Source organism: Arachis hypogaea, chromosome 5 (genome assembly GCF_003086295.3).
Source record: "Arachis hypogaea cultivar Tifrunner chromosome 5, arahy.Tifrunner.gnm2.J5K5, whole genome shotgun sequence".
Taxonomy (NCBI): Eukaryota; Viridiplantae; Streptophyta; class Magnoliopsida; order Fabales; family Fabaceae; genus Arachis; species Arachis hypogaea.
In genome coordinates this window covers 3,483,533-3,553,315 of record NC_092040.1, presented here as the reverse complement: position 1 = coordinate 3,553,315, position 69,783 = coordinate 3,483,533, and the positions used below count along the sequence as shown (strand labels likewise).

The 69,783-nt window shown below is 32.2% G+C and overlaps 9 protein-coding genes across 21 annotated transcripts in view; 3 read left to right on the top strand and 6 right to left on the bottom strand.

Annotated features, from left to right (window-relative positions):
• The window catches only part of LOC112800247 (uncharacterized), a 4,137-nt gene extending 404 nt beyond the window's left edge, over positions 1–3,733 (bottom strand). Inside the window, exons 1-4 of the mRNA XM_025842423.3 lie at positions 2,901–3,733; positions 852–1,637; positions 221–268; positions 1–147 (exon numbers count right to left, since the gene is read on the bottom strand). The exon at positions 1–147 is cut by the window's left edge and continues 404 nt beyond it. Coding sequence (XP_025698208.1) covers positions 1–147; positions 221–268; positions 852–1,637; positions 2,901–3,083 — 1,164 coding nt within the window. The 5' untranslated portion in view covers positions 3,084–3,733. The remainder of the gene's footprint in view (positions 148–220; positions 269–851; positions 1,638–2,900) is intronic.
• A 1,432-nt stretch (positions 3,734–5,165) lies between these two features.
• Positions 5,166–7,306, bottom strand: LOC112800248 (amino acid transporter AVT3C-like). Its single transcript, XM_025842424.3, has one exon. The coding sequence runs from the start codon at positions 6,723–6,725 to the stop codon at positions 5,448–5,450; it is 1,278 nt and encodes a 425-aa protein (XP_025698209.1). The 5' UTR covers positions 6,726–7,306; the 3' UTR covers positions 5,166–5,447.
• A 5,831-nt stretch (positions 7,307–13,137) lies between these two features.
• Positions 13,138–17,468, bottom strand: LOC112800245 (pentatricopeptide repeat-containing protein At2g17525, mitochondrial-like). The gene is made up of 2 exons (XM_025842422.3): positions 17,323–17,468; positions 13,138–15,569 (listed from the first exon to the last, which is right to left on the bottom strand). Exon 2 carries the CDS (start codon positions 15,344–15,346, stop codon positions 13,454–13,456), a length of 1,893 nt encoding a protein of 630 aa, XP_025698207.1. The 5' UTR covers positions 15,347–15,569; positions 17,323–17,468; the 3' UTR covers positions 13,138–13,453.
• On the top strand, positions 17,179–21,299 carry LOC112800249 (probable protein phosphatase 2C 47). Of its 4 annotated transcripts, XM_072236619.1 has the most exons (5): positions 17,309–17,448; positions 18,976–19,186; positions 19,460–19,654; positions 20,013–20,218; positions 20,498–21,299. In XM_072236619.1, the coding sequence occupies exons 2-5, from the start codon at positions 18,977–18,979 to the stop codon at positions 21,051–21,053; spliced, it is 1,167 nt and encodes a 388-aa protein (XP_072092720.1). In that variant the 5' UTR covers positions 17,309–17,448; position 18,976; the 3' UTR covers positions 21,054–21,299. The 4 variants fall into 4 exon arrangements, with proteins under 4 accessions (XP_025698213.1, XP_072092720.1, XP_025698214.1 ...); XM_025842428.3 differs by lacking the exon at positions 18,976–19,186 and having other exon boundaries at positions 17,179–17,448; XM_025842429.3 differs by lacking the exon at positions 17,309–17,448 and having other exon boundaries at positions 18,802–19,186; positions 19,467–19,654.
• An 8,708-nt stretch (positions 21,300–30,007) lies between these two features.
• LOC112800244 (glutamate receptor 3.6-like) lies at positions 30,008–34,853 on the top strand. 5 transcript variants are annotated; one of them, XM_025842419.3, is made up of 7 exons: positions 30,008–30,589; positions 31,042–31,324; positions 31,430–32,784; positions 32,870–33,147; positions 33,251–33,282; positions 33,380–33,786; positions 33,885–34,853. In XM_025842419.3, the coding sequence occupies exons 2-7, from the start codon at positions 31,057–31,059 to the stop codon at positions 34,401–34,403; spliced, it is 2,859 nt and encodes a 952-aa protein (XP_025698204.1). In that variant the 5' UTR covers positions 30,008–30,589; positions 31,042–31,056; the 3' UTR covers positions 34,404–34,853. The 5 variants fall into 5 exon arrangements, with proteins under 5 accessions (XP_025698204.1, XP_025698203.1, XP_025698205.1 ...); XM_025842418.3 differs by having other exon boundaries at positions 30,036–30,180; XM_025842420.3 differs by having other exon boundaries at positions 30,126–30,489.
• Positions 34,854–35,435: 582 nt separating this feature from the next.
• LOC112800243 (glutamate receptor 3.6-like) lies at positions 35,436–40,550 on the top strand. 3 transcript variants are annotated; one of them, XM_025842413.3, is made up of 7 exons: positions 35,436–36,162; positions 36,600–36,882; positions 36,999–38,350; positions 38,436–38,713; positions 38,863–38,894; positions 39,000–39,406; positions 39,755–40,550. In XM_025842413.3, the coding sequence occupies exons 2-7, from the start codon at positions 36,615–36,617 to the stop codon at positions 40,244–40,246; spliced, it is 2,829 nt and encodes a 942-aa protein (XP_025698198.1). In that variant the 5' UTR covers positions 35,436–36,162; positions 36,600–36,614; the 3' UTR covers positions 40,247–40,550. The 3 variants fall into 3 exon arrangements, with proteins under 3 accessions (XP_025698198.1, XP_025698200.1, XP_025698199.1); XM_025842415.3 differs by having other exon boundaries at positions 35,482–36,162; positions 39,000–39,354; XM_025842414.3 differs by having other exon boundaries at positions 35,482–36,162; positions 39,000–39,410.
• An 880-nt stretch (positions 40,551–41,430) lies between these two features.
• On the bottom strand, positions 41,431–45,730 carry LOC112800242 (serine/threonine-protein kinase/endoribonuclease IRE1a-like). 3 transcript variants are annotated; one of them, XM_025842410.3, is made up of 7 exons: positions 45,299–45,730; positions 43,722–45,175; positions 42,873–43,045; positions 42,337–42,583; positions 41,849–42,152; positions 41,631–41,752; positions 41,431–41,559 (listed from the first exon to the last, which is right to left on the bottom strand). In XM_025842410.3, exons 1-7 carry the CDS (start codon positions 45,620–45,622, stop codon positions 41,520–41,522), a joined length of 2,664 nt encoding a protein of 887 aa, XP_025698195.1. In that variant the 5' UTR covers positions 45,623–45,730; the 3' UTR covers positions 41,431–41,519. The 3 variants fall into 3 exon arrangements, with proteins under 3 accessions (XP_025698195.1, XP_025698196.1, XP_029154024.1); XM_025842411.2 differs by having other exon boundaries at positions 43,722–45,201; positions 45,299–45,694; XM_029298191.2 differs by having other exon boundaries at positions 41,431–41,752.
• A 1,823-nt stretch (positions 45,731–47,553) lies between these two features.
• Positions 47,554–54,398, bottom strand: LOC112800241 (protein PIN-LIKES 7-like). Of its 2 annotated transcripts, none has more exons than XM_025842408.3 (11): positions 54,033–54,398; positions 50,563–50,757; positions 50,406–50,485; positions 50,185–50,309; positions 49,878–49,999; positions 49,499–49,720; positions 49,248–49,361; positions 48,877–48,977; positions 48,732–48,784; positions 48,454–48,639; positions 47,554–48,013 (listed from the first exon to the last, which is right to left on the bottom strand). In XM_025842408.3, the coding sequence occupies exons 2-11, from the start codon at positions 50,698–50,700 to the stop codon at positions 47,889–47,891; spliced, it is 1,266 nt and encodes a 421-aa protein (XP_025698193.1). In that variant the 5' UTR covers positions 50,701–50,757; positions 54,033–54,398; the 3' UTR covers positions 47,554–47,888. The 2 variants fall into 2 exon arrangements, with proteins under 2 accessions (XP_025698193.1, XP_025698194.1); XM_025842409.3 differs by lacking the exon at positions 54,033–54,398 and adding an exon at positions 50,840–51,326.
• Positions 54,399–59,079: 4,681 nt separating this feature from the next.
• LOC112800239 (uncharacterized) lies at positions 59,080–62,474 on the bottom strand. Its single transcript, XM_025842407.3, has 5 exons — positions 62,173–62,474; positions 61,376–61,493; positions 60,702–60,801; positions 60,008–60,094; positions 59,080–59,378 (listed from the first exon to the last, which is right to left on the bottom strand). Exons 1-5 carry the CDS (start codon positions 62,231–62,233, stop codon positions 59,238–59,240), a joined length of 507 nt encoding a protein of 168 aa, XP_025698192.1. The 5' UTR covers positions 62,234–62,474; the 3' UTR covers positions 59,080–59,237.
• Positions 62,475–69,783: the final 7,309 nt, after the last annotated feature.

Here is a 69,783-nt window from a genome sequence, read left to right as displayed (position 1 = left end):
TTCGGTAAACTCGCGTGCGTCAGTCTCTGGAAACTTATATCTATCAATCAGCAATTTGTCAAGTGCCAAAAATTTTAGCCTCCGGATCCTTTTCAGATCACCGTGCCTGTCAAAGAATTCCTTGGATTGTGCTCCAGAAATCGCAATCTGCAAGCCACAAGTGTTGGATAAGCCACAGTAGCTATTCAAGAAACATGTTGGGCAGTGGGAGAGTACTTACCTTCCGGGGCATCTTTCCGAGGAGCTCCATCATCAAGGCGAGATGATCCTGAAACCAATATGAAGCAAAGTGTTAGGAAATCACTGCTGATGTATATCTATCACTCCAGCATGAAACTTCGAATTTCATGCTGCAATTGAAACAAATGTGTTCTGTTATTTGTCCTCACTTTTTCCTCATAAACCAAACCAACGCACACCTTTCCACTATTGGATGAGGATTGAGAGTCCAACATTCCATCTAATGGTGGAGAGGTGTACATTGGCTCGGTATAGAATGATTACACAATAAAAAAAGTAGCCATGGCATTCAAGCTCTTGTGTAATAATGATGTCAGTTAAAATGATTCAACTATAAAAACAAGTAGTCTTATAACGCTTGTAAGTTCATTTAGAAATTTCTAACTTAAGTCATAAGCCATAAGATTCTTCCAAGTTTGCAGGCTACATATAACTTACTCATCAAATTATCTTTTGTTAAACAACTTGTTAATCAAGTTATTATGTTAACTAGTATATACTTGGTTTGGACGTAAGAAAGAATTCATGATCAAACATTTACAATAAATTGTATATGCATAATATACAAAATTTTAATTTAACCACAATAGTTTACTAGCTGATCATCATACCTCATCTTCACTAAAACCTTGACCACCCTTGGGCGTAAACAACATATCACCAGTGGCAAGCTCGAAAGCAATGCAAGCAAAAGACCACATGTCGACAGAGAAGGAATAGCCGGACTGCAGTATAACTTCAGGAGCTCTGTATTGCCTTGTCTGTATTTCTTCAGCAAACTGCTTGTCAGCCCAACATGCATTTCCAAAATCTACAATCTTGCATCTCATATCAATCCCATCAATGTTTCTAGTAGACTTTTGCTCTTCTCCAGCTACACCCATTGAGGATCTTTTTTCGGATATCTTAGCAACAGCCCTCTTAGCTCTCCTTCTCAATCTTTTCTCAATAAGACTTGTGACTCCACCGTTGATGCCTCCCTCAGGCCTCTCCAGAATTGGAGATTGTCCAGATTTAAAAGGGTCTTTGGCAGCATCAATGGTTGAAAGTAGAAGAATATTTTCAGGTTTGAGGTCAGTGTGGATTAGACCAAGTTCTCTGTGCAAGTAATCCAAACCAATCAAAATGTATTTGCACATTTCCCTAACTTTATTCAATGGAAGGCATTTGTATCGGTTATATTTGATCAGACGTAGCAAGCTATCACCAAGAAACTCGAGGACCATGCAAAGGTGCTGCCCATTCGGGCCAGTGTGTTTAAAGTGGTCAATTAATTGAACAACAAACTTCGAATTTGAAGGGTCACCCTTAGCAATGTATGAAAGAACATCAATCTCATGAAGTGCTGCCTGAACAAACTGGGCTGCACTTTTTTGGATCTTGAGAGCAACATATGACTGCCAAAAAAATTAAAACAGAAGCAAAACACTAACTTAGAGATGATCTAAAAATGAAAATACCGGTTCACTAAAATAATAAAAAGTGACATAATTAAAAATGAAGACGCATAGCCGTAAATGTTTAACCTTTAAAGAAGATTTATGAATCAAACATGAATATTGAATAAAGGTCAAAGGATAAAACTTAGACATAGTTATATCTTCTCATTTTCTTCTTTCTTTTGGCGTTTTTCATTTGATTTTAATTTTTCTAAATTTAAGCATTTACCAAGGTCCCATAAGAAATAATCCTACTTACAATTATAATCTATAAATACAAAAGGCTCCTATAACAGTCACCTCTGGTACTTCAGCATTGAAGTTCAGAGCATAGTTATTTCCAATTTCCATATACATCCCACACTATCTACCTTCCAACAAAGTTAAATATAATGAATGCATTATAAACAAGCAAAAGAAAACCAGAATCAGTTTTCATTTTCTCATGAAATCCCATGTGTTTAATGTTACAACAAAGGAGCATGGGATATACACCAAATCAGCATAAGAACCTATTCAATTTCAAACATGTAGCAGAATGAAAGTGACACATTTATTGTTCATCTGCATAAAGACAAATCCTGAAATCCAAATTTCTAACAAAGGTGGTCACACATTCTGTGAGGACCATTCACCATATCCCAAGATAACATCATCCAATGATTCATAGGTATTCGCGACACACACACACACACATTGAGAATTTATTCCATTTTAAGTTTTTTAGCAATAAGATATAACTATAACAGTGAAGGAAACAAAAAAAGGCAGAGAAAACCAACACCAATAACCCAAAATATCTAAATTTGATCTATTCAATGAAACCAATACACACTCCTCCCCAGATAGCGAAAAAAGACAAAACAGAAACACACATGAAATGAAAAGATGTATACAAAAGGTGCCAGTGGAAGCAAAGAACAGAATATCTTAGAAATTAGGAGCTCCACATCATTTTAAATCACAGAAATCTGAACTAAGAATTCACCATTTTTTAAAATTAAAAAAAATGGCTCTCAAGTAAACTGCACCATTAGTTTCAGAACCGATTGCATTAAAAAGGTTAGTAAAAAGAAAAAAAATAAAAATCAGAACTTTACATCTAGAACACAAATCACAGCAAAATAACAACATTTTGAAGAAAATCAAGGATCATAAAAGGAACAAATACAAACAAGGGTTCAAAAGAGGAACAAATCAAATCAAAGTTGAATAACGTACGGAATTGGTGGTGTCGTAAGCAAGCCAAACGGTGGAGAATTGGCCCCAACCGAGCTTCCTCTGAGCTATGTACCTTCCACCGGCGAACTGATCGCCGATTCTGACGGCATGGTACCCTCCTTTCCGGTACGAATCGAAACCCTCATCGTCCTCCTCCGACCCCGACGACGATGAGCACGACATCACCACCACTCTTTCTCTCTTCTGATCGATCTAATTCCTTCAGATTCAATCCCTAAACGAAGAAAATGAAATCAAAATCACTTTTTTCCCTTCTTCTCCAATAAAAGCTGGAATTTTTTTTCTTATTTCCCCCCTTTTCTTTTACTGTGAGAGAAAATGCTTGGACGTGATGATCACGGAAAGTGAATCCAAATTTGAAGACTTTATTTGAACCCAAAGTGAACCATGTAATTTGTGTGGTTTTGTGTTTGTGGCTTTTGTAAAATCACTCTCTTCAATTCCTCCACTTTTTTCTCTCTTGTGAGATTTTCTTTCTTCTTTCCTTCTTTTCCTTTCCTTCCCCTTTCTCTTCAATGTGAGTCTTCCAATTTTTGTTAATTTTTGTTTTCCCTTTTTGTTCAATTAGGTATATCTGTTTTATTTTTTTCCCCCTCGAATGCCAAATTTTTTCTTGATTTTACTTTTATGCCCTTGGTCCTTCAATGTTGGCTACTTGGAGACCTTGACCATTTTGGGAAATTTGGGTGTTTATGGAATGTGAATTGTATTTTTTGTGAGGTGAGGTGGAGTAATCATATATTTAATTTTTAAAATCAAAATTTTCAGAATAGGGGTTGTGGAGTTGCTGCTCTTTCCTACATCACCCACCTGCCTCTTATTATCTAATCTAATTATCTTTATTTATTTGTACTACTTTTCTTTATGCTTTGCCTTTTTTATTTTTACTTCTTTGTTGGTTTTGGTCCTGTAATTTCATTTTCAATTATTATATTATTTTGGGCTTAGTTAGTTTACCCTTTTCTAAAGCCTTGTTTTGGTGTTTAAACTTGAAGTTTTGGATACTTATGATGCCAAAATTAAGAACTTATGATGAGTAAGCACTCTGATTAATGACAAATTGACAATAGGCTAAGTGTCAATTCCTCCAAAATTGCTATGTCAATATCAAATCCTTAAAAATCTATCATTGCAAGAGCCTTTGCTTTGTGTGTGGCAATTATTACCTCCAGCTCACAGCACACTATTAAGTGTGGTAAAAGAGTACAATTTCTTGGAGATTACATGAATTATAAAATTATTATTGATTGAAGTAATTGCTTTCTTTTAATTATTTAATTTATTTATTCATTTTACTTATTAATTTAAGAGTATGACTAAAAAGGTAAAATTAATATAATATTAGTTTAGTAATTGGGTAGTTATTTGTAGAAGAATAAAGTTCAAAATTAGACATTTACTTGAGAATGAGTAAAGTATTATTGTGAAAATTTAAAATTAATAATGAAAAATAAAAGTAAAACTAATGGAATAGTAATTTCCAAAGGTAAAGAATCTGTCTCATGGTACCATGAAGAGTAATTTTGATGTAACTTCAATGAAGTTAAGACACTTGCTTATTTTCATTAGCAATTAATTGACTGCTGCTGCAGCTTTCTTTTAAATTGCCATGTGATTCAACTTGTATGATTGATTCGGTGTTTGGTAAAATGTGGGTTGAAAGCATAGGAATGGTTTAACAATTTGAAAGGATCTGCTTCTTTATTTCAGGCATTGAATGGCCTACTTTATCAAAAGGTAATATGAAGATTGAAGAGCATTAACATGGGAATAACCCCTTTTTTTATTTATTTTCTTTATATTGTGGAAGAAGAATAATAACTTTGTTATTTTCCACTTCCCCAGAGCATCACATGTGTCGTTATTAAGTCATTTTCATTTTAGATAAATGCAGATATTGATTATCTCAAACATTTATAGAGAAAAGGAGAGATCTACAATATTTATTTTTTATTTAAATCAAACATTTATACATTTAAAGTTTAATTCATTGAATTGTTGATGAAGCCATGAACTGGCATACATGTTGGCCAGACTCAATCTCAGTCCTATTTGACTTCCACAGACCATAATCAAAAGTATATCAAATGCACATACAGTGTAGAGTGGGAAAAAAATCCATTTGTTTTTTTTAAGAAAAAAAAGAAAAGAAAAGGTTTCACTATGCCAACTAAATATAGCTGCAATTTTTACCCCCAATAAATAATAAATAAATAATAACAGCCTGCAACAAGCTAACAAGTATTTCAGCATTCAGCAACTTTATTACAAACTTTCTTCAAAGGTATTGAGAACCAAATAAAAAGAATTCTCTCAGTCATTGAAGACAAGAGTCTACTATGAGAGAAAAATACTTGCATGATCTTAGATAACATTAGATTTAGCTCATTGCAAATCTTATGCATTTTAACAAATAAATCAACCCAATCATGGTTGGCACACTAAAGACCTTACAACATTACATTATATTACATTACTCCACATAAGGGATTTTTCACTTTTTTTTTTTTTTTTTTTTTTGCCTAATTAGGCCTTAGGAGCAAGAATCTCAGATAGTGAAGACCAAGTTCCAGAAACAGCAACAACAAATCCAAAAACCACAATTGCCCCATCAGAAACTAAACACTTCCAACCCAACTCATCCTTAAACACAAGACAATGGAACATTGCAGGCAACACAAAACTAAGCACAACACATATGCTGCTCCCAACAAGTGATAAGAAATCGGCAAAATTAGGCACCAAAAGTGCCACAAGACTCACCACCAACACCAAAACCCACCTCAGCCATAAGCAGTACCTATATCCACAGAACCTTCTCTCAAAAACCTCATAAACAGGGTTCATCATCAAAGGAAAAGTGAAGAACAGGTTAATGCTTAGTCCTAATTGCACCAAAACACTAATCAAACCAGGTCCTAAATTAGTAGTAATTATATCCTTGGTGTTCTCACCAAAAGCAAAGTAACCAAGAACACCAAAAGCACCAAATAAAACAGCAATGAAACTCATCCCAAATCCCAAAACCCTACCAAACTTGTCCTTATCCTTAGTCTCAGATTCCAAGGGCAAAACCATTCCAATCCCTTCAAATGCATACACAGCAACACCAATACCATAGAAGAACACAGAAATCCCACCAAAAGCCTCCAAATTTGGCCTGTTCTTGAGGAAAACAAAAACTTCCTCAACCATCACAGCACCCTTAGCAGAAAGATCAACAGCATCAGCAAATATACTCAGAGGAGCCAAGTGAGTCAAGGTCTTAATCGAATTCAGCCCTAATTGAAACGGAAAACAACCCCACAAGAACAAAACTTTAGCACTAAACCCTAGAAAAACCGGTTTTGTTGCATCAATTCCATTGTTCACAAGAAAAGCCAAAGTGGTGGAAATGAAGATTAGGTAGCTGACGCAGAAACCGGCTTGGGAAAGCACGATCATGGCGTCAACGGTGAATCTTCCAATTGGGCCGCAGATGGTGAATCCCAAATCGCCAAAAGATTGGATCTTTGAGAACCCTAATATGGAATCGAGCTTGCGGCGAGTTTTGACGAGAAGCATCATGCAGTGGTAGGTGAGGAATGCGACGGAGAGAAGCATAAGGAGGCCGGTGACATAGCCGGTGCGCTTGAAGCTGTAAGGGAGACCGAGGACACCGGCGCCGACGATGGAGATGAAGACGTTGGCGAAGGTCTTGAAGTTGGAGGATAGCGGCGGCGACTTTGTAAGAAGTGGTGTATCCTCACGTGGGTATGGTGGAAGCGAGTAGGTTGAAGAGCTTGCTTCTTTCTCGAACCCCATTTCAATCAAGTTTTCAGCTTTGCCGGAAAGTTTTGAATTTTTGCAACGATGAGTTTTGGGTGCTGGTGCTTATGGTGTATGTTTGCTGTTGTTGTTGTTGATTTGTTGGTTCAATTGAATTGGAATTAACTAACGATTGGTTGAATTGAATTGGAATTAACTAACCGATTGCAGAAAGAAGTTGAGAATTGAAAAAGTAAAGAAGGATTCGATCGGAAGGAGGAAGAACAGAGCTGGAAGAACACGTCTCTCTCTCTGTGTGATTCTAGCTATGGTTATGGGCTTATGGGTATTGTTATGGAGATTCATCCTTAAGAATGTGGAGGGTAAATTTGTAAATTCCATATTCATGTGGGGATTATTTTTAGAATTTGTAGGGAAACTTGTAGATAATATAATATTTTATATTAAAGTTTTAGTATATAGAGAATCTAGGATTTATAATTATTAAATTAGATTTATGTGTTTATAAATAATGAATTTATTTATATCAGAATATAGGTCTAGATATTTGAGTAAAATTTTTTAATAATGTCATGAAAATTAAATTATATATATATAATAATAATATCCACTCCTCTTCAGTTTGTTGACTTTGTTCATAATTCAAAGATCTTATTACCTTTGTAAACAAAAAACAATATTTCTTTTTATGATTTTAGAAGAAAGGAAAATATATTACTTCCGAGAATAAGTGAGAGTAATAAAATAAATCGTTTTCCCATGAAAGTTGTACAAGTTGTAAAAACGATGTTGATGATTGATGATGGATGTGCTAGCATCAGCCACCCCTTATGTCATTATCTCTGCACAACTTGCATCAATTTAAGATGGCATGTTAATTTGGACTCGTGTTTAATTGACCAGTTTTCATTTGGAATTTGGGTGTTGAATGATTAAAAATTAGGATCTATGAATCTAATAAAACAAAACCAAAATGTATTTTTTACACCGAAAATTTTAAAATTATTCTAATGTTTAACTTAATTTAGTTTTACTTCCAATATTTTAAAATAAATTTTAGAATAAAATATATTTTTATTTTTAATATTTTTTAAAAATATTTTTAATGTTTAATTTTATTCATTTTTTTATAATATTTTTAATTTAAAATAAAATATGAAATTAAACTAAATGGAAGATGAAAGTACACTATTTTACCAAAATTAAAAACGTTACTTGAATCACTCAAAAGCACAAAATCAAGAGTAATTTGAATTAGACCAATTCGAATTAATAGAGAAGTGTAATTCGAATTTGATCGATTCGAATTATGCATGCATGTAGTCTTAGGATAGTTCAAATTAGTTCGATTCGAATTAGTTCGATTCAAATTATGCATGCATGTTGTATTAGGGTAGTTAAAATCAGACTAATTCAAATTATATATGGAAAAAATGATATAGACATAATAGTAATTCGAATAAGACTATTTCGAATAAAACATACTTTTAAAAAAAAGCTAAACACTCTTCCCTTTTTTTACGGTCGTCTCTTAAGCATTTTAAATTGGAGCAATATCTTCCTAAAATATACTCATATTTATTAAATTTTAATAACATGTAAAAATTTAACAACTTTTTAAATACTATTTTTTATAATAAGAGTACATTTTTATAGACTTTAAATACTTTATAAAAAGACTATTTAATAAATATGTTATTAAAAGAGTATTTAAAAAGTTGTTAAATATTTCAGTTTTTTTTTAAATAGTAGGTTATATTTATTAATTATTAAAAAATAAAATACAAAAATGTCCAAAAGCAAGACAGCATAATAAAAGGTGGAGATTTTTCAAAAACACTACACTGAAGGTATTCATCCAACGGTGCATGGTCGAAAAACGAAGAAAAATCTTAAAGAAGAAAGAATGATAAATCAAATTGAATGTAACTAAGAGCTTGCCTCATGGAAATGACGACCTAAATTGGGAGTTCTTTGGATTTCACGGAGCAACTTGACAGAACTTACTAGAATGGTAGACGGCATAGAAGTAGAACCTTCAAAAATCAACTGGTTGCGAGCTTTCCAGCAGTTCCAGCAAATGATGGCAAGCAATTGAGGATTACGATCAACATTTTTCAACGGGTTAAGTATCTCTGTTGATGCAGTCCACCATGTCCAAAAGTCGTTAGAACTCTGAGGGGGAAGACAGTCACGAAGATAACTCTGAGACCATACGTCTTTAATTCTAGAGCAATCGATCAAACAATGAATGACTGTTTCCGTTGCTTCATGACAGCAGTGGCATATTGGTGATATAGATGGGATGCGGTGATGAATCTGAGCAAGCACCAGAAGTTAGCCATGGAGAGCTTTCCAGATAAATAGCTTAATTTTGTAAGGCAAGTTCAACTTCCATAGATCAATCCACGACTTTTTCTGCTGCATATAATTAGGGCAAAGCTCGAGAGGCAGATGGTAAAATAAATAGCCAATTCTGTAACCTGAAGCTGTATCATATTGCTTGGATTTGTTCAAATCCCATTGCAATTTGTCCCTACTCTGCTGAATTTTAACTGACAAAATCCTGTTTGCAACGTCTTGGAAAAATAATTCTTGAACGAGATTCTAATTCCAATTCCTATCTTTAATAATTAGATCTTTAACTCTTGGAACCAACTCAGAAATAGCCTGTCTATTTGGCATGTCAGAAATCATTAAAGGATACGGAGGAGGCAGCCAAGGATCCTCAAAGGTTCGGATATTCTCACCAGTACCCACAGCCTAATTAAGACCTTTTTCAACAATCTTTCGGCCTTCCAGTATGCTCCTCCATCCCCAAGAAGGTAAGACTCCAATTTCTGCCGTTATAGTATTACCATTGCTAAAGTATTTACCTCTTAGAAATTTGGATAATAAGGAAGTAGGCCGTGTTACAAGTTGCCAAAATTGTTTGCCTAAAAGCGCCAGATTTTAGATTCTGAGATCTTTAAATCCAAGGCTTTCTTCTTTTCGTGGGCGAGTCATAGTGTCCCAGGCTCCCAGCTAATCCAAGCCATCCGCCTTTCAGAATCTTTTTGTCCTTACCAGAACTGAGAAAGTAGAGAGTGAATTTCCGAAATTAAACCATCAGGCAACTTGAAGCAAGACAATGTATAAATAGGAATAGCTTCTCCCACTGCCTTAAGCAATATGTGTCTACCACCCGACGAAAGAAGATTGTGCTTCTACCCTTGGATTCTTTTCCGAACATTTTCTTTGATCATGCTAAAAGAAGCCTTTTTCGATTTAGAGACTGTAGAAGGCAAACCAAAGTATTTATCCTGCGCCTCAATATGATTATATTCATAGAGTTAGCCAGTAGTGTACGAGTAGTGGAGGGAGTGTTGTGGCTAAAGAATACAGCAGATTTATTAAGATTTACCCTCTAGCCACTTATGCTTTCGTAAGAATTCAATAAATGCAGGATATTTGAACATGCTTCAGGATTAGCCTTACAGAATAAGATGGAATCATCAGCAAACAGGAGGTGGTTGACCTTGGGACATCGCCTATATATCTGAAGACTCTGAATTAGTCTGTTTTGTTCTGCCTTGTGTAGCAAGAAGGAGAGACCTTCTGCACAGAAAAGAAAAAGATAGGGGGATATAGGATCTCATTGTCGAATACCTCTATTTGGTTTGAAGAAACCATAAGGTTGTCCTTCTACAATAACAGAATAAGAAACAATTGTCACTAATTCTCGAATCCACATGATTCACCGGGAGTCAAAACAATAAAAAGAGTATTTAAAAAGTTAAATATAGTTAAATATTTTAGTTAATAAATCTGTTTTCAAATATTTTATAAAATAAAAAAATATTTAAAAAGTTGTTAAATTTTTATATGTTATTAAAATTTAATAAATATGAATACATTTTTTATCTTGTTTTTAATTCAATTTATGAGCTGATGCGAACTATTTTAAGACTATATGTATGTATAATTTGAATTGGCCAAATTCAAATTACACTTTTTTACTAATTTGAATTCGTCTAATTCGAATTACTCTTAGTTTTTCTAATTTAAATAAAACTCGTTTAAATTACATAAAAATGTACTTTTTGATGATTCAAGTAACATTTTTTACTTTAGTAAAATTATGTAATTTCATCCTCCATTTAGTTTAATTTTGTATTTTACCCTTTAATTTATGACTCTAAACGATCTATTTAAATCCGAACGTGCATTATTTTAGCTAAATTTTAGTTAAGATAAATCGTTTTATGCTTCAACGATAATAGACTCTCCTTCAAAGTAAATTGCGGTGACTAAAAAAATTTTAAATCCTAAAATAGGATAAAAACATAATTACTTCTACTTATATGTATAATATTATTGTGAGTTTGATTTATTCATGTGATTTATTCCTAAAAATACATAAAATAAAATTAAATATTCTAACAACATAAAATATAAATTTAAAAACTATTAAATAATATTTGTCCTATCTTAGTTTTGTCAAAAATAAAGTTATAAATATTCTTATTATATCACCAAACCCAAACTTTTAAAAATGGTAAAAATTAATTATTTGTATTGTCTAGCAAACCGTAAGAATATATATTTTATCTTATAAAACATATATGAAAGAGATTAAAGTTGGTAATGGTAGAAGAGAGGGGCAAAAGGGATTCATAATGAGAAGAAGGGGAGGATGGAATTAGGATATTGGAATTAGGGTTAGAATTAAAAGTTTTGGAGTTGGACAAAAATTACAAAATAAAATTAAATTAAAAAAACATATATAGAAGTAAAATTTTACTAATTGTTGATTGTAAAAAGTTAATAATATTATTAAAACAAAAAAATTCTAAACGTTGAAAATAAAACTAAATAAAATTAAGTATTAACAATAATTTTAGAAACAAAAACATATACTTTTCCTAAAATAAAATAAATCTCCACGGTTCATGATTTGTGTAGTTGTATTGATGTGACTTTGATACAATCTGTTCCCTTTTTCTTTTGATAAAAAAGAGAATTTTTGTGGATGCTAAATATGCAATCAGCCAAGCCAACTTATGGCTGCTAAGGCATAAGGGTTATATTTTAAATTAAAGTAAGTAACATGTGATGTATCAATTATTTTTATTTGCTCTCGTATAAATTATTTGAGAGGGTTTTTAATTTTTATAGTTACAACACCTACTTGTTGGTACACCATATGAAGAAAAATAAAATAGTACCTACCAAAAAGTATATATATTTTGTGGTAATGCACTAGGCAATGCACTAATGCATATATAAAAAGAAAGGAAAGCTTATAACATTAATTATCAATTATTAATCCACAAATTGATGAGCCCTCTTCTTTTTCCTCTTTTTTTTTCTTTTCTTTTTTTTTTTTTTGCCGCGTGGATTACACAGTTTCATGAATTTGTTATAAAAATCCTCACGTTCCATATCACATCGATACCATATTGAACATACGCATTGACAATATATAGAAATTGAAAGTTGCTAGTAGTTGCAATACTTGCAATTCTCCATAAAAGAAAAGAAAAGAAAATAAAATACTAGTTATAATTCTTAATGATACATTTAAAGTGGTAGAATGAGATATAATTCTCATATTATAATGTATTCGTAGTAGACTAAGATATGATTGACAATTTTTTTTTTTTTTTTGGTGTCTATGATTCTATTAGGTTTTGTCCCCTAAAAGACCCCCTTTTAAAAAAAATTGTATTTTTTGTTGAAGCAACATTTGCCGACAATTTCATTCACAATTTAGACTTAATTCATACAAAATGCCAAGAGACAGTGGCTTTGTGGACACCCTTTCAAGAGTTGTACAATGATTTTTGTTCAGTGTGATTACGGATGAGAAATAAATTTTATAATTGGATGTTGTCATAAAGGTTGAATTGGAAGCAAAATAAAATTTTGAAAACAAAAGAAAATAAAATCTATTGTCTTGATCATGACAAGCCAACCACTTCACTTGTCTTCAAATTGATGCAAATGCTTCTGCCAGAACAAAAAAAACTTGCTTGTGAGTTGTGACCCCATCAATGGGTTTGACTTCTTCCTTCAAACTAAAGTTCATCAACCAACCACAAGAAAACGTGAAATATATGAGGCTTTTGCTTGCATGATGATAAATATTGAGCAAGTAATAATCTAAATTAGTACTAAAAAATTTTAGTTTCTAATAATGTTTTTTTTATTATTTTAGAAGATTTTTAGAATTATTTTTTAAAAGAAATTGATCTGTCTTGAAAACTTCTAAAGTAATAAAATTTGTTATGAATTAAAATGTCTGAATTAAAATTTTTTAGAGATCAATTTAAGTGTTTACTAATTGATAATGAGCTATAATCTTTGGTTGAATCAAAAGCAAGAAGACAGCACACATGTTATGGAACCCATACCCCTTGACATAATATCTGCAATAACTTGATGGAGAAATACTTGTGGGTCTGAGTTTGCATAAATATCTGTTGCTATGATTGGCTGAGTACACATTCTATTATTATTTATATAAATAGTTGTGGCCATGTGGGGATGAGAGTTCCCACAAAATATCCAATGCTATTGATATCTATCAACAGATATGGTGTTGTATGTATTCTAACATCTCTCTTGATTTTTCCTAAAACTATATCCAACAAACTAAAGCTATTGTGGATTTAGATAAATATGCATCTAGATAACATCAAAACCAGTAACAAAAATGGTATTGATTGCATAAAAAATGATGCAACAGTTTTAAATCACTAGAAGAAACAAAACAAATAGTACTAAAGTAGGCCATGTATGTTGATCATATTCTTATTTTTGAAATAATTTTCTTGGCTTAGACTTAATAGTAGTGAATTCCAAATAAAATGGTTAGGAATGATGCCGTTTTCTACCATTTCTAGGAAGAGTTGCAAGGCTTTTTGAAGATCACCCTTCTTACATATAACATTAATCAAAGGACCATAAGTTTCTGCATTGGTTTCACACCCTCTTGCAGTGATATCTTCCATGAACTTCAGTGCACTTTCAACTTTTTCTTGTCTGCAAAACCCTGCAATGATTGCATTGAATGTAGATGGAACTGGAAAGCAGTTATTGGCAATCATTTCATTCATCAGCTCAACCGCTTCTCGGACACAACCGTCTTCGGATAATCTGCGAACTAGGCAATCATAAACTAGAATACTTGGAAATCCACCTTCATCAATCATCTGATCATATACCCTCTTTGCATCCTCAATACTCCCCTGCTTACAATGTTCGAAAATCATCATGCTTCTGTCAACAGCTCTTGGAAACATCTTTCCTAACTTTGTTAGAAATTCAACTGCTTCATCAAAACGGTTCTGCTTGAATAGACCATATATTATGCTATTATAAGGACTAATGTGCCCTCTAGAGCCTTCTTTGCTTTCCTCCATCAGCTCCAAAATTGAAAAACCTTCATTGATTCTTCCTTCTGAACACAACCCTCTAATTATCGTGTCGAATGTAGCGAAGTTCCATTTGATCCCATCTGTTTTCATGTCATTAAAAAGATCCAGGGCCAAATCTAACATCCCAGAATCACAAAAACCAGATATGAGTATGTTATAGGTGTCTACATTTGGAAGACAGCCTCTACTCTCCATTTGCTTCAGGAAATGAATCCCAACTTTTACTTTTCCTACATCACAAAACCCCTTTATCAAGGTGTTATAAGCCACAACATCAAGTGAACCCCCCATGCTCTCAACTCTGTCCAAAACCTCAGCAGCCTCCGTCACACGGCCAGCCTTGCAAAGACCTTCCACAACCTTAGTCGCAGAGACAATATCAGGAACAAAACCCATGGCAAAGCTCTTCTCCAGCATCACTAGAGCCTGAACTAAATTCTCCTCTTTGCAATACCCGGATATCAAAATGTTAAACGTGACATCATTCGGTTCCACCATCTCATACATCAAGCTTCTAGCCCTCCCAACTTTTCCATTTTTGCAAAGTGCATGAAGCAAGGTGTTGTAAATCACAGTGTTTGGTGTGATCCCTCTGCTAGACTTGATCATCTGCAAGAGCTTAAAGCCCTCACCAATCCTATTGGTCAAGCAGAGCCCTTTCATCAAGATCCCAAAAGTATAATCATCCCCAACAACCCCAGACTCCATCATACTCTTCCTATAAAACTCCCTAGCTATGCCGATATCCTCCTTCACAAGGACATCAAGAATGGAGTTGTATATCTTCAAGGAAGGGCTGCTATGAAACTTGTACACCAAGTCAAGGACCTTGATGACCGCACGAGTCATGCTGGCACGGCCGAACCCGCGGACAATTGTGACGAAGATTTCATCGCCAGGAGGGGTGCCGATTGAGTCAGGCATTTCATCGAGCAGTTGCTTGACACTGTCGAAGCGGCGGAAGGTACATAGCTTATGGATCAAGGCACGGTATGTGGATTGGGAGTGGGTGAAGTTGGGTAGTGAGGAGGCCCATCTGAAAGTTTCAATGGCCTTGGAAGCGGATTTCTGTTCAAGGATTAGGTGGCAGACATGGTCCTGTGATGGGGTAGCAGGAGCAGAAGCAGAAGAAGTTGATGAAAGGGAACGAATTTGGAAGGTGAGAAAACGCGTGAGAGTGAAAGATTTGGATAATATAGAATTTTGCAATGCGTTGTAGAGCTTTGGGGGCAGCATTATTTGAAGGGGCCAACAAAATTTACAAAAGGTTTTAACTTTCAAGTAAATGAATCTGTTTCTGGAAATGGCCAAATGGGTTATGTAAAGATAGTAACTTTGATTTGATTACAAGGGGTATACATGGGGAGGGTGAAACCAGGTTTGTCCTAACCCAGACCCAGCCTAAATATATACTTGGCCTATTTTTTAGACCATAACTCAATTCTAGACCCGATGAAACCTATACAGGGTGAAAACCAGAACTTTAATAATAATTTTAAAAGGAGATAATCAAAGCACAATAAACAAACAGAACACCAAAACAGCACAATAACAATAATCAGAAACCTTATAATAACAATAATCAGAAAAATCAACAATAACCACGTCAACTAAATTAAGAACAAATCAGAATAAAACAGGTAATAATCAGAGCAAAAATTCAATTTACTGATAATCAGAACAAGAATTAGAACACCAAAATACCATCACTAATTAATTTTTTCCAGATAAAAAAAATACCATCACTGGTAATGAGAAGTCAGAACAATAATCAAAATACTAATCAGAACAATAATCAAAGCACCAATCAGAAGTTATTTGCATAAAGACAAATCCTGAAATCCAAATTTCTAACAAAGGTGGTCACACATTCTGTGAGGACCATTCACCATATCCCAAGATAACATCATCCAATGATTCGGTGTGTGTTTGGATCGTAGTTTGTCAAACTGGAGTTTAAATAAAAGTGATTTTATATAATTGATTTTGGGTAGAAGTGAGTTTGTGTGAATATGATTTATGTTTGACAATTCTATACCAAAACTGATTTTGATAAAATAAATATTATTTGGATAATATTAGTTAAAATCACTTTTAGATAGATAATTACTTAAAAGGACATGATATTAAATTATAATGTTATTTTTTTATACATATTTATTTTTTTTTATACTTTTTTTCTTATATGTTTTTTATATAATATATTTTTAGTATTCTTATTACTCTTTTTTAGTACGCTATAATTTTTAACTACTATTATTATTTATGGTTAATTTTTTTGTTTAATTTATTTTATACCTAATGGGATTAATAAATTCTATTATAAGAAGATAATAATAAATATAATACACAAAAATCACAACTATAAAAATATATAATGTCAAATAAAAAATTAATAAAAAATATAAATAATAAATAATAAAAAATGCTCATATAAAGAGAAATAATAAAAATTCTATAAATAATGCAATAACATGTATAAAGAATAAAGTTGGTAAAAGAAAAATAAATATTGAATGTAGTGGCTAAAAGCCCGTGGAAAAGTTAGAAATTATTGCTTCTTATAAATATGGTTTTGTGAATAAAATCACTTCTAGGTTTGTAGAGAAGAAAATTAGCCAAACCAAAAATGAAAACTTACAAAAAACTATAACAGTGACACACACATAAGTATTTGTGACACACACATTGAGAATTTATTCCATTTTAAGTTTTTTAGCAATAACACATTACTATAACAGTGAAGGAAACAAAAAAAGGCAGAGAAAACCAACACCAATAACCCAAAATATCTAAATTTGATCTATTCAATGAAACTAATACACATTCCCCAGATAGCGAAAAAAGACAAAACAGAAACACACATGAAATGAAAACATGTATACAGAAGGTGCCAGTGGAAGCAAAGAACAGAAGATCTTAGAAGTTAGGAGCTCCACATCATTTTAAATCACAGAAATCTGAACTAAGGATACAAATTCACCAAAATGGCTCTCAAGTAAACTGTGCACCATTAGTTTCAGAACCGATTGCATTAAAAAGGTTAGTAAAAAGAAAAAATAAAAATCAGAACTTTACATCTAGAACACAAATCACAGCACAAAACCAAACAAAATAACGACATTTTTGAAGAAAACCAAGGATCATAAAAGGAACAAATACAAACAAGGGTTCAAAAGAGGAACAAATCAAATCAAAGTTGAATAACGTACGGAATTGGTGGTATCGTAAGCAAGCCAAACGGTGGAGAATTGGCCCCAACCGAGCTTCCTCTGAGCTATGTACCTTCCACCGGCAAACTGATCGCCGATTCTGACGGCATGGTACCCTCCTTTCCGGTACGAATCGAAACCCTCATCGTCCTCCTTATAATAACAATAATCAGAAAAATCAACAATAACCACATCAACTAAATTAAGAACAAATCAGAAAAAAAACAGGTAATAATCAGAGCAAAAATTCAATTTACTGGTAATCAGAACAAGAATCAGAACACCAAAATACCATCACTAATTAATTTTTTCCAGAAAAAAAAAAAAAAGAAAATACCATCACTGGTAATCATAAGTCAGAACAATAATCAAAATACTAATCAGAATAATAATCAAATCACCAATCAGAAGTTCCAAAGATCAACATTAATTATTTTTTAAATAAAAAGGAAAAAATTGGTTTACCTGAGCTTGAGAACAGGGAAAGGGGCAGTTGAGCAGAGGTGGTTGCTGACTGAGCTTCGCCGGGCCTTCTAGTGGTGGCGGGGCTAACCTTCGCGGGGACTGATGGTGGAAGAGAAGAAGCAGACGAACGGGGGCAGCAGCGCCGGAAAAATAGAGCAGAGAAGCGCCGGCGCATTGACTGTCGCACCTCGCAGCCACTGATGGTGTCGTCGTCACTGAGAAGCAGTCGAACAGAGGAGATTCGGCGCGGGCCAAGGTGACTCTGAGGCTGATGAGTGGTGACAGTGGCGAGTGGTCTCCGGTGAGAGACAGACAGAAGAGGGGGTTGTGCCGCCGTGCGTGCCCTAGCCTCTAGCCAAGTATATTTTTGTTTTGGAGTACACCGGGCCGGGGACCCGATATATGGCCCGAATCCAGTTGAGATATAAGATATTCATCTGAATGGTGTTCTTTTTTCCGGGTCGGGTCTTCGGTCCATGAAAAACCCATTTAGGCAATGGCCTAAAGTGTTAGATCCAAGATTGTACGATGTTGTAATGAACTAACTACCACAAGAACAAGGCCATGTCAACTATAAACACAAATGGCAGCAGAAGAAGGCACGTGTCCCCCAATCCCCCTTTATACAATGGAGAGCCGCAAAAACTGCAATTGCCAAATGCCAATCACATGTTTCATATTTTTATTGTGTTATTATTATTACTATTACCTCCATTTCCTCCCCTTCACTTCCTCTCTCATATTTGGGTCTTGCTTTTTCTGCTCTTAATCTTCACCCTTTCACCTTCATTCTCCTTAATGCTACAAAGCTCCAAACAATTCCCAAGACCATGTGTTTATTGGTTCCATGGATTATATTCTACAAGCTGACAATGGCACCCTTTATTCCTTTGTCACATAGCAGCATCATGATCTACACCATCGTTCATGCTGTTGTTGGATTGCACCTTAAGTGCTAGTTGGCCTCTTTTCTTGGATCAAGTGCATCAGACCCACGTTCTTTGGGGGAAAAAAAATAAAAATAAAAAAACAGCTGTTTTTGTGCTGTGAATCTTCTAATAATGCATGTTCATCCACTATGGAGATTGAATGAAAATGAAATTTTTTATCTTGTGAATTGGGTATATAAAAAATAAAGGATTTTTTCTTGTCTTTTTTATTGGTTGGTTTTTTGGGTTATGGGACAAGGATGGCACCAGGGCCTGGTTGCACATCTCAGACGACTATGTTGAGTGGTGGTGGCGGTGTCGGGTGTGTCGATAACAGTACTAGTAATGAGTCTGCCATGGAGGATCAAAATGGTGACACAGTTGGGAATTTGATTCACAACATTGGGAAGCCTCCAAGGGACCATTCTGTTATGAGACACTGCACCAGCTCTTCATGGTTGATTGAACCGGTTAGTGTAATAAATTTAGGATCTTTATAATTTATAATCATCTTGGTTTTTATGTTTATGTGCACTCATTTAGTTTATGCAGCCATCAATGACTGAGTTATAAGGTGTTAATGAATTGGTATCCAGATGTACACCTAGATTTGCATCCCTTAAAGATTGCAGAGCAGTTTAATAGAAAACTATGCTAACACATTATTCCTTAGTTATTGTTACTATGATGTGTTAATTAATGATGCAATGGTAATTATGGCTTTTCCAATGTTTTTATTCTAGGAATCAGATATTATGATTGTAGGATTGAAAACAACTAGTGAGGAAAAATCAGAATTTTCACCAAAATTACGGTCTGGAAGTTGTTCTGAGAAAGGACCAAAGCAGTACATGGAGGATGAGTTCATCTGTGTTGATATTCTCCGAGAACATACTGGTCCATCAGTGAACCTTCCTTCTCCAGCAGCATTTTATGGGGTATGTGTTCATATTACTTAGGAATTTCTTTGGTGAACGATAGAATTGAGTGAAGAGTGAAGATTTTTACTAAATTTGTAAAAGAAACGATCTTCAATGTTTATCCAAATTTCTCTCTTCACTATAACATTATCCATCAGTTCTGCTATTAATCTCTAATTCAAGATACCTTTTTTTGATGTCCTATATTCTCTCTTTCGGTACATCCTTGGATCAATGTATTTGGTTATAATTTGTATCCAGATACATGGATCCAATGATATTGAAGAGAGGTGATTGATTGAGTAAATGAATTTTTGTCCTTTGATTGGTTAACTTCATGATATGATCATAGGAATAAGAGTTAATATCTGAACAGGTATTTGATGGGCATGGTGGCATTGATGCAGCATCATTTACAAGAAAGAACATCCTTAAGTTTATAATTGAAGATTCTCATTTCCCATCTGGAATCAAGAAAGCTGTAAATAGTGCTTTTGTGAAGGCTGATCATGCATTTAGGGATGCTAGTTCTCTTGATAGTTCTTCCGGCACCACCGCACTAATCGCCATTGTCCTGGGAAGGTTAGGATTGCACACTCTAATTAGATTAATAGGTTCTAAAAGATACTAACATGAATCAAATTAGTCCTTTTAGTAACTTTCTACTGTTGTGTCACTGTTAAGTGTCATGTGACACATAATAAACATTATCTTTCAATAACCAAATTGAGTTGTTGAATCTTTCAGGAACTATTATGAACATTAAGCATTCATAATAATACTGTAATGTAATGTGTTTATTGTATTGGTCTATTGGATTGAATTTTAGAAACCAATGTGTTTGCTGATATGATTATGCAGGGACATGCTAATTGGGAATGCAGGGGATTCAAGAGCGGTTTTAGGGAAAAGAGGCAGAGCCATTGAACTCTCCAAAGACCATAAACCAAATTGCACATCAGAAAGACTAAGAATTGAGAAACTTGGTGGTGTGATCTACGACGGATACCTCAACGGCCAACTGTCAGTGGCTCGAGCCCTGGGAGACTGGCACATCAAAGGGTCTAAAGGGTCCAAGAGTCCCCTGAGCTCAGAGCCAGAGCTAGAGGAGATTGTGTTGACAGAAGAAGATGAGTTCTTGATAATGGGGTGTGATGGACTTTGGGATGTGATGAGTAGCCAGTGTGCTGTGACAATGGTTAGGAGGGAGCTGATGCAGCACAATGATCCAACAGAATGTGCGAAAGCGCTTGTCGCGGAGGCAATCCAACGCAACACTTGTGACAATCTAACAGTTGTGGTTGTTTGTTTCTCTTTGGATCCTCCTCCAAAGATTGAGATTCCTAGAGCTCATAGGAGAAGGAGCATTTCAGCTGAAGGCCTTGATCTTCTCAAGGGTGTCTTGAATGGTAGATAGATAGATTCATTTATCATTATAATTGCTTTTTCTAACTGCTCTTCTTCAATTCTTGAGGCTTGCTTCTTCATTTGTTATTAGTTTCAGAACATTTTAGTCTTATTCTTTGTTAATTTTCTCAGTGATAGCTCATTCTTTGTTTCATTCTCCTCACACTTTCATCTCATTTGATGCTTCTTTATATATTTTTGTATTCTGTAAATAGAAAATTGAGATTAAGAATAGACATGGAAAGATGTTTAAATACTCTGCAATCTATATTATTAGGTTTTGTGGTGGAAAAAGAAGTAATACTAATATATGATTAGAAGTTTTCAATTATTTTTAGGTGTTTACTCTTATATAATAATTTATTAAAGGATAAATTATATTTTGTCTTTGAAATATGTTAAAGTTTTAAAAAATATTCTTAAATTTTATTTCGTTTTAATTTCATCCTATAAGTTTTTTATTTGTATTAAATTTTAAGAATAAAAAATATATTTTATTCTTTATTTAAATATATCAGATCGTTTGATAATTTTTTAAGATTTATTTTTATATGAATACATTTTAATCACTTTGTTTTTCTAAAAAGTATTAAACTAAAATATTTTACATTAATAGTAAGAAATGATCGAAATATATTACTTTAAATTAAATTTATTTGTTACACTATAAACATTTTATAACATTATAGTAGATTATATCTACTAAAATTTAATATTAATCTAAAATCAGACTTTTTTTTTAATAAACATTCAATCAACATAACATGTTATAAGAACAGATTTAGTCTCACAAGTCCAATTGTTAATTAATGTGACTGTAAACAAATTCTAAGGAATATATACTTTTGTTGACATCTAGACTTTGACCTATCTTTACTTCTCTTGGAAGAAATTAAAATTAAATAATAAAGTGCACTTGTAATGACAAATAATAATAATAATAATAATAATAATAATAATAATAATAATAATAAAAAATTAAACAATGTATTGATTATAGATTAAACAGGAATTACAATAAATAAAATTTAGTAATAAACAGGTAACCGAACTAGTTAACTGTGACGAAAATGGATGCAGAAATTTGAAAAGTAAATAATTGCGGTTGGTGTGTGGGTCACTCAGCATCCGGTGCCCCATTACCTCCATTAAGGTGGTATCTGAGTCTAAATTCGTTTGCACTTTCAAAAAGATAAAATGCACTTTGGGATTGATGAATTAATTACTCATTCACTACTACTAATCAATGAGATTAATGCGTTGACAAACACAAAAGCCTGGGGTTAGGGGTTGGGAGTTAGGACTCATGAAATGCCCAAATACAGTACTTATGTGCATAAAGAGCTGTGATATTATTGGCAACTGTTTATTTACTTTTCCTTTTTTTGAATTATAAACTTAACCTAACATATGTTTTTAAGATCATACGATAAAATTATTAATAGTAGAATATTTTAATTTTTTAATAATTATAAATAAATATATTAAAATTTTTAATTTTTATTTTTAATAAAAAAAATTTAATTTATAATTTTAACATGTGTCTTTAAAATATAAAATAACAAATTTTTTATTTATTGAATTTTATTAATAATTATTTTTATAAAAAATAGTAACTGAAAATCATTAAATCATTGATATAAAATTATTTGATTAAATTTTGTAATACAATATATTACATCTTAATTATTATCTTTACATAAATATATATTATATTTATGTGAGTAATCATCTACTAATAAATATATTAAAATTTGAAAGTTCAGATAAAAAATGTAAATCAAATTTATATTTTTTAATTTTATGCATTAGATATATTAAAAAAATTAATTTCTTTTGATTTTATCCCCTTAACCATTGTTTTTACTTTTTAGGACTCTTTTAGCTAAATTCTTTATTTATTATTGTAATAGTTTTATATCATGAATTTATTAAATTTAAAAATTAAATAACGACGGACCTTGCTAACAAATTTCATAAGGATGTTACTTAATTTTTTAATATTTTATGCGTTGCAAAAACCAAAATTCTTTTCTTTTACTTTTTTTTAACTAATTTATTTAGAATGCTGTTAAGCCAAAATCTTCAAATAATAAAGATTATGAATTAGAATATACTTGTTTTGAGACACCAGAAGTGATCTAAATTTAATCTAAGTATTATCATATACACTAAAAAGAATAGTTTTTTTATTTTTCATTATTTAAAATATTTTATGTTCAAGTTCTCTAATAATTATATACAAAGTTTAAATTACGAAAATAATTATTTTCCTATAATGAGACAAATGCGCTTTGATGTTGATTGTTGAACCCTGAAATAGTTTGGTAAAATAAGCTCAACATAAATCAAAACAAATTAATTGTACAATCTCAAAATCTATTTGTTAATTGTTTTTTTTTCTCATAATCCATTTTGAATTTTTTATGGTATTTACAAACTCATTAAGTCAAAAATTAATTTTTTGTGACTCAAAATTTCATTTATTAATTTAGTGCTAACTAATAAATTATTATATATACCAGATAAAATTAATATCCTCCAATATTTACCAAAATAAAGAAATGAGCTAATCCAATCAATTAATCCAAATTGGTCATTTATTTAGGAACCTTGACAGTTGACAATGAATAGAGAGAGCCAAATACACACTACACTACAAAATTTTTCAAACACGTTTATTTATTCATTCATTGAAATTATCCATTTCTTCCTTCCATGCCGTTTTCTCTCTTACCATTGATTTACCAACCTTCCATTCATAGAATATTAAAAGAAAATAAAGCTTTTATATATAAAATTTTTTAGGGTAGTGCTAGGGAGTCAATAGCCTAAGTGTATAATGGGCTAAACCTTTGGTTCATGAATAAAATGAACATCACTCACACTATCCAGAATAACCATCAGAATATCAGGGATAATAAACATCTCATGTCTTAAGTTAATTTTGGAGTTCACCAAGTTTCGGATCTAGAACTCTAATACCATGTCATGAACCCACTCATTCCAAAAGCGTAACCTGACAGGACAATGTAACACTAATGGTCATATCTCTAATACTTTCTAAACCTCTATTGTACACATTGTACGCTTAGACCATTGGCTCCCTATACTTTTCCAATTTTTTATTTTGTATTCAAAACAAAGATTTCTAAAGTAAAGTACCTATAAGCAAAATTTTCATCTATTGAGTTTTGCTAATAAGACAATATAAAATTTCAATCTTTTCTCAATAAATATATTATTAGAAAATACTGAAATTTTTTAAATTTTTAATAAAAAATTATAAAAAAATGCCTTAAAACCACTTATTAACTATTAAAAAAATGAAGTGATACATGAATTTGTATCATATCACAAGATATATTATGGCTTTTTTTACTGAAATGCGCATGGAAAATTCTTTAATTCCCAATATACACACAATTCGATCTTCCTTCTCAAATACACACGGTCATTTTGCTTGAGTCAGCCACGAAATGGTTCTAGACAGCAAATCAAGAATGATGAACACGAAATGGTGCATTGGGTTTGACACGGGCCACATCTTCTGCAGCAGACACGAAATGGGAGACCTCGCTTGTGACACACACGAAATGGACAAAACAGTGGAATAATACTTTACTGTAATCATGTTTTCAATTTTTATGTATTATTCAAGGACTTTTTACAATGCAAATTGTAATCATGTTTTACATTGCCAACAGTTTAACATAGATTCCATTTTTTCTCAGAATTTAAAAGTATCATTCTTTTGATTTTGATCAACATTTATTTTTTATTAGCTTACATGTTTTTCTTCTCATGATGCACTAGTTGATATTCTACTCTAAAACATGTTTAACTGGCTGCAGGAGCAACTTTGTGAAAAGGAACGTACAATTCATGAATTGAAAAGGAAAAAGGAAGAGAAGGAAAGAGAACTGTACACCATTAAAATATTTTTGCATAAGGGAGCGTGATCATTCAAAAGTTGAAAGAGTTCAGCATATGAAACAAATACATGATCTTTAAGAATATATTCAAGAAAAAGACAGGCAACTTATTGAGTTGCAGGAACAGGTAGACTGCTTACATTGTGTGCTTTGTTTCTATGATAAAAGTTTATTAGAAAAGCTGTTGCTTTATATTTCTCTATGATTTACAGCACAGAGTAGCTCAAGAGAACCTAATGTATAAAGATGAACAATTGAGCCCAAGCTTGGATAAACCGTATTCGTGAGATGGATGTTTTCTAATCAACAACAGCAGGCTGGATTGCGGCAACGTACAGAGCAGTATAAACAGCTTTGGATGGGTTTCAGAGACAGGTTTATCAGCAATCCCGTCTTTGCTTAAAATATTTTTGTTTTTGTGATCCTTACTTCTTATTTTTACCGACAAAATGTATTATTTTTTATTTTTGTTTATTCAGATTGACATTGATGAGATGCATTATCACTGTCGTGCTTTCAATTCGTGTCTGCTATCCCTAATTTGGTTTGTCTATTTCGCTTCTGTCACGTTTAAAATGGATTTCCTCTTTCGTGTCTGCACTAAGTGAAATGGTCCTTCCATTTCATGGCCACCGTGCCAGGAATGGTATGGAAATCATTTCGTGCCTGTCATCCTAAAAATAGCCCTGCGCATTTTGAAAAATATTTTCACATGTGCACATTCTAAGAATTAAAGAATTTTCATGCGCATTTCAGTAAAAAAACCCATATATTATATACTATGTTAAAATAACATACATATCATGCAATAATGCTGCCAGCAGTTAGGTTAGGTGAATGCAGCCAAATTTTATTGCTTTTACCTAACCATGAATAATTCCACGCAAATTCCACCGCATTATTAATGCATTTTATTATTGAAACTTTTTTAGCTAATTTATATTTTTATTAAAATTTTTAGTTATAATATTCTAAATGAATATTCTTAATACACGTATTCACGAAATTTTAATAAGTGTATTAAAATTTGCGTTAAAATGATAAAAAAAGATTTATTATTTTAAAAAAAATTTATCTCCAATATAAAAGTCAAACTCTAACCTATCCTTTCATGATGCATGATAAATACCTCATGAGTGTTACTTTATAAAAATATTTTTGCTTAAATATGATAAAAAAAAATTTAATATAGAAAAATTATGGATGCATACACCAATAGAGGATTTTTTTTAATATAAAATAAAAAAATTCATTAATTTCCAAAAGAAGATATTTAAACTTTATTTTTGAAAATACGATCTTTTTGCATTAAAGGCAAGTTCGTCACACCCCTGACAAATTCTATGTTGAGTTCGGCAAACTATAAAAACTAATGGAATTATTTTCATTTGTCCTTTTCTGTCCTTTCTCTACTCAAAATTTACTTTATTCATTCTTTCTTTCTTTCGACGTTTGTGGAGTTCGTTATCCACGATATTCTCAATTTTAGGTTAGTAAATAATATACTAGTTAGAGTTACTGTTTACATATTAGTTAAAGTTATTAGTTAGAGGTTGCATGTTATTTAGAGTTACAAATTTATTATTTACATGTTAGTTAGAATTACCGTTTACTGTTAACTGTTTACATGTTAGTTAGATTTTTTATGTTATTGTTGAGTTGTTGTTTATTGTTTATAATAGGTTAATTAGTATAAGTTGTTTGTCAATTCTTAAGTAGTTTAAGTTGTGAGTTACAAGATAATTAATTGCATAATTAATTAAGTTAAGTTAGAAGAAAAAGAAACATGATTAGTGAAATTTAGGATTCAGTTAGTTATTAATTAGGGGTTGTTTAGAGTGTTAGTTGACGACATCATATAATTGGGTTAAATTTAAATTAGTAAATTTATAAACTGAAGAACTAAGGCAGACAATTATAGATTTAAATATAATTTTTAAGAATTTAGTTGATGTAAAAGGAACTGAGTTCAGTATATGTGATTTTATTTTACTAGAGTATGGTTAGATGGAGCAGCAGTTATTGAGTTACGAGGAGACGATGTACAAATTGGATCAGACTGAGTACATTGTTGGCAGGCTTGATCGAGTGGTACAATTTTTTCACTGTTGCTCATTGTATTGTAATTAATAAACATTGAACTTGTTATTTTATGTGTTCACTGCCCCTTTTTTTATTTTTTTATCTCCGTTTGGTAGGCGTCTCAGATTTTGAGTACCAGGCAAAATTTGATGACATATTCGCCGGAGCAGATTAGGCCATATCTCAGAAGAGTCGGGTTTGAGTATGTGGCCTATATGGTTGAGTTTGAGTACGACTAGCCACTTGCATTGGCGTTGATAGAGAGGTGGAGGCCTGAGTTCTACACATTTCATCTATCATGCAGGGAGATGACTATCACCCTGCAGGATGTGGCCTATTAGCTGGGACTCAGGATCGACGGTAATCCTGTCAGTGGATGCATTGGTGGTTGGGAGCAGCACCATCAGGGACAGACCATTGATGAGTTATGTTAGCAGCTTCTAGGTGCTGTTCATGACAGCGTTAATACACTCGGAGATATTCGTCGTCATGTGGCCAAATTGACGACCCTTATCTACATACTGCGCCCATTGTGACCGAGGCATTTCTTCAAGCTAGTTCGTTATTGCTATATTTTCGTCCCTCAGACGGCCAAAATAATGAGTGAACTCACGCTGTGACTTCGAATACGCTGCGTTTATCAGAATCTTCTTCAAGTCCTTGTTCTTGAAGCGAGTCATGAAGTTGGCGGCAATGTGTCTTGTACAAAATGCCTGGAAGGCGTGTGGTGATTTCCACAAACTTTCCTCATCGTTCAACGCACTATCAATTGATTTATATCTATTTGAAATCACTAAGACACCGGGTTATGGTGTCACATACTGCCGCAGATACGAAAGAAAGAACGACCAAACCTCCTTCGTCTCACCCTTAACAACGACAAATGCAATAGGCAAAATGTTTGTATTGCCATTTTGAGCAATGGCCATCAGCAACGTCCCATTGTATTTTCCATATAAATCGGTACCATCGATGGAAATAAGTGGCTTACAATGCTTAAAAGTCTCAACACACGGTGAAAACGTCCAAAAAAACTCGATGAAACATGACTGTGTCGGCTGAACCAGGTCAAGGCTGTGTCACAAGTTGCACCCAAGTACCTAAAGACCTATCATTGGGTACATATACATAGTGTCTTTCTTAATAGCAAATAACCACATTAAAATAAATTTTACCAGGCAAGTACATCTGCATAGCGAATAACCAATGAGAAAACTCGCTGTATGACTCCTCCCAATTGCCATATATTCTAGCAATGACTCTTTGTTTTGCAAGCCAAATCTTTCTGTAGGACGCCTTGTAATTGAAGTGATTCTCCACACCTCCTTGCAGCACCCTGATGCTGATTGTTATATCTGCTTTTACCATTGTGAAAATGTATTGAGCAATCACCTTCGAATCCAACCTACGATGGTCTTGACCCATTGATGTTTGCATACAAGTATGAGGATCAGTGTATCTCATAACCAACTACTTTTCTTGCTTTCAGCGATAAGATATGAGTATGCTCCAAGAACAACCGGGTCCAAACTAGATACACTGTGCATTATATATCAAATGGTCACTCTCTACTATTTTATACTCCGCAGCCCTCTTGATGCTGTATATTTTAACTACCAACATGACTTCTTCCTTATTCTGAAATTGATGTCCAGCCTCGAACTCATTGCTTTGATCCTCTTCGGGGCCTCCTTGGGTAAATGACCAATCCGAAGTCATTGTATCGAGATTCAACTGGGAGAAGTGGTCCGGCCGGTTATACGGTCGAGAAATCGTAGGTTGTGTCAGAACGATTTGTGTCTCACCATAGTAGTTCATCTCTTCTTCCTCGTCGCCATCATCAGGAATTTCGGGTGGTTCGTCATCAGCATCGTCTCCGTCATCGGGGTTAACTTCATACTGATCCATCATCGGATCCCTGATAGCAGAACCTTCATGACTTTCAACATCGTCACCCATCATGTCAGCATTCCGAACTTCAACATTAGACCCCTCTTGACTACCTTCAGGTGGCATATTCAGATCGACCATCGTCTTTCGAATATTCCGTCTAACAGCTAAAAACTCAACGGACTATCATCGACAGTATCTACAGATGATCCTCGACCACCCAACTCAACCAAGAACACGAATAATTCAAACAAATGAACATTTGTCCATCTGTTGTGCCACGACCTTATAAGACGTACGTCCTAGTCGTCACGTAAACGATACCTAATTCAAAAAAATATAAATATTTCTCACAACCGTGATCTAATAAATATACTATCAACAGAGCCAAGACAACTGTGATATACCTTTTATATAACAAGCTGTCATCTACTTGTGTCGGATATCTGTAGTAAATTTTTCACCATCTTTGTATCTTGTTGCCCGATAGAATGCAATATCAGATTCTTCAACGCCGTTAGACTGTTGATTTCGGGTGTCATATAAGTAATTATCGGTTGCCCAGATTTAAAAACGATAGAACCCTCTTGATCGTATACTATTTCACTATTATAATGAATTGATAACAATGAATTCCTTGATATTTTTGAGAAAAAATGTAACTACTAGAAAAAAGGTGGAGAAGGAACTTGTGGTATTCAGTTCCGTTATCCAACAGCCTCACATTTATTTTTGAGATCCAACATAGAGTTTGTTGGAGTGCGACGAATTTGCCCTTAATACAAAAAAAAATTGTATTTTTGAAAATAAATTTCAAATCTCTTCTTCTCGGAATTAATTAATTTTTTTATTTTATATTAAAAAAAATCCTACCAATAGACATTTATTTAAAAAATAAATTTTGCTTAATATACCAATATAACATCTATTTATTCAATATACCAATACAGCATCTATTTAAAAAATAAATTTTGCTTAATAGACATCAAAGTGAAATTCTAACGTATCTTATCTTGATATCAACATTTTATTTTAATTTATCACTTAAATATTTAACATGACGTTTTAAACATTTATCATAAACAAAACTTTGCTTCCAAGTTCCTTGGTTCTCAAATTCCAACAGTCACAGTCACACCCACTTCACTACACAGCTAAGCTACCTTGATCTGAATGAAGACAATCATCTCAATTCACAATGTGATCTATTCATGCTGCTTGCTAAATAGGGTGGGGTCCCTCTTCCTCACATCAAACCAAAAAGACAACAATATACCATGTTATTACTACTATTTTCTTGGCCATGATTCAATTTCATGAATACTATTCCCTACACCACCAACATCACTACCATAATCTCACTCAAATTTTTATTTTTTATCTTTTCTAAGCTTTATACTTGTTTCAGAATATTCTCTACTTTTTTTTTTCTATTCTTTCTTCCCCCCATAGTGCCCAGGTTCTCCAAAGTCCTTGTGGTCTTCCCCTGCTTCTTTTCTGGGTTCCATATTCCTCTGCAATTCATGGCCACTGTTTAAAGTTTGTTTTTTTATGCCTTTAGTTGCCCCTAACCTCACGTTTTCTGCACCATATTTTTACCTATATATCCATGTCACTTCATTTCTACTGAATCTACAAGGCATGTGCTTCTTTAATTTTCCCAGTTGTAGTAGTTACAATTCTGACCTTTTTTCAATAAAGTTATCTTCTTCACATGTTCTATAAGCTGTTGCTATCTTGCACTTTTTTTGCTTTATTAACAATCACTTTAGGTGTATATTTTCTTTATCTATCTTGCTCCTTTTGTTGTTGTTGATTTGATTATTGTTTTTTGGGGATATGTTGTTTACTGTTTTCTCTTTGGTCTTTTATTTCCCCCTAGAAATTTGTATGAAATTTTCAGATTTCAAAGTTCATGATTTCTATATTATAATCTTTTTTTTTTTTTTATTTGTACAAATGTCACCTGTTATCTGGATATTAGTGTATGATGGCACTTTGACTTCATATTTTACATTAAAAAATGGTTGGGGTTTTGTTTATTCACTTGTTTGTTGACAAGGGTGATAATTGGTGGCTATGGCTTTTCAGGCAACTGGTCTAAACATGGTTAAAGTTTGGTTCTTGGTGTTGATTATTCTCTCCAATGGATTCTATTCAAATGGGGCAGACATGCAAAATTTCACAGTACCTGAGGTTGTAAATATTGGGGCTCTCTTCTCTTTCAATGGCTCTTTTGGTAGAAGTGTAAAATTTGCTATAAAGGCTGCAGTTGATGATGTAAATTCTGATCCATCAATTCTTGGTAAAACAAAGCTGAATCTCATACTGCAAGAGGACACAAAATACAGAGGTTTTCTTAGCATTTCTGAGGGTATGCCTTTCATGGATATCATCATATCACCCTTTTCTTTTGTGTTCATGGCTTATAGATGATGTTGCTTTAACTTTGTTAGATCACAATTCTATGCCATTACAGTTTTGCAGGTTGCAACGAGACATACTGTGGCTATAATTGGTCCCCAGTCATCTGTTACAGCTCATGTCATAGCTCATATTGCAAATGAGCTCCAAGTTCCTCTGCTATCGTTTTCGGCTTTAGACCCTACCCTTCATTCACTTCAGTTTCCATTCTTTATTAGAACAGGTCATAGTGATCTTTATGTGATGACTGCAATAGCAGACTTTGTTGATCACTTTGGGTGGAAAGATGTTATTGCTTTCTATGTGGATGATGATAATGGGAGGAATGGAATCGGAGCTCTAGGCGACAAGCTCGCCGATAGGCGTTGCAGGATCTCGTTTAAGGCAGCTGTGAGTCCTGATGCAACTGATGAGGAGATTACTGATGTGCTTGTTCAGGTGGCTTTGGCAGAGTCAAGAGTTATAGTTCTTCACCTCAACACTGTTTGGAAACTCAAGGTTTTCAATCTTGCAAAGAATCTTGGGATGATGGAAACTGGTTATGTCTGGATAGGTACTACTTTTCTTTCTGCTGTGCTTGATATGGAAAGTCCCTTGTCTTCAGATAAAATGGATGATATTCAAGGAGTTATTACATTTCGTGTTTACACACCGGATTCTGAACTCAAAAGAAGGTTTGTTTCTAAGTGGAAGAATTTGACTCAAGCTGATAGTGCTAATGGAGGCCCTCTTGGTTTTACTCCTTTAATTCTATATGCTTATGATACTGTTTATGCTCTTGCACATGCACTTGATTCGTTTTTCAAACAAGGGAACAGAATCACTTTCTCAAATGATTCAAAGTTATCAGTGTTACAAGGTGACAACTTGCATCTTGATGCCTTGAACATCTTCAATGAAGGACCTTCCTTGCGGCGAAGCATTTATGGGGTTAACATGACCGGTGTGACAGGTCCATTCAGCTATACATCTGATGAAAATCTTGCCAATCCTGCATTTGAGATCATCAATGTAATTGGAACAGGCTCTAGGAAGATTGGTTATTGGTCTAACTACTCTGGATTATCAGTTCTTCCTCCAGATACTCTTTATTCCAAGCCTGTTAATAATTCCAGGGAAAGTAAAACTTTACTTCCAGTGATTTGGCCTGGAGACACTGATCAAAAGCCCCGTGGTTGGGTTTTTCCCAACAGTGGAAGGCTACTAAAGATTGGAGTACCAAGAAGGGTTAATTACCATGAATTTGTGTCACCGGTAAAAGGCACTGATATGTTTCAGGGATTCTGCATTGATGTGTTTCTTGCTGCAGTGGATTTGTTGCCTTATGCTGTTCCCTATAAGTTTGTCCCCTTTGGCGACGGTCGCATCAATCCTAGCGCCACAGACCTTGTCCGTCGGATCACAACCGGTGTGAGTATCATTCCAGTAGTTTCTTTATGCAATTGGGATATATTATGACAATGTTCTGAGATTAACTTGTTTGTTTCAAAACTAGGAATTTGATGGTGCTGTTGGTGACATTGCCATTACTACAGAAAGAACAAGGATGGTGGATTTTACACAGCCTTATATTGAGTCTGGTCTAGTTGTAGTTGCACCAGTTAGGAAGGCAGAATCCAATGCTTGGGCGTTTTTGTCGCCGTTTACGCCCATGATGTGGGCTGTCACAGCTATGTTTTTCTTGTTTGTGGGAGCTGTTGTTTGGATATTGGAGCATAGAGTTAATGATGACTTTAGGGGACCTCCCAAGAAACAAGTAGTTACTATCTTATGGTAAGAACATAGCAAAGTTTATATTGAAGTTGCAAAATTCCACACTATCTTCACTTATTTAGATATGGATATGTTGTAATCCTTACCTGTTGTTGTTTTGCAGGTTCAGTTTTTCAACTATGTTCTACTCACACAGTTAGTACTATTTCTTCTCTCTAATGAAATTTATGCCTAAATGGTAGCTTGAATAGCTTCCCTTTCTAATCAAGTTGCTTTTTTGTATGATTTGTAGGGGAAAATACAGTTAGCACTCTCGGTCGCTTAGTGCTGATTATATGGTTATTTGTAGTTCTTATAGTTAACTCGAGTTACACAGCGAGTCTAACCTCAATCCTCACAGTGCAACAACTTTATTCACCCATCAAAGGCATTGAAAGTTTGGTAAATAGCAAGGATCCTATTGGTTACACTCAAGGTTCTTTCGCGAAAAATTATTTGATTCAGGAAATTGGCATTGCTGAATCGAGGCTGGTTCCTTTGAACACACCGGAGGAAGCTGCTAATGCTCTTAAAAAGGGTCCCCATGGTGGTGGTGTCTCTGCATACATTGATGAACGTTCCTACATAGAGCTCTTCCTTTCAAGCCGGTGTGATTTCACTGTTATTGGTCAAGAGTTCACTAGAGATGGTTGGGGATTTGTAAGTATAGTCCTACTTTGATCTTAAAAGATTGAAAGCAGCTTAAGAATCTTGTACTAAGTACTAACTAATACTCTTGTCCCATCAATTTTCTTCAGGCCTTTCCGCGAGACTCGCCTTTAGCAGTAGACCTGTCAACAGCAATTCTGGAAATGGCAGAGAATGGAGACCTACAAAGGATCCATGACAAGTGGCTTCTGCGCAGCGCCTGCTTGTCGCAGGGGACGAAACTGGAAGTGGAAAGACTAAACCTTCAAAGCTTCTGGGGCCTCTATCTGCTATGTGGCTTTGCCTGCTTCATTGCTCTCTTGATATATCTCATACAAGTGACTAGGCAGTACTTCAAGCATGGCTCTGATGAACTTGACCCTTCAGAGCAGGGCTCATCTTCAGGATCTGCGCGCCTTCGGAGCTTCCTTTCATTTGTGGATGAAAAGGAGGAGACAGTTAAGAGCCGCTCCAAGAGAAGGCAAATGGAGAAGATCTCATACAGAAGCAGCATTGGATCATCTATGAGCTCAAACAAAGACTATGCTCAATCTTCTCCATACAAAAATTTTTGTGCTAATGATGCTCAATCTTCTCCACACACAACTGATTGTGCTAATGAAGCATGATCCAACCACATGATTTTATAGCCTCTGATCTCAACTTCCTCTGCACCACCACCATCATTATCACTTTTGCTTTGAAATAGTGGTATATATTTTCTCTTATTCATTACACATGATATCAAAGTTGAGAAAACCAAACCGGATATTGAACCAATGAACCGGTTAAATTGATGGTGAAAACTCATGTGTAGTCGACTTCACGTGAAGTTGATAACTGAGAGCCGTTAGATGAAAATTTAGTCAAATAATTCAAATCATTTAACAATTTTCAATTATCAACTTTACGTGAAATCGACTGCACTGAGTTTCCACCTAAATTGATAGGAAATATGTATATGTAGCTTAAGTACAATACATAGGTTTATGTATAATGTATCTTCTTTGAAAATTGATTGTAATATGTAAGTATTATTTTATGATGATTATATATGCTTAAAGGTAATTATTATGGTATCTTTTGAAAGTTAGAAGATAAATTATGTACTTTTATGATATATTTTTGTATAATAAATTTAATTATATACGTAATAAATTTCTCTGTATATTTCATTTGAATATGGAGTATTATATTTGAATCAAATTCTAGATAATTAATTAATTTATTGCATCATTTTCATCTTCATGAGATTATAAAATTTGAAAAATAATTGAGTAATTTTAAAATATATTTAATGTGTGTTTCAAAAATTTATTTTTATCACAACTTTAACAATATATTGAATTGATTAAATATATGATTATGTCTATAGTTTTTAAAGAGTACTATAACAATTGCCATAATTAATATGCTTTTAGCTTTTATATAGACATTTTTTTAAATACAAATAAGTTTTTGGTTTTATTGTTTAAAACTAAGCATGATACTTGGCTCTTTAAAATAAGTTTTTGGTTTTATTTAGTTAGAAATCAACAAAGCATGATAATTGGCTCTTGAAAAGTGTTTTTTTTAGGTTATAAAATTTTGAAGGGAAAATAAAAAAGAAAAAACTTGAAGAGTCAAATAAAGTAAAATAAATTCTACAACTTTACCACTTCACAAGCACAATGGTATATAAGGGTTTTCAATTTCTGGTGTTGTGAATGGGAAAGGAATTATTGGGAAGAGTAAAAAATGTCAATTTATGTGTTTACAATGATTCCTGAACCATCAGTTTCCAAATTCCAAACGAAACTTGCAAGAACAACATCAGTCACATTTTTCACACCACAGATCAAAACAAAAAAGCCTAGAATGGTGGATGACGTTTCTGTTCCACACTTTTCATTACACATTTTGGAATCACAATAATGCTGATGGAATCAATTGAATGCACCCATTGCTTTCACCTTCTTATTGAGCTCATTCTTCTCAATTCTTCTTCATTTCAAAGCACTAAAATTGTGATTTTTGAGTGCTAAAAGGGTCCCCTTTTTTTATGACATTTAATAATCATAGGACAAGTGGGAAAAGCATATGTTCCATTATTAGATTTAGGAACATTATTTTCAGCACCAGTAACAGTAACATCAACCATCGCCATCATCTTCAATATTCTCCACTTTGTGTTCCTTTTCCCACAGTGCTTTTAGGTTCTTCAAAATGCTTATGGTCTTGCCCTACTGCTTCTGCTTTTGCTGCCATATTCCTGTGCAATTCATTGCCCACTGGTTAAAGTTTGTATTTTTGTTCTTCAATTGACCCAAGCTTCACTCTTTTCTGCACCATTTTGTGGACAATATATCCATTATCACTTTCTTGTCTGCTGAATCTACCAAGTACAAGGTATGTCGTTTAAATTTCTAGTAAAGTTATGTTCTTGACATGACGCTATTTTCTGTTGCTATCTCACACTTTTTGGTTTTTTCTTTTGCTTTATTAGCACTTTAGGGCTATATTCTTTTTCCTTCTTGGTTATGTTTTTGTTATTTATTTCCTCTCCGAATATTATTTTCCCTGGAAATTGATAATGACACATTCAATTGGCTGAAGACTGGGGAGAAAGAGGAATATCAAGTTTCCTAGGTTTGATCTTAATAACAAAGTCCGTAATTGGGAGTTGCATGTTATGTTTAATAATATTCTAAGTTACAAACGTCACATGTTTATTTAGTGTTTGACTAAATAATTTTTATGAATTTTTTAAGTATAAGGTTGTGGGGTTTGTCACTCCACATGTTTATTGAGAAGGCTAAGAATTAGTAGTGCCTGCTGTTCTCCAGGAAGCTTCTTCAAACATGCTTAAAGTTTGGTTCTTGGTGTTCATTGTTCTCTCCAATGGGTTCTCATCAACTGGGCAAGACATGCACAATTCCACAGTACCTGATGTTGTAAATATTGGGGCTCTCTTCAATTACAATACCACTTTTGGTAGAACTGTAAAAATTGCGATAAGAGCAGCACTCGAAGAACTGAATGCTAATCCATCTATTCTTGGTAAAACACACTTGAATGTCATACTACAAGAAGATTCTAAATACAGAGGTTTTCTGAGCATTTCTGAGGGTACGCCTTTCATGAATATCACCCTTTTTGTTGTGCTTAAAGCTTAAAATAGTCTTCTTTTAGGTATTGATGAAATTGCTTTTACTTGGTTATGTAACAATTTTATGTCATTACAGTTTTGCAGGTTGCAACAAAGCATACTGTGGCAATAATTGGTCCCCAGTCTGCTGTAACAGCTCATGTCATATCTCATATTGCTAATGAGCTCCAAGTTCCGCTGCTATCATTTTCGGCTTTAGATCCCACCCTTTCTTCACTTCAGTTCCCATTCTTTATTAGAACTAGTCATAGTGACCTTTATGTGATGACTGCAATAGCAGACTTTGTTGACTACTATGGGTGGAAAGACGTTATTGCTTTCTACGTCGATGATGATAGTGGGAGGAATGGTATTGAAGCTTTAGGTGATAAGCTTGCGGAGAAACGTTGCAGGATCTCATATAAGGCACCTATGAGCCCTGAACCGACCGATGAAGAAATTACAAACGTGCTTGTTCAGGTGGCTTTGGCAGAATCACGGGTTATAGTTGTTCACGTCAACATTTTCTTGGGCCGCAAGGTTTTCGATATTGCAAAGAGTCTTGGGATGATGGGAAGTGGGTATGTCTGGCTAGCCACTACTTTCCTTTCTGGTATACTTGAAATGAATACTCCCTTCCCTGCAGGATTTACAAATAATATTCAAGGTGTTATTACATTTCGTGTATATACACCAGATTCTGAACTCAAAAGAAGGTTTGCTTCTAAATGGAAAAATTTGACTCAAGGGGAGACTGCTAATGACCCCCTTGGATTAAGTGCTTTAGGTCTCTATGCATATGATACTGTTCATGCACTTGCTCATGCACTAGATGCATTTTTCAAACAAGGGAACCGAATTACTTTCTCAAAGGATCCAAAATTATCATTACTTCATGGAGACAACTTGGGTCTTGATACATTGAACATCTTCAATGAAGGAAATCTTTTGCGCAGAAGCATATATGAAGTTAACATGACCGGTGTGACTGGTACATTCAGGTATACATCTGACAGAGACCTTGTAAATCCTTCATATGAAATCATGAATGTGGTTGGAACAGGGTTTAGGAGTATTGGTTATTGGTCCAATTACTCTGGATTATCAGTTGATCCTCCAGAAGCTCTTTCTTCCAAACCAGCCAATAATTCCAGGGCTGGTAAAATGTTACGTCCGGTGATTTGGCCTGGAGATACTACCAAAAAACCTCGTGGTTGGGTTTTTCCAAACAATGGAAGGTTATTGAAAATTGGAGTTCCAAAAAGCATTAGTTACCATGAATTTGTCTCACAAGTACCAGGCACCGATACATTTGAGGGATTCTGCATTGAGGTATTTCTTGCTGCAGTGAATTTGTTACCTTATGCTGTCCCCTATAAATTTATCCCGTTTGGCGATGACCACAGCAATCCTAGCGCCACTGAACTTGTTCGTCTAATCACAACGGGTGTGAGTATCATGCAAATAATTTTTTTGCACAATTGAGATATTTTATGTCAATATTTCTGATACCATTGTTCTTCTTTCCAAACAGGAATTTGATGGTGCTGTTGGTGATATTACAATTACCACAGAAAGAACAAAGATGGTGGATTTTACACAACCTTATATTGAGTCTGGTCTAGTGGTGGTAGCACCAGTTAAGAAGACAGATTCGAATGCCTGGGCATTTTTGGCCCCATTTACGCCAATGATGTGGGCAGTCACAGCTATCTTTTTTCTATTTGTGGGAGCTGTTGTTTGGATATTGGAGCATAGAGTGAATGATGATTTTAGGGGCCCTCCCAAGCAACAAATAGTAACTACTTTATGGTAAGGCCACGGTTCACCATCTTTTGCCTTTTGAGAACACAACCTATGCTAATGTTGCATGCAGTAATTATACTGATGCAAAAATCAGTCTCTGCTTACTTATACTTAGATCTTAATGTGTTGTTATTTTCATTTGTTGTTTCTGGCAGGTTTAGTTTTTCAACCATGTTCTTTTCACAAAGTAAGTGCTCTTTCTACTTCTTTGTCTTTTAACATCTCTTGCTTAGTCAAGCTATTTTTATTTATTTATTTAACCTTTTTTTGTTGATAATTTTATGCTTTGTAGAGGAAAATACAGTGAGCACGCTTGGTCGCTTTGTGCTGATTATATGGCTATTTGTAGTTCTTATAGTTAACTCGAGTTACACAGCAAGTCTGACCTCAATTCTCACTGTGCAACAACTTTCTTCACCAATCAAAGGAATTGAAAGTTTAGTGAATGGAAAGGATCCTATTGGCTACACACAAGGTTCTTTTGCAAAAAATTATTTAATTGAGGAAATTGGCATTAACGAATCCAGGCTTGTTGCTCTGAACACACCGGAGGAAGCTGCGAATGCACTAAAAAAGGGTCCCCATGATGGGGGTATCTGTGCATATATTGATGAGCGTGCCTATATGGAGCTCTTCCTTTCAACCCGGTGCGATTTCACTGTTATAGGTCAAGAGTTCACCAGAGATGGTTGGGGATTTGTCAGTATTATACTGAACCTAGTTTTCTTTCTTTTTACTTGAACTTTGCAATTTACTTGAACATTGCATAGGCATGAATTTCTATCAACAACCCTTAATTAAAGAATAGAGAGGTTTAAGAATATGAGAAATGATAGTTAAAGAGGTTCACCCCTTTATGGAGTAGTATTGATCTTTCTGTTGCTTTCATATCATTCCTAGATTTTAACCTTTCTGAATTCTTGAATTATTCCTGGACTGCATGATCATAATGTTTTATTACCAGCCATTCAGAATCTAGTTTAAGATTAGTTCACCTTGCTAAATTCTTGGTTGCTTTATTTCAACTTTTCTTGTTCCCTCAATCAGGCCTTTCCACGAGACTCTCCGTTAGCAATAGACCTGTCAACAGCAATTCTTGAAATGGCAGAGAGTGGAGACCTACAAAGGATCCACGACAAATGGCTTCTGCGCAGCGCTTGCTTATCACAAGGCACAAAGCTCGAAGTGGAAAGACTAAACCTTAAAAGCTTCTGGGGCCTCTATCTGATCTGCGGCTTTGCCTGCTTCCTTGCTCTCTTCATATATCTCATACAGATAGTTAGGCAGTACATCAAGCACTCCTCAGAGGAAGTTCACCCTGCTGATCAGAGCACGTCGTCATCAGGGTCCTCGCGCCTTCGAAGTTTCCTTTCATTTGTAGACGAAAAGGAAGAGAAGGTTAAGCACCGTTCCAAGAGAAGGCAAACAGAGATGACCTCATGCCGAAGCAGCATAGTTGGATCATCCATTAGCTTTAGCTCCAACAAAGACTACGCTCATTCATCTCCACACAAAAGTGATGGTGGTGGTGAAGCATAAGCCAACTTTTGTCTATTGTCTATACATGATTTTGTGGCCTCTCTTGCCAGCTGCAAAAGCACCAACAGCACTCCTTGTATCTTTTGGAACCATTATTATGTTGTTAGAACTTAGGATATAGTTTTGGTTAATCATCACAATTTCACTTATATAGATAGCTCTAGGAAACATCTAAAACAAGTTGACCTTTCAATTTAAGTGCAATACTTAGGTTATAATCTATCTATCTATCTATCTGTGAAAGGATTGATTGTAATTTGTAATTATTATATAGTTATATTAACAAAAAGTTTCAATAGTAGAAGATATGATTTATATAGCAGAAGTATTTTGGGTATATCATGGTAAAACTAAGAAGACGATATCTCTCAACAGTAAGGTTTAATAATTGGACTTGCTTAGCATGTTTGATAACATAATCACTAATAGTATAAGGTTAAATAGAATAACCTTTTTTTAAAAAAAATTATATTGTAGTGCTTGATGAAGTTTCGCATAAAATATTAAATTTTATATTATATAATATTATCTTTATTTACTTATACTTTTAAATGAATAAGCACTAAATAAAAATAATAGTAAAATAAGAAATTTGTTAATTATTTAAATAAAATTTTAAAATATATTATTATTAAAAAATTTATTGAATTTTAATTGATAGTAAATTTTATTACTTTTAGTCATTTATTATATCATTAATTAGCTTTTTTTTCGTTATTAACAATAAAATTTGATCTCAAGACATCACACATTTTTTAAATTATTAAAACATTTTCTTTGATATATTTATTACTTTACTAATAATTTTTTTATAAAATTCAATTTATTACTTTATTTTCTTTGTTATTTATTTAAGATGCTACATAACTTTAATTAATGTGTATAAGTATGTCTGTATGTGAGGTTTGAACATGGAGGGTTGGTTTGGTCTTTGGTGTGTATGGCATGAGAAGATGGTGGAGAAATATTAGAGGATTTGATTGAAAATTAAGAATAAATTGTCCAAATAAATTTTATATTTAAATATTAGAGGATCTATTATTGAAGATTTAAAGAGAGCCTATTTATATTACAAAAATTGTCCATTTAACTTATTTTTTGTCGAAATAAAACAACAGAAAAATTCAGACTGTCAAAGGGTCATAGTGTCGTCTAAAACCTAAGATCATAGATTATACATTATATACACTAAATCATAACTTTCCTGTATTACTAATTGGCGAATACATACATCGTATTACAGTAATATATTACACTGTTAGACTAGTGCTAGTTAACCATGTCGATGTGATTGTTCCATGGCCTCTCTCAACCTGTTCATTCACTTTGTATATAATTTATGGTCATTAAAACAAAACTAAAGCACTAATTGTCTCTAAAATACCTTTGAAAACATTGATCTTCCTTGCAATATTCGTATATAACTCTGTATACTTCAATCAAGAGCCTTGGGAACCGACTTGCAAAATAGTCATTGAATCCTTCTGGAACAGATCCTACAAGTTCCTGCTCAGCCAAAATGGTAGAAAATAAGACTCATCCTCAAATCTTTTTTTTTTTTTTTAAAAAAACTAAGTAAAAAGTTCTAGTTCAAGACAAAACCTGAATTTCTTGAGGTAATTCTCTATAATGATTTAGCTTGTTTCTCATGACCCTTAATAAGTCTCGAACACTGTCATATTTATATCTTCTGTAACGACCAATATTAGTAATGAAAGCCGGTTCCATCTTTTCGTCCCATTTTGCACCTAAAGCCATTGGTGCAATGCTTTCTAATGTCCTAAGAAGATCAGAATCAGTCTCTCTGTCCTCAAGTTCCACCCTATCACTGGCGTCTCGAAGAAATGAAAGTCTCATCTCAGAACTCCAGAAAAGAGGATGGTGCAACACTTCAATTGCCTTTGGCCTGTTAATAAATGAAATCAACTTTAGTGGAGTTGTAAATTCATCAAAGCAGGATAATTTTTAAATAAAATTGACTCTTGAAAAATATACATGGTTTTGAAATAGATAACACATTTAATCTACATAATGTACTTTAATATAGGTATTCATGCTCTTTAAATAACAATGAATGGGTAACAATATACCTTAAATTCGGATCAGGGTTTAATAAACGAGAGATAAGGTCCTCTGCCTCTGGAATGGACTCTATTAAAAAGAGATCCTTTCGATTTTTTAGAATATTAACATCGCGCTCAAGGCGCTCTCCAAATGGATGTCTTCCCCCAGTCATACAGAAAAATAGGACACATCCCAAACTAAACAAATCTAAAGCTCGTGATTGGCGTCCTTGAACAAGCTGCTCTGGTGCCTGCCACCCTGAACTCCCACATCCTACAATATGCCATTACACTATTAAACTAAATGCAGGTTTCAGATTAACTTACTTTGTTTCAGAAAGGTTAATTATTAAAAAACAGAAAACTTTTGGTATAAAAGCTTTTCTTGTAGAACTAAGCAAAACCAAAACAAGAAAAATAAGAGAAAAATTCCAACTACCATGATTTATCAATCACCAAACTGATATAGGATAGATTCATCTAATGCTAGAAACCACTGACAATTTACATAATCAATGCTTAGAAGCAGAAATAAAATCTTGTAAGAGATCCAGTGTGCTGACCAGTAACACTATGACCCAACGTAGACATATCTTCAAGAAGGCGTTTGCTAATTCCCATATCAGAAAGCTTTGCACATAGTGATCTTTCTTTGGTTATCAAAACATTTTGGGGTTTCAAATCCCGGTGTATTATTCCTAGTTCATGCAAATGAGCAAGCCCAGAAATTACATCCCTGTGTTGCAATAAAAAAGTGAACTTGTAGATGTAATTAGAACAGAGGAAAAAAAAAAAAGCCACCCACATGTGCAGGCACACAAAACCGCATAACAGATGGGTGCAAAATAAAAACTTGAGATTAACATCCATATTTGAACTGTGACTATCAAAATGTAAACAAATCAAGTCTTTTGTGTGCATTCTTAGTGGTTTAGGTTTAGTAGTCTTTTTCTTGCTTTATTATGCCATGCTTGTATTCTTTCCATCCTCTTTAAGATTCAAACTTTCCTCCAAATTATTCTAGTCAATTTTGTCATCATCTCTTTATGAAAACCCTACCTTAGACTGGCATCCACATTCATGACCATCTCTTTTGATTGAGGCAACACTCTTCGACACAACATTAATTGGATAAATTTTCTTATCCTTAAAACTTAAATACCCCATAAAACCTTGCTTCTTCAGGCGTTAGTGATTAATATCAGAAATTGTTGTACTAGTTTTTATTGATAAGCAATTCAACAACCCATGCACGAGACATGTTGCTTGTTTCAAAAAATGGCTCAGGTATTATATCTAGTCCAATAACTTTCCTCATTATTTCTGATGCTTTGGCAGAGAAAGAGTTGTTACAACTCTTATCACATTTGTCACATCTATGCATTTTGCATCAAATAAGTTGTTTTACTAACCTCATTAGTTTAAGTAATAGCGATGATGGATGGCCACTTGCTTTCCAAAGATATTGCACGTCATCCTTCCCTGTCTCCACCTGAGCCTTTATAACAATCTTAGAACCTTGATCCTTGCTATGCACTGGGTTTTCTGATATATCAGAGTAATTTTGAATCAAATCATCCAAGTTGCATATACAACGCTCCAAAGCAAGATAAACAAAATCATTATCATATTCGACCCCATACCATCGAACAATGTTTGGATGGCAATCAGATGCAATAAGGTTTTGGATTTCTTTGCTGGCTACATCATGATGAGCTTGAACAAGACGTTTGACAGCAACTTCCCGACCTTCATATATCCCCTCCAGAACAATGGTACCATTGCTACCCTTAGCAATTTCTTTGTTTAGTACAATTAGTTTACCAATCTTCCGTCCATCAACATTATTTGTCAGTATATCCTCCTCAGCTGGCAATGAATTCCTATCCTGTTTGTCAACAACGATGGCATTCCTTCCAGACTTACGTGCTCTCTTTTTCTTAGAAGAAGGACTTTTTAAAATTGCCTCAATGTTTTGGTCCTTCTGCACTCTCTTTTTCTTAAGGCAGAAGCAAAAGATCAAAATGCAGAGGATAAATCCTATAAACAATATAAGAGCTGATGTTGTTGACCATTCAATCCCCTTGCTCACATGAATTTTACCAGGTCCAGCCATATCCATAGGAAACCGGTGGAGCATTACTGCATGATCATTGTTATCATAGTTGATTTTTGGTGGCAAAGCAGGCAAATGATTTAGCACGGCCCCAGGAAGCATCATTTTACTATTAGGACCATGGGGAACCCTATTTTTGTTAGGTTGCAATGGAAGCATCAGTTCTGAAGAAGGGGTTGGGAGCATATCAAACTCTTGATAACCCTCGGATAATCTTTCAGAGTTGCCATGTTCTAGCAGAAAATTCTTCCTTTGGCGATAGACATCTTTTAGTTTTCTGTCATGACATGCATACGGCATAGCAAAACGTAAGCCACTGTCGAAAGCATATTGACCTCCTGCCTCGAATGACACCCGGTCAGAAGGATACTCATCATGTTGGCAATGTAATACAGCCTTAAATTCAGCTACTTTCATGGTCCACAAAACCATTCCAGATCCAGGACCAACAGATTGCAAAAGATAATCAGTCCTAAATATCTTGAGTAAAAACTCCGGCGGATTAAGCTGTGCAGGATCAGCAAGCTCACTACTGCTTGTACCAATGTCAGTAGCCACATTCTTCCTGTCATCACTCCAGCCGGCGGCGGACGAATCATCAAAGGCTGCAGTGGTATAACTTCTTACAAGCCTTCCGGTTTTAGCATCAACTTCAAAGACAGTTGTTCTTTTGGATCCAAGAACAACTGCCCCATCTTCTGACATAACAGGCGTATCCGCAACATAATCAGCAATAGATTCCGAGAGCCTCTGCAGGCACAAGAAAGCAACAGGGACTGTCACAAGAAACAGTTTCAACACAGAAATAGCATTCATTACGAAACTTTGAACCCTAACAAGGATTAAATTGATGCGATAGGGTTAAAAAGATACCGTTTTACCAAAGTGGTTGTGATGAAGGATGAGTTCCCAATCATCACCGCATTCGATGAGTCCAGATTCATTGGCGGAATTGAGAGGTGCCAGGTAGGAATGGTAGATGGGGGAACCGGTGGAGAATGACCAAATTACCCTGCCGGAATCAGTGTCGAGCAGATAGAGAGTGCCATCTAGGGCTGCAATGAGGCCCGTAGCAGGTTGACGGTTGGTATGGTGGTGGAGAAGAGAGAGGTCAGAGGCGTGTGAATCTGAGAAGGATATTTGAGCTGCGAGAATCGACAACACGAAGAAATGGAAGATGAAGAGACAAATTTTCATGTGTGCGTGGCGCAACAACCGGGAATCAAGCACGGAGATCCAAGCTGTTCAGATTTCTGAGCTTTTCTGTTTACCAAATGCTCTTCACAGTATTGTTTAATATTATTCACTTCTTTTACTATTTTAATTTTTTTAATTTAAATTTATGAGTCCTACTAAGACCTAATAGAGTATTTGTACAATGTATATAATGGGCTATTTATTTAGCTTAATATGGCTATTTATTTGGCTTAATATGAGTTAAAAATAAAAATTACCCACAAAATAATAAATTTAAAAACTCTTGTTTAATTATTTCACATCAAATTTTAAATTCTCTAATTTCAAATTTTAAATTTTTTAAAAATCCAGTTAGTTATTTTAAAAAATAACCATTTGAAATCTTTCAATACTCTCTTCTTTTTCAACGGGTGGACACCCCAATAATCATCTCATTTCACCGTCGTTACTTGGCTTGCCACACACCACTCATCCTTAATAAAAATAACCATCCACTTAAGGATAAAAATAATCATCCGCATACCTAATAAATTGAACATCTAACATATTTTAATTATATATAACCAAACTCAATCCAATCAAAATAATCATCTACATAAAAATAAAATAATCATCCGCTTACCTACTAAAATGATCATCCTAAATTGACCATTAAAATAAAAGAAGAAGATGAATAAACAGAAGAAATTATTATTGTGGTGAAATATAATTTTAAAGGACTAGTCATGACAAAAGTGGCACTGTTGTGAAGCATACGGCTCACATCATGAAAGAAGCTAACCATGCTTGGATCCGAAGAAGAAGAGCATGGTGGTATCATCGGTGAGAAGAGGTTTGAAGAAATGGGAGAAAGCGAAGCCGGTTCGAAAGAGAGGCACCAAAACAGCGGCAGCAACGTTAGGCTGAGCGTCGGAGGGCGAGGCGCATCGGGTTGACTGGCGAAGGTAAGGACAGTGTTGGTGGGAAGATGCGGCGGCCTTGATATGACCGGCGAGAAACTCAGTGACGCGAGGTGAGAACCAGAAAAGATGACGGTGACTTTTGGACGTGTATCGGAGATTATGGTAAGATTAGAAATAATCGTAAATACTACATAGTGTGAATGGATTTAAATACTAATCTTAATTTTCAAATTTTAAATTTTAAAATTAAATAATTAATTAATAATCTAATTTTTAATTTTAATTTTACCTTTTTTTTAATTCATTGTACACAATTAATATTAGTTCCCAATACTTTTTTTAAATTTATTTATACTAATTTTTTATATTTAATTTTAGACATTATATTAATTTTTAGAATTTTTCTAGTAATAAATCAACAAATTAAATATTTTCTTGATTGACTTCTTATGCTTTATGCTGAATACAAGACTGAATAACATCATTTTGTTTTGCTAATTAAATAAAATAAAAAAATTATATAATATACAAATTATTATATTTTTTATTTTTTAAAATGATTTCGTTTTTGCTTTATTTAAGAACTAAAATGAAAAGATATTATTTAGTTATATATTTTAATATGATAATTCAAAATTAACTCAATATTTTTCGTTAGTTAAATCAAATATTAAAAAGATTTGAGATCGTCAATATGATATTTCGGAGACCAATATAATAAATTTTAAATCTAAAAGATTAAAATAATATAAATTATGAATTTCAAAAACCATTATAAAAATTTGATTTAACCTTTTAGGATGTGAATAGGTTAAAATATCTACACATAGATTACAAAATTTTGTTATTAAATTTAATAAGTGAAAAATATATATAATTTAAGAGTTAAGAGTTATTTTTTGAAAAAATCTGATTGAGCAAACAAAGAAAGTCATTTTTTGAATCAAGTGTTAAGAGTTCTATCTTAGACATGAAACATAATTCAACGAGAAATTAATCGTATTAACAATAGATAAACTTGGCAATGAATTAAGAGAAACTTGTTTGGAATTAAGCAATCGTTTATTCTACAAAAAAATATATATAATTTAATTATATTATATACATACGAAGAACCTAAAGTGAATTAAATGACACTATAATGAAAATACATGGATTTTCCCCTACCTTTTTTTCCCTAAAAAATTAATCTTCTTTGTTTTTTTTTTTCACCTAAAAAGACATGGGTAGAATTAAAAGAATTATACATAAGCTACACAATTGAAATGGCTACTCCTCCAAAGATGAATTTGAGTGAAGCAAAGAATGCCAAAATTGCACTGAAAAGAATATTGATAACATTTCTTGTTCCTTCATTTGACCAATTAAGCCAAGACCCACAAAAGAAATGTTGACCAAGCTGTGAGTGCTATGGCTGCAGCACCATATGTCCACAGTAGGATAACTGAACACTCTTCGTTTCCTACATCAAACAACTGAGCCATGGTACCTGCATAAATATCATCTAATACTGTTACCAACAAGTAACTCTTAGATTTGAAAATCATAAATTTATATGTCTCTTGTTTTTTGAAGAGTAGTCAGGAATGACTTTGTTACTTTCAAGCATTAGGATATGTAATATGTTTGGTTTGTATTTCTATTTGGAAAAGTCTAGGGAGCCAGCAACTTTATTAAATTCTGGTCAGCATGTAACCAGCAAAGAAAAGTGAGTCATTGGATGAAATCTCACACCATTAAAATCATCATTGATGGCTATTTGATGGCTACAAATCACAAAAGTTGCTGGCTTCCTAACACTCCTCTTTTTATTTTTAAAACGCAAATCAAATGCACCCTAAGTTGTTGGATGTGTTTTGGTTAGTATTTTGGGCAATGCAAGAACAAGTTAAACTTCAACTAAAAGAATTCATGGAATGAGTCACTTACTGATATTCATTGCTGGTGGCATGGCATATTGCATCACTAGGACGTACTGGAACAAAGGATCCACCGGGAGGAAGCCGAAATTCGCTGCCGCCTTGACGATGAACAAACCAATAACAGGAAGCAAGAAAAGTCTGGCAATGATGATGCAGAACAAGGTCAATGGCTTCACACTTGTTGATTTAAACCCTGCATGAGTTCAAGAGAAAAAGTTAACAAAACAATTTGTTTTTCTTGTTGCTCAAGATATCTCTCCATGGCTTCTAGTTTCTTTTGTATACCTTGAGTGAGGTTACTACCAAGCAAAAGAGTGATGCAAGGAATTGTCGCATTCCTGAAGGATCATTAAATTCAAAATCAGTTTACTATGTGGCATGTAAAACTTGACAACATGTTTGGTTTTGTGAGAAAATTTAAGGCACATACCCCAACAATTGAAGAGAATCTTGGATCACCCTAAATGGAGCATTGTCTCCTATTATTAAGTTCCTTAGCCATGTAACAGCACCAAAGATGAAACCAACGAACTGATTATGGAATCATAAGAGGGAAAAATTTTATCAGTAACCAATTTAAGTAAAGTTTTCGTTTGTATTTTGGGCCGAAATCTTTCCTATCCACCATCAGACAAGGACGAGTTCATTCCAATAATGTAAGTGAAGCTCGCACCTCATCTGATAGTGGATGGATGATACGTCTTCACAAAATATGATCATGACTATGTTCAAATAATACTAATCGGCCGAAAAACATGAAACAAGAAAAAATAAGTAGAGGGAAAGAAAGGAGGAACTCACTGTAGCTATTGCTGGAGGTGACATTAGTTCTTCCAAAAGTTCACTCAGAAATTCTGTCATTTTATGCCAAAATGATTCTTTTCCTTTCACACTAGTATGATCATGGTCTACAACCTGCAAAATCAGACTCATTTTATAATCTAGTAAAAATGATCTAGGAAATTATGATTGTTTATTAAAGCAAGTACTAAAATTTCAGATGATCACTTTCATATTGTGGGACTAATCAACTTCATAGGATTAATTCTTACATTTTGATTTTCAAAGTCTCCAACATAATCGGACAGCGGCGGCGGCACTTCTACGGCTACATTCTCATTGTTGTGTCCCTTGAGAAGAGCAGTTTCTGCATTGGAATCAAGACCATTGTTGGGTACCTTTATGATAAGATCAGCAGCCTCAAGTGCCTTGAATTTCATTGCTCTGCTTCTTATGGTCCTATAAGTATAGGTCCATATGAATATGCCACCAAGCTATAATCAATACAAAAAAAATCATTAAGTATCTCGATTTTCGCAGCAAAAATGAGTGAAGGGGAACTGGGGAAGTGCTTGAAATGCAAAACCAGATCCATTTTGCACTTCAAACTCTTCAAGAAAATAGTTTTGAGTGTAGAAAAAGATCAAATACCGCCATAGAGAAAGATGCATAAGAGAGTGCATTGTTGTGACAAATTTCCTTTTCACCAAATGGACCTCCACCCTCATTACAGATAGCAGGTACAATCACAAGAGGAAGGTTTCCCATATTTCCTAATCAAAAGAACCATAAACTCGAAATCAAAATCTTTTAAGGTAGAAACTCAAGTGCAGTTAACTTCATGTGAAGTTAATAGTTGAAAGCGTTAGATGACAATTTAATCAAACCTGTCAAATCATTTAACGACTCTCAACTATGAAGTTTTTAATTGTTTAGATATAATTCAAAGTTATGGTACCTGATGAACATGCAGCAATAATAAGGCCTTCTACTTTGAGATTAGGCTTGAGTAATTTCACAAGTATCCATCCTATGATGCCTCCAATTAAGAATGTAAGTCCAACATTAACAGGCATAAACCACCTGCACAGAATTAAATCCAGTGAAAAGGGTACAAATGGCAATGTGATAAAAATGCAAAGCTTCCAAGAAAAGTAAAATCTTGCTTATTATATATACCATGATATCATATCTTCAAGTGTAACACTCTTGGCAAAACTGGAAAACACAAGTGAAGGAGTGAACACAAGGAACACAACCTGCATATAAAAATGGTCAAACAAATGTTACAAAATTTGTCCTTGCATTTGTAACAAATTAAATGCATATTAATTACCTTATTCAATGATTTCCTAAAGTTTGGAGAAAGAAGATTATCAAAATACTGAGTTGCCATGAGTGCTCCTAATCCACTGATTAGTAGAACCTGAAGAACTGGCATTGAAGCCACCACCAACAGATCCAAGAACCCCATTTTCTCTCTTCTCTTCCTTTTCTTTGGTCCCAATCAATATATATAGATTCTTCAATTCTAAGAAGAAGGGGAGGCACAACGTTAGAAACATGTCACAGGAAATATATAATTAAAAGCGTGACCAATTAAGGACAAAAACCTTATGACTAATTAATTAGATTATGGTGATTCATGATGGCCACCAATTGCAATATGAATTTGACTCCTTTTTTTTTATAGTAGAATGAAGTGAAGATGGGTAAGAAGAAAAACACTAAGGCAAAGAGATAATAAGGGAAGGATCATTCTAATAACAACAAATGGAGACATAACTCAGAACAAAGAAGCAAACAACAAAGTTGATAAAACTCCCATGCTACAGTTTATGTCATACAATAAAAGAATATGAAAACTCAGGTGTAGTCGACTTCACGTGAAATTGATATCTGAGATCTATTAGATGAAAATTTAGTCAAATCAGTTAAATTATCCAACGATTCTCATGTATCAACTTCACGTGAAGTCGACTGCACATGAATTTTGACGTTTATATTTACTAAGACAATTATTATCTTTTGATTTAATTGAATTTGCGGCTAGTCACAGAGCCGTGTACTTCTTTCCAACTTGGAATAACTAACTATTTTGTTAATTACCACTTACAAAACATTAACTTGTTAAATTGCAAGTATAAACTAGCATTACGTAATTAAGCTTAACATGATCTTAATTTGCCACTTGCACATGCATGTGGAAAGTGGAATGAAACAGCTACAATATAACAATCAATAGATAAAAGTCACTATTGCAATTTATTATATTATTGAATATTTTGAGTATTGGCCTAAAAATTGGCCCAACCAATACTCTAGAGTTTAAATAACAATTCATTACATTGGATTAAGACTCTTATCAAATAGTACCATTATCACATTTATGTGTTTATTTTTATTATTGATTAAAAAATCAATATAAAATTTTTAAGATTAATATATAATTAGTATTCACAGTTTATTGGTTAAATCTCAACGAGTCCAAAGAAATTTTTTTTTTTTGGTAGGTTTGAATTTTTCAAATTTCAACCTAGTTGGAGACAATGCTATTATATTATTGTGTTGTGTGTATAAAATTATTAAAATATTAAAATGTTCACATTATAAATCACATCCTAGGTGACTAGATGCTACCTCCCCCAAATAGAAAGGTCCATTTCATTCTATGTGTTTTGTCCTTTTTGCCACTTATTATAATTAATTTTTTAAAATTGGAATGAACAAGTGGTTGAAAGCAACATGGGAAAACATGGTACGATGAGAAATTATTATTGTCTAGGTAGTAACTAGTTTAAATGAAGTTGATGAATGATGACTCCCCCAATAAGAAGACTAATTCATTTTGGTTATTAGATATTCTAATTAAGTAATTATTCTTTCCACTCAATCATATAAAAAAAATCCTATGTTTGATGTGTTTTATATGTAAACGCCAACAATTTTGATGATGAGGCTTAAAGACTTTAATTTTAATTTGTTTCCTTCTCTTTTTAGTCTCGGTTCTTAGAATATTGGTAATGTTATTAGTTAGATAATTATTCTGATTTTTTAAGCATCTCATAATAAGTCTAATTGTATGTTGGTGTACTTAGCACATAAATGAATATCTATGTATCTTATTGGGTAAATAACTGTATTAAGTCATGGGGAAAAAATATTTACGCAAATCAATTAAAGTAAAAATTGGTTCATAAATTAACTAGTTTATATTTTTATGTAGTTCAAAACAGCATAATTCAAACTTTATTTGAATGTAATTCGAATTATCCCGATTTAAATTACATAAAAATATGAATTACATAAAAATATAAATTGGTTAATTCATGAATCAATTTTTACTTTAACTAATTTGTATAAATATTTCCTCCCCATGATTTAATACAATGATTTGCCTTATCTTATTTGAATATAAAATATAACATTTAAAATTAAATTTTAGATAATAAATTTATTTAATAGTTATCTATTTGCAACCTGAAAACGGTTTACATAAAAATTAAAATATGAATAATGAAATCTTTGTTTGAATTATTTATTGATCACGTATAGCTTATGTATATATAAAATTACAATAAGATAATAGGTCTATATTATTATATTTATATAAGAGGAGATTGAGTATATTTGACTTATGGTGGTGGCTGTTAAACCGACAAATACAATAATGTTCATGTCCTTGCCGCCACGTTTTTCTCACACCATCGATCATATATTAATTAACCTTAAATAAACATCTCAAAGCTCTACATTTTTTTTTCAATGTCAAACTAACAATGCAAGTCTTCATGTGCACCACAACAAATTCGTAGAGTGGTTATTTAGTTTTTTAAATTTAAAATTTTTCATATTAATTTTTGAGATCTAATTTTTTACCCTATATATTGATTTTGGATTCTTTAATACTAAATACTAACTCTGATTTGTCATGTTAAACATAGAATAATGTTATTTTATTTTAGTGTTTGAACAAAACAAAAACACAAAAACAAAAAAAAGGTTTATATAATGTATAAATTATTTTTTATTTTTTAAAACAATTTATTTTGATTTGTCAGTTTAAAGTAACATATATTATGGAATTTAAGAAATACTTAAAAGATAAGATCAACAGATATTAGCACAAAATTAGGTACAATTGGGCAACTGGCCAAAATATTAATACGAATTAAAAAGATACGGAAAAGAAAAAACAACCTGGAAGTTTGATTATAATTAAAAGTTTAATTTTAAAAAGGACAATGTGGAGGTCACAGATCCAATTAAACTTTGATTGACTTAACTGGTTACAGCTAATTCACATATTCGATTATTTTTTGAATTCTAAAACTAAAAATTATTAATTACTTAACATATAGTCGCATATTCTCAGCTTACTGGAATAAGGAAAAGTATATACAATCTTCAATTATTTATATTATGTACATTCATGCGCATTCCCTGTAGCACAATCTCTAATGACAAAATGAAAAAAGAAAGTTTTTTTTATGTTTTGATAAATATATTAAAAATTCACTTTTTGTATACTTTTTAATTATAAAATAAATTTAATTATTGATATAAATGCTAAAATAATCTAAAATAATCATTCAAATCATTTAACGATTCTCAATTATCAATTTCGTGAAAAATTGACTGCATCTGAGTTTTCACCATAATCATGCCAATTAGTTTGACTAGGTTCAAATTAAAAGATAATTAGTATCTAATTCATTATTCTTTGTAAATTGTCCAAGAAAAAAATAATTAAACACTTGAAAGATGCAATAATAACGAAGCTGAATCGAAAGAGAAGTATGAAACCTGGGAATCAAAGGGTATATGAAACGCGGTTGAAGAAGAAATCTTGAGCTTCAATGCACGTATTTGCTTAGAATAAACCTGGTCTTGTATTATATAAATAGAGAGATTAGAGAAAGAGAGCAAATTGAGATTATGGAAATCGAAATCGAAAGAATATATAATAAGGCTAACAAGTTGTTATATGACACTGTGGTTTGATTCAATTTTGACCAACCAACCACGCGTTACCGGCCATCACATGAACACAACACACCAAAAGATTTTTAATTTAAATTTGAAAATAATACAAATATTTTTATGAATATGTATAATAAAACATCTTTTTTTTTTTTAATGTACACCAAACTTTTGAGATTGCACGCTCCAATTTTGAAGGGGTTGTGGTTATGGATATGTATAATCTACTCACCCACACGGTGGCAACTTTCATTCAGTCAGATACACGCTTTCCCATGCAAGCTCCTATATTCCTGGATGTGTGGTTAGCCAATACCTAATATTGAGTTGGTCGAGCCATCAGTTTATTATTTCAATTGTCCGTTAAATAAGTATGAGTTTAAATATTATCTTATATATACAGCGATTTATTAATTTGCGACAAATTTTACTTAAATAGAATTTAGATATGTGATAAATTAGTTTTGGTCTATTGAGTTGGAAAATTTTATAGACAACTAAAAAATAATAATTAAGATGTTAATTAATTTTGTTTAGAATAACATATTTTTTATTTCTAAAATTTATTAAACATTTTAAAAATATTTATTTATTTTATTTTAATTTTATTTTTAAAATTTTTTATTTTCATTAAATATAATTTTTAAAAAATTTAAGATCAATCTCACAATAATAAATAATACTTATATTTAATTTGTTTATATTAAAAATTATTTTGTAAAATTATTATTAAATTTATCTTAATTCTTTTAAAAATTAATTATCAAAAATATATTCGATACAAATAAAATTTTTTTAAAATAAAATTAAAACAAAATAAAATTTAAAAATATTTTTAAAATTTTAACGAATTTTGAAAATAAAAAATATACTTTATTTTTTTGTTTTTCTATTATTATTATTATTATTATTATTATTATTATTATTATGCATGAGATGTGGATGGAATTATGGAAAGTAGTCACGTCAGCAGTGACAGAAGAAGTAGTAGTATTAACAACGTGCAACATTATATTAATAATCAAATTTTATGCGTAAAATTTGTGTGCCGCCAAGGATTACTGAAATCCAAGCTGGAAGATCCTTCGTTCATGATTCATTGATATAGAATCGTGGACAACTTTTCTTTCTCATCAATCAATTCTTACTATATAACTACCTATATACTTTGCATGCACTAGTTCAACATTGCAAATTACACAACTCACTTTAACGTTCAATCATATCAACGACAATATTTGACTACACTTTCTTTCTTTATCCTATAGAAATTGAGCTAATAACTATTGTTTAAAGGTTTGTTTAGGTGAGGTTTTTTTTTAAATTAAGTTTTTTTTAATTTTTATTTTATAAAAAAATAAAAATAATTTTATGTTTGGATAATTTATACAAAATAATTTTTTTATTTATTAATTATATTTGAGTATAATTATTTAAAAATATTATTTATTTATTATGTGAAAAATATATATTTTTTAAAAAAACCTTTAAAAAAAGATATAAATTGTAACTTTTCAAAAAAGATATTTTTTATTTTTTAATATTTTTATTTTTATTACTAAAAATTTACTAAATATGCTAGAAGATAAAAAAAATCTTTTTTTCATTGAAAAAAAATCTTTTTTATCAACTTAATGACACCCAAACAAATACTAAGATTGCATTTAAAAAGATGATTGAAATTGAAAAACAGATATTGAAAGATAAAAATTAAAAAATTAAGAATAAATTAAATATTTATATTATATTTAATATAAACTTGGTATCTTATTTAATTTAAGATAAATATAAAAATAAAATAAAGATATTTATTAAAAAAATTATTATTAAATTTCAATTTTTGTCTCTATAAATTTAAATTATTTGTGTTTTTAATTTCTAAAAATGTTAAAAGAACTAAAATAATGTGCTTTAGAACTGAAATTTTAATTCTAATATTTAGCTACTAACACAATATTAAATTTTAATTATAATATTTGAAAACAAACACTATCTAATTTACGACAAGAAATTATTTTATTTGTTGCATCTTGTAATCCTCTATCTCAATTTCTGGTTTAAGTAATTTTTATTTTAAGCTATTTAAATATTAACACTTAAATAAATATAAAATTTAGTTTTATTATATTACCAGTATAAATCAGATTTATATATTTAGATATTTTTTAAATAATACATTTAAAAATTAATTACTTTTATTAATATAATAGTATATTATTAATATCTATATAAAAAAATTTTATACTGACAATATACAAAAATTAAATTCACAAATATATATTAACTGGCTAAAGCTAGTGCACTCCAGGTAAAATAGGGAGTGCAGCACTCTTTAAAAGTTAACCTACTATCAAAAGTGATTAGGTAAATTAAATTTATTTATTATTGTTATTATTTTTTTTTTGTTAGGGGGTGAATAAACAAACCGACACTAACAAAAAAGAACTAATTCGCTCGTTTAATAGAGGACTATCTTTACACAAAAAAATACCCAGAAAAATTTAATCCAATTCCTCCATTACTTTGTTATTGTTGATGTGATGTCTTCAAGCATTTTCACTGTTTTGTTTACTAGTAGGTGTTTTTACTATTGTTTTGTCTAGCCACAGATTTTGATGCTCTTAAACCCACTCCATTCCACCTCTACTATAAATAGACCTTCAAAGCCGAAAAAATTTCTGTCATAGAAAAGGAAGACGTTGTCTGTCGCTGCTGCTAGTTGGCTAACTCCAAACTGAGAACCGGTCTCCATGAAGGCGCCATGATTCTCAAATGATGACGCAGTCAAAACACAAAATACATGACAGTTATAACAAATTCATTATCTTTTATTTCAGATTATCCTCAACTTGTACTTAATAGAATGAAAAATTAAAATATAATTTTATTTAAACAATTATTTGTATTATTTTTTATTAATTTATTCAAAAAATAATTAAATTTTGAAGCTAATTGGTATAAAATATTACAGATATAAAACTAAGAAATTTTTTTATTTGTATAAGAATGAGCCTAATAAATAATTATTCTATTTAAATATAATTAAGAATATTTCTTTCTTTGTCAATGAGTTATAATTCAAATGACATAGTCTTTATATTCATCTAAAAGTTAGTAAAAAAAAAGAATATTTCTTTTTTTTATTAACTTTTTTAAACATTAATTATTTATTTACATACTATATAAAAATATATGAATATAATATTTATTGAGTAGACACAGTTACGTAAAAAAAAATTTATTGTCATAGTATTTGAACCAAAGAAAAAAAAGTATTATTTTAAAAAAACTAACAATATATTTTTAATAATATTCTTAATACAAAATAATAAATTTTAAATATTTTTTAAATAATATATATTAACTAAAATAATATAATTATTCCAAATAATATATTATAAATATAGTAAAATGACATATTTCAATAAAAAAAATTGTTAATAAAAAATTATATGAATTTTTGCTTCGCACAAAATAAAATTATTATATGTTTGTTTGTTTTTTATGTTATATATATGGTTTTTTTAATTAAATTAATATAATACAAAATTTTTTATTATTCTATTCATATTTAATGTTTTAATTTTGTTTTTCACAAAATAAAATTATATATATATATATATATATATATATATAACACAAAAAATTTTATCATTGTGTTTATATTTAATATTATAATTTTATTTCACATAAAACAAAATTTATTTAAATTTTAATATTATATACATAAAATATATATATAACACAATTTTTTATCATTGTGTTTATATTCAATATTATAATTTTATTTTACACAAAAAAAAATTTATTTAAATTTTAATATTATTTAAATTTTTTTCTAGATTTAGTATATGAATTTTTAACTTATTTTTTATGTATTATTTATTTTAATTCTAAAGTTCAATAATTTTTTTTTACAGACATATTGTTTTTAATATTTATATACTATTTTTTTATTTTGAACTTCATTCCAATATAACAAATAAAATATAACAAATGAAGAGTTTAGATTTAACGAATTTACAGGGTAGCAGCACTCCATACTTAGTAAGGAGCGTTTAAAAATGAGCCGAAAAGAAAAGGTCACTTTCATGTCTTGGCTAAGAAGTTAAAATGTTTTGCCACAATAATTGGTTGAGTTTTTCTTTTATTTTTTTCACTGCAAATAATTGTTTCGCCGCATATAAACAAAACAACAAGGGTCCCACTGTAGGCAGCTCATATAGAGTACTATGTTTTTTTTACCAAAGATAGGAGACTCGAACCCGCAACCTCTTAATTGAGTATGGAAAGACTATGCTATTTGAGCTATTACTCATTAGCATATAGAGTACTATGTTGTATGTTATAAAACATTTTTTTTATATTGATATTCTGATTCAACTACCAAATCCAATGATATCTTTGGTTGGGGTAAAATAGAAGTTACAAAACTTACAATAAAAATGTTATAAATATACTTGATGAAATGTAAAATTACACATAAATCTACACACACACAAGAAAAAAACACTATATTCCATTGTTACCACCAAAAAAAAGTTAAATGAGACTCCCCCACAAATATCAATTCAAGATTTAAATCACATTGACATTAAAAATTTAAAATTATGCACCAAACCAACCATGAAAACTGAATTGATGTTGAATCACCTTGTGGGAAATTCAACACCTATGCATGAATCCCAACCTTATGTTTGGAACATACTATGTAGGATCAACTTCAGATCCTACACAACATGTACCTGAAGGGATTCAATAATGCAAATGTAATATGGAGTCATCATTTTAATGTTCTTAGTTGTGCCATTCAACCTAAGTTCAGCAAGAACCATGCTTTATTGGTGGTGCAAAGTTATTCAACCAGAGGGAAAAGAAATAGTTGATTACTTGATTATGATAAGCAAAATTCACTAATAAAACATTAAAATCCAGTACTTGATGATAAAGTTTCGAGATCATTAAAAGAATACGATAGTTTGTGATTAAATCTAATAATATATGGTCTAATCACTAATAATTCATCCATTATACAGATGATTCGACTTCCTCTGACCTTGCGACGTAGCCGTCTGTTTCCGTGGGTTCATCTGACCTCAACTGTGCAGAAACACCATCAATGGCAGAATTCAGCTCGGCTATTTTCTCCGACAGCACCTTGCGGGTCCTCTGTTTTTATCACAGTGGATAACAACAAAATTAAAATACAGTACTTATATGTACACCATTCATGAAAATAGACCACTCAAAATTTTAGTAAAAAAGATCAGAAGTCCTAAATTCAAAGAACAACTTCTGCTCCACTAGTAAAAGAAATTCTCTTTACAAGTCATTATCAATTAATGGCATGTGCCAGAGTTAGTTAAGAGTTAGCATTATAACATAAAGCTTAATCTCAAGAGTCATTTCTTTACCACCTATGTTGCTCAACTAGTATATGCCATGGGAACTACCAAAATTCTAGTATTTTTCAGCAATTTAGTTCTGTTGAAACTTTGTCAGGGAAATACTGACAGAACGTGTGGTTAGAAGAATGTTTTTACATTCCTAGGAATTTTACACGAAAAATCTTATATCGGAATGATCTTACAATATAAGATTCCCAAGAATGTGAAAACTTTTCATGAACCACACATCTCTCGACAGTAATGGTTTTATTGTAAATGGGTAGGAGGTAAATTCGTTATATTATATAGTCTGTAGACTCGTATTATTCCTGTTTCGCACACGTTTAGAAAAAGAAAAATACTCGATGAAGATGGTTCAAATGAATTATAATTGCAGGGTTAATTCCTGACCTCAAGAGCTTTTTCTTCATCGTACATAAATTTCGGAAGTTTCTTCATGATTTCTGTACTGTCAGCTGCAGCTAGTGCCCTGCTTATCTGGACAGTTCATAACACGCAAGCCAAAGATAAATATTTATATGCCTCTAAACTCATTACACAATCATTTTAAGTTAAAAACATCATATAAAATACTGCTCAACAGCAGTTCATAAAAGAAGGTTCATGTAAAAACAAATATATATGACCACTGCTATCAAGTAAATGGAGTGTGTTTTCGTGTGTGTGTGTGTATATATACAAGTGGAAAAATAATGTGAAAAAGAAATAGAAGCAGTTTTTATGACACCGAAGGGAGTCAACATAAATAGAGTCAAGTTCGGTATAAATGTGCTGATAGAAAACGAAGAAATCACACTGAATTTGATGCAGGTATAGTTAAGTTGCTGGGATCACATCTGATTTGAGTAATACATAAATTGGGTTAAAGTAAAAGGGACTGCAGTGTATTCTTTTTCCTGACTAAATTCAGCAGAATGTATATATATGGATAATGGGGATACTCTTTTTTTATTCGGTAGTTATAGTGAGAAACTTATAAATGATAAAAAGCTGAGAAACAAAATACCTTGTGAAATCATGAAATGGCTCAAGAAGAGAAAACAAATAGTTTAAAAAATGAACAAAACAGGTTCGAAGGACATACCTGAGGTGCATATAGACAGCCTAATGCTCCAACAACCAGTCCTCCCAATACAAAGCCACCAACAAAGATATTTCCACTATTTTGTCTTCCACCATCTCCACTGTACCAGCACAGCAATTAAAAACACTATAAAGTTAACACAATCCCAATGTATCCCCTATGAAAGATATCTTATGCTTGTATTACTTTAGATATGTAAAATGACTCACAGTAGCAATGATCACAACACACAATAAAAAACAAACTAAGAATAGCCATTAGTTTGCAACATTTGCGGTTGCCTAGTTGGCACTTGGCAAATTATATGTTAGGTTTATATACCAAAAATAGTGGTCAAGAAACAGCGCTCTCAAAAGCTTAAACAGTTAGGAAAGAAATATAAATAATTTTTATATATATCATGTCCCCTTATGCAAGACACCTTTGGGCTTGAAGCATCGGCAGTGCATGTATCGATCTCTTACCTTGTGTTGAAAGTCTCAATTTCAACTTTTGTAAGAATGATCAAATTCAAAACAAAAAATGTCGTACAAGTTCTAATCTCCTGTCAATTGTCAAAGACCAACTCGACCAAAAGCTTAATCTACTAGGTGCAGGCACACTAACAGTTTTATATCTAACAATAACCATGTGAAAAAATAATGGTGCACCGTAAAGTCACGTCTTAGTCGTACCTTGCTCGTACTACAAGTGGTAGCTTATGCGTTGCTTTAGCCCTAACAGAGGAACCTGGAAAGCATTCACTAGAGCTGATTTTCAAGAAGCATTTATCCATTGGTTTTGATAAAGAACCTGAAATTAAATCATTTTAAATGTTAATAACAAGCTTCCAGAAACTTTGCTAAATGCTAATGTTAAATTCAAAACATGTTGACAAATGACAAAATGCAAATTAAAACAAAGCATGTGAGTATCAACATTCTCCTCCAAATGACAACGTACACAATCAGATCAAGATACATAGCCACTTTCATTCTTCTCAACAAAACCTAGCACACTAAGACATTACAAATTTGTCACATGCCAATCATTGTTTACCAATTGTAGTGGATCATTGAGTTTTTTAGCCATCAACAAAATCGCGTTCTCTCAAGTCTCAAGGAAAATCAAATTTCAACCTAACGTTTTGATTCTGATTAAGCTATCCATTGGTTGGAGCTAGACAACTAAGTCACAATCAATTAAAAGATCCTTTAAATTTTGCTCACATTTTCTGTTTGATTTAGAAATCAACAGGATTCAGGAATCATAATAATAGAGTAAAAAAATGTGAAAAGTGAGAATCACAAAAACAAAACAATACCAAAAGCAGAGGAAATAGGATCAAAACTGATATAGAGAACAACACGGAAGATACATTTGCAGTGTGAGAAACATTAATGCGTAGTTCAGAAAAAAAAAAAAAAAAGGAACAGTTTTGAGGGGTGCCCATTACGGCAATGACGATGATAACAATGAATAACGAAACAACCTGAAAGAAATTGAATCTCTGGAATCTTAACCATGGCCACTGATCCTGATAGAACAGCCATTTTCTTTCTTTCTTTCTTTCTTTCTTTCTGGACTTTCAGCAAACAGGTTCAGAGCGAAACTGAAAAACCTACGTAAATGGGAGTGGAAGTTGTCAACTTGTCAGTTCCTTGTAGAAATCGAAAGAATATATATTGCTGTTCCAAGTTTCAAGCTTTCGATAATAACGAGCGCTCTTCTTTTGGGCTCTGACCAAACCTCACAAACACCCTTTTTGGGGGAACATTGCAAATCTAGTGGCCCAAAAACAAAAACCTTTGTGTAAATTAATTAATCATTGTCTTGTCTTGTGCATTTGACAAAAAAAAAAAAAAAGAGTTAATAAAACATTACTCATGGTTTGTAATTTCTTGAATTAAAAGATGTTAAATTTTAGGAATTAAGATAACTTAGATTTATATTTTAAGGACTAAAGTAAGCTTTTATTTCAATGCATATTATATTTCTTCAGAAAAAAAGTTCTATATGTTATGTTTAGTAGTATATTATAATTTATAAAAAACAAAATTTGTTATTTTTTATAGTATTTAAAACTTATTAATACTAAAATTGGGTGAAAACTCAGGTGAAGTCGATTTTCCGTGAAGTTGATATCTGAGAATCATTAGATGATAATTTATTTAAATCAGTCAAATCATCTAACGGCTCTCATGTATCAACTTCACGTGAAGTCGACTGCACCTGAGTTTCCACCCTAATCTTATTAATTTTATATTCTAATAAATTAAAATTTTCTTATCCTATAACTCACAAATTAAAAGCGAAAAAACAAGATAATTTACTCTTTCTTTTCACATATATTTAGTCATATAGACATGGTTTGAAGTAACGTATTCTCATATTCTAAATTATATTAAGTCTTAACATATTTTTAATGTTATTTAATCAAAGATTGTTATTAGTATTCATATTTACTTATTTAGTATGTATAGTGTTAGCATTTCCTCTCCTTTCAGTTTTTTAGACAGATTCATGTTGAAACTCTATTCTTGGTGGCAGAGAAAGCATGGTGAGAGAAGAGAGATTGCATGAGCAAAATTTTGGGATCTTCTGAATATGAACTCTAATTTCAGAATCATGGCCTTACTTCAAGTACACGTTACACTTATATATATAACTTGTCATAAGCTTGGCTACTCTAACTGCTTAACTACCTATACTACTATCATCAACTAGTTTCTTACAATAACTACAAGTTAACTGATTCAATTATGACAGCTGGCTCAACTTGCTTATTATAAAGCAAGTGTTAGGCCTAGTATTTGGGGTAAAAAACGTTATTAAGCCATGGAAGGAAACAATTTACGCAATTCAGCTAAAATGAATTCTGATACACTATTTCACCAAATATGACTTTTATATAATTCGAATCAATAAAATTCGAATTATATTTACACGTAATTCGAATTGAATCACATCGAATTACTCCCAAGCAATATTCGAACGTAGTTCGAATCAAATTGTATCGAATTCTGTATGCATAGTTCGAGTTATATTAACTCGAATTACTTGGAGCACGTGGCCTAGGGTAGTTCGAATCAAATTGATTCGAATTACTCACATTTCGAATCAAATGGCTAATTACACATTGTACAATAAGATACTAGAAAAAATACTATATAATATAAAAAATATATACTAAAAGAAGTATAAAATAAGATTATAGTAAATTAATTTTAGTATAAAATTATTAAATATAAATTAATTTTAACTCCTATTAGTACATTGAATTAAAAATAACATATAAAAATGTACTTGTATTTATTAAATTTTAATAACATATAAAAATTAATGACTTTTTAAATATTTTTTTTTATAATAAGAGTACATTTTTATATACTTTAAATATTTTGTATAAAAAAGTACTTGTATTTATCATACAAAAATAAAGTGTTGTGCCAATAGCCCAATATAATAACATTATAACATTTTAAATCAATTTTTTTCTAGGATTTTAGATTAAAAGCAGCACATGAAAAAACATTATTGGTATTTTAAAGCTAACTTAATTAAAAAAGATAGAACTGTATTTTTTAGGATTTTATGTACATAATTAGGCTAATTTTTTTTAATATTGATCAAAGATGTGTGTTACACTATGTTATTTGGTTTCAGATAAGTTTTACTCTACTATATTTTTTTTTACTTTTTAAAAGACACAAATCTAAAAAATTTTATAAATTAATTTTAAAAAAATATCATTGACGTTTTATAAAATTTTGTAGATTTGTGTCTTTTGAATTATAAAATCATTGACGTTTTACTCTACTATATTTATAAAATTTTTTAATTAAGTTAGCTTTAAAACACCAATAATGCTTTTTCATGTGCTGCTTTTAATCTAAAATTCTAGAAAAAAATTAATTTAAAATGTTATAATGTTATTATATTGGCACAACACTTTATTTTTGTATGATAAATACAAGTACATTTTTATACAAAGTATTTAAAGTATATAAAAATGTACTCTTATTATAAAAAAAATATTTAAAAAGTCATTAATTTTTATATGTTATTAAAATTTAATAAATACAAGTACATTTTTATATGTTATTTTTAATTCAATGTACTAATAGGAGTTAAAATTAATTTATATTTAATAATTTTATACTAAAATTAATTTACTATAATCTTATTTTATACTTCTTTTAGTATATATTTTTTATATTATATAGTATTTTTTCTAGTATCTTATTGTACAATGTGTAATTAGCTATTTGATTCGAAATGTGAGTAATTCGAATCAATTTGATTCGAACTACTCTAGGCCACGTGCTCCAAGTAATTCGAGTTAATATAACTTGAACCATGCATACAGAATTCGATACAATTTGATTCGAACTACGTTCGAATATTGCTTGGGAGTAATTCGATGTGATTCAATTCAAATTACGTGTAAATATAATTCGAATTTTATTGATTCGAATTATATAAAAGTCATATTTGGTGGAATGGTGTATCAGAATTCATTTTGGCTGAATTGCGTAAATTGTTTCCTCCCATGGCTTAATAACGTTTTTTACCCTAGTATTTGTGTAGATATAACATGATTGTAACAAATATAAAGGATCGTTTTTATCCAAATGTTTGAGGTAAATTTTATTTTAACATTTAAATCATTTTATTTGTATTTTTAATATTTATAAAAGTGATTTAATGTTATTCTATTATCAATTATACTTACAAATTAGATTATATTTTTTAATTATTCTCACTTGGATATATTCATTCTCAATTAAGACTTATTTGGATGTGTTTAATTTTAATATTATACACATTATTTGTGTTCAGATTTAATCATATCCCGAAAAAATAAATTATGTAAATATTACACGGATTAGTTTCAACTTTTGATAATGAGTTATTATTCGAAGTGGATCATCGGTTCTATCTTGGGCATTTGTATTCTTTTAAGAAGAGACTTCCAGAACTCTAACTAAAGCTCATGATATGTAATTGACGGTAGAATAACATTGAATAACTTTTATAAACGGTAAAAATACAAATAGGATGATTTAAACGTTAAAGATACAAATAGGACTTACTCCAAATATTTAAGAAAAAAATCATACTTTACTCTTATATATTAGATGTTTCACCCAGAAAGATTTCAAATAGTTAAATTATTTGATTGTCATATCTCAAATAGATATTTTGAATATAAATGTTATTTATTATATTTTGAGACTAAATCTCTAGAATCCCATGAGTTGTAAAGATTCTAATCTATTTACACCCAAGTACGATTTTAGTCTTTAAGGTAGGACCTGAAAATTTTTTTCGTTCTTAACTTTTTTTTTGCTTACAAATTCGTCACTAAAATTTAACTTAATTTTAAAATTGTGGACCAAAATACTCTTTCCTTTCTTCCTCAAAATTCTCATTTTCTATTCTTCCTTTTCTTTTTCTCCATCAGAGAAGCTTTCACCATCACAGAAGCAGAACCAGAAGCAACCAGAAGCAGATAAACAAGACAAGAAGCAGAAGTAGAAGCAATACACATGAATAATAAAAATGGATAAATAAGGCAGCCAGAAGATAAATAAGGCAATACACATTGAGAACCAGAAGGCAACAAAGCAGAGTCTTGTCTTCCTCTCCAACAAAAGAAACAGAAGCAGAAGCAACTAGAAGAATTAACAACAACAATAGAATAAAAAATAAACAGAAGCAACCAGAAGTATCAACAACAACAACAGTAATGAAATAAATAGAAGCAACACACTTTCCTTTAAATTTAAAAAATTAAAAAAAAAAGAATAAAAAATGGAAACAGCACTGCAGGGACCTCAAGGGAAAGCAGGTGATTTGCGAATCGCGAGGAGAAGGATTGCGGCAGTAGCGGGGGAGGAGGGGCTGCGGTGGTGAACTGCGAATCGCGAGGGGAGGAGAGCTGCGGTGGTGGTGGCAAATCGCGTGGAAATGATTGCGGCAGTGGTGGCAACGCCACGAATTGCGACGAGAATAGCAATGCGGCAGTGGTGGGCTGCAAATCGCAACGAAGAGGGCACTGTGATGGTCAGTGACACTGCAAATCACGAGGGAGGCACTGCGGCAGTGCAAATTACGAGGGATGACGACACTCTTGAAGGCTGGCAACGGATTCCCTTCCCTCTCTTCTTTCCTGAACACTCCTTCTTCCGTGAAACCCCCTTCCCTTTCCCCTTAACGCGTTTTTCCTTTCCCAGTTCCCCTTAACGTGTTATTTTTTATTTTATATTTTTTTAGTTAGAGATAATTTGGTAATAAAAATTAAAAGTTTGGTAAAAAAGACGATTTTAAAATTAAGTTAAACTTTAAGAATGATTTTATAAGTAAAAAGAGGTTAGAGATAAAAAAAATTTTCAGTCCCTACCTTAGAGACTAAAATCATACTTAACCTTTAAATAAATCTCTTACTCCCCTAATACTAGGTAATTAGAAAATAAACCATCATTTATTAATTTTAAGAATAATTAATAAATATTAAATAAGATAAATTTAAATTATTTTTTGTTACTAAATATTTTTAATAATAATGAACCACGTGCACAAATAATGAAGGTGGTGATGGACCCACACTCCACCGGTTCAAAACCACAGGGCACTCAAGAACCTCCTCTCCTACTATGATATGATAAGGAGAATATATAATGAACATGATCAAGATGTGATGAATTGTCTCCCATGTCACCAACAACCAACTTCATTCTCAATATGGACCATGTTCACAAACAAGAACAAGATTATTACCAACACCACCTTAGTAGTGCTGTGCCTGAAAAATAACCATCAATATAACCAGTTTTTTGAAAAATATCTATATGCACCGGTTTTACTATAGATTTTTCCTGGATTTTGAACAAACACTATAAACAAGTGGGTATGACTTTGGTTCAAGCTAAGGTACCAACATTTTTAATCCTAATCCTAATCTTCATCTTTGTAGGTATACCCAATCCGCCATCATTCTTTTGGAGTTTGGACCACTATATCGGACTGAAACTCCACCTCTTCCGCCACCATAAACCGACCCATATACATGCATCATTTATGTTGGCACTTCCTTAACACCGAAATTAATTATAAGGTGACAATTCCCTTACAATTATCGATCATTAATAATTAAAATTTATTAAATAATAATTTAATCAAATATATTAAATTATTTAACGATTTTAATTATTAATTTTATATAAATATAATTATATACGCATTTTTACCTAATTATAACTACTCTTAAAGTTACTTTTGCGGACAATAATCAGCATGGTTAATGTAAAATACTTAAATCACAAATATTAATATTTAATTTGGTAAAATTTTTTGAAAAAATACTTGTACTTTTTTAAAATATACATTTTTTATTTTATGTTTATTAAATAAAAAAGTTTATATATTTGTACTTGCAACTTTTAAAAGATATGAATACTTTTGAATACACCTAAAAGAATAATACCCCAAATAGATCTCCAAAAAATTTACAATCGGATAGATTTATCCCCAACGAAATTTAACTAAGATTTTGACTCTAAGGTTTTTAGTTATACACTAGATATGTCCCCATGTCAGTTTGACCTGGTAAGGACTAACGGTGACAATCCGACGTGGAGGTTAACAGGCTGACGTGTCCAGTTAAGTGCGACATGTCACCTCCATGACAATTTGGTCTCCATCCAAGCTGGACAAAGCGTTGTCGTATTAGATCTTATGCAAACGACTTCGTTTCGTGGAAAATAAATAAGTCCCCACCAGAAAAGGCAGAATAATAAAATGGCACCGTTTTAACTAGGGGACCAATTCGATGCATAAGTCTTCTCATATTCAATTGTGTGGTGAAATTACTCCATACCTCGTTAGCGCTGCTAGGTTTTACAAAGAAACCCTTCCATATCCCCATCAATGTTGTTCATAGTCATTGCTGTGGTTGATCGTAAAAGTGGTTGATCGTAAAAGTGGTTGTGACAGAGGTCGTGATAGCAGTTGGTTCCATACCCCATTGATCAAGGATAGTCGAAAGTGATTTTGAATTTCTGATTTTGTGTACATGTATTGTTATGGATAGTTGTAGTGAATACTGATTAGCGATAGTGGATAAAATAAGTAATGTATTATACCTCTTTATTTAGTTAGAATCCCTTGATACATTCGTTTTGTGAATAAACAAATAAGAGGTGGTACTGATGTTGACATTTGGATTGTTTGTTGGCATTTAGATGTCCAAAAATATGGTTTCTGTGTTTCATCATGGTGAAAGCTTTGTTTGAAATAACAACAGTGTCCTGGTCTACATTAGTGAAAATGTGAAAAGGTTCCCCCCAATGGACGTTGACCTCATTTGCTTCTTTGACTTGAAGAAGCTTTTTTCTGGAGTTGGGATACCATAACTACAAAGCTATGTATTGGTATGATCCCACATCTGCAACCCTAAAATCTGGTCTACACTCTATTAATGGAGATAAAGAAATTAGAATCCTGCAGAAGAATAAGATACAGAATGAAGATACGGATGAATTTTACATTTATCTTGACCATCCGATATTGAAAATGATGGAGGAGATATTATCTGATAGTGATGAGGATATTGAGGAGGTAGTTGTTGAGGATGTTGGGTTGGACAATGATGCAATCATTAAGAGTAGTTCAAATGATGATGATGGGTATGAATCTATATAAGATGAGCCATATAAGCCCCTATCTTTAGGTTATGATTTTTCTGATTTAAGTGAGGATGAGCAGTGTGATAGAAAAAAAAGGTGGATGGAAAGAGAGAAAAGGTGATCATGAGAAGAAAAAAGCTACAGCAGTGAAAGCTACAAAGCCTTGTGTCAATGTTAGCAGAGATACTAAGGCTACGACTCAAAGTAAAAGAGTATGGGATAAGAAAGAAAAATGTGCTGTAAGTGGTGGAAGTGGGCCTGATGTGAGAAAGAAGAGTGATGCTAGGTCAAGTGTCGTTGGGCCTGGTAAGGATGAATCAAAACTAAATGACAATAATTGGCCCAATAAAAGTAATGGACTGATCCTAAAAAGTCTTTAACTTTTGAAGAGAAAATTGGAGTGGAGCCAATGG

Excerpts from the sequence above, each read along its gene's own strand:
- LOC112800248 (XM_025842424.3), bottom strand. The coding sequence starts at position 6,725 with ATGGGGTTCGAGAAAGAAGCAAGCTCTTCAACCTACTCGCTTCCACCA.
- LOC112800245 (XM_025842422.3), bottom strand. The coding sequence starts at position 15,346 with ATGCTGCCCCCAAAGCTCTACAACGCATTGCAAAATTCTATATTATCC.
- LOC112800249 (XM_072236619.1), top strand. The coding sequence starts at position 18,977 with ATGGCACCAGGGCCTGGTTGCACATCTCAGACGACTATGTTGAGTGGT. Across the intron at positions 19,655-20,012 it reads CTCCAGCAGCATTTTATGGG|GTATTTGATGGGCATGGTGG; the intron begins GTATGTGTTCAT and ends ATATCTGAACAG. Across the intron at positions 20,219-20,497 it reads ATCGCCATTGTCCTGGGAAG|GGACATGCTAATTGGGAATG; the intron begins GTTAGGATTGCA and ends ATGATTATGCAG.
- LOC112800244 (XM_025842418.3), top strand. The coding sequence starts at position 30,124 with ATGAAGACAATCATCTCAATTCACAATGTGATCTATTCATGCTGCTTG. Across the intron at positions 32,785-32,869 it reads TCCGTCGGATCACAACCGGT|GAATTTGATGGTGCTGTTGG; the intron begins GTGAGTATCATT and ends TTTCAAAACTAG. Across the intron at positions 33,787-33,884 it reads CTAGAGATGGTTGGGGATTT|GCCTTTCCGCGAGACTCGCC; the intron begins GTAAGTATAGTC and ends AATTTTCTTCAG.
- LOC112800243 (XM_025842413.3), top strand. The coding sequence starts at position 36,615 with ATGCTTAAAGTTTGGTTCTTGGTGTTCATTGTTCTCTCCAATGGGTTC. Across the intron at positions 36,883-36,998 it reads TTTTCTGAGCATTTCTGAGG|TTTTGCAGGTTGCAACAAAG; the intron begins GTACGCCTTTCA and ends ATGTCATTACAG. Across the intron at positions 38,714-38,862 it reads CAAATAGTAACTACTTTATG|GTTTAGTTTTTCAACCATGT; the intron begins GTAAGGCCACGG and ends TGTTTCTGGCAG.
- LOC112800242 (XM_025842410.3), bottom strand. The coding sequence starts at position 45,622 with ATGAAAATTTGTCTCTTCATCTTCCATTTCTTCGTGTTGTCGATTCTC. Across the intron at positions 42,584-42,872 it reads GTTGGGTCATAGTGTTACTG|GATGTGGGAGTTCAGGGTGG; the intron begins GTCAGCACACTG and ends GGCATATTGTAG. Across the intron at positions 42,153-42,336 it reads AACCCTGATCCGAATTTAAG|GCCAAAGGCAATTGAAGTGT; the intron begins GTATATTGTTAC and ends ATTTATTAACAG.
- LOC112800241 (XM_025842408.3), bottom strand. The coding sequence starts at position 50,700 with ATGGGGTTCTTGGATCTGTTGGTGGTGGCTTCAATGCCAGTTCTTCAG. Across the intron at positions 50,310-50,405 it reads CTTGAAGATATGATATCATG|GTGGTTTATGCCTGTTAATG; the intron begins GTATATATAATA and ends AATTCTGTGCAG. Across the intron at positions 48,785-48,876 it reads GATTCTCTTCAATTGTTGGG|GAATGCGACAATTCCTTGCA; the intron begins GTATGTGCCTTA and ends ATGATCCTTCAG.
- LOC112800239 (XM_025842407.3), bottom strand. The coding sequence starts at position 62,233 with ATGGCTGTTCTATCAGGATCAGTGGCCATGGTTAAGATTCCAGAGATT. Across the intron at positions 60,802-61,375 it reads CCACTTGTAGTACGAGCAAG|TGGAGATGGTGGAAGACAAA; the intron begins GTACGACTAAGA and ends GTGCTGGTACAG. Across the intron at positions 59,379-60,007 it reads ATGAAGAAAAAGCTCTTGAG|AGGACCCGCAAGGTGCTGTC; the intron begins GTCAGGAATTAA and ends TGATAAAAACAG.